At 36.9% G+C, this 72,029-nt stretch overlaps 1 protein-coding gene across 1 annotated transcript; it reads right to left on the reverse strand.

The window, feature by feature from the left end:
* Positions 1-39: 39 nt before the first annotated feature.
* Positions 40-25,117, reverse strand: LOC112954765 (mucin-5AC-like; the record flags this gene model as incomplete). Its single annotated transcript, XM_026048020.1, has 31 exons — positions 25,045-25,117; positions 23,294-23,353; positions 21,740-21,814; positions 20,528-20,789; positions 19,420-19,534; positions 18,901-18,991; positions 18,376-18,488; positions 17,652-17,868; positions 17,180-17,305; positions 16,025-16,142; positions 14,986-15,124; positions 13,269-13,379; positions 12,801-12,870; positions 12,464-12,601; positions 12,216-12,380; positions 11,377-11,471; positions 10,425-10,551; positions 9,819-10,074; positions 9,246-9,295; positions 8,568-8,668; positions 8,289-8,440; positions 7,931-8,069; positions 7,683-7,796; positions 7,199-7,378; positions 6,452-6,691; positions 5,710-5,866; positions 5,095-5,223; positions 4,689-4,833; positions 3,362-3,405; positions 3,056-3,262; positions 40-1,698 (listed from the first exon to the last, which is right to left on the reverse strand). Coding segments are annotated over exons 1-31 (5,668 nt in total), but the record flags the coding sequence as incomplete, so codon positions are not given.
* Positions 25,118-72,029: the final 46,912 nt, after the last annotated feature.

A 72,029-nucleotide genomic window follows, 5' to 3' on the forward strand; every position in this document is an offset into this window, starting at 1 on the left:
CGGCCCTGATGTGTTGGTAGGTTTCAAAGTCTCCCTGGCCGTGTCCCGCGGTGGGGAAGTCGACGTCGAACCACTCGGTCCAGGTGCACGTTTCCTGAATACATTCGGTGGTGGACTGGGTGGTGATGGGCATGATTGTCGGTGTCGTAGTCGGGATACTCCTTGTAGTTGTTTGTGATATTACAGCTGTTGGTGTTTCAGTTCTTGTAGTTTGCGTTGATATCTGTGTTGTTGTTCGCTCTGAGGTAATTGATGTGTGGATATGTGCGGTTTCGGGTTTTCTTGGTGTAGTAGTCTTTGGCTTGTATGTGTGAATCTTTGGTGTTTCTGTTGGTGTTATTTCTGTTGATGTTAACGTAGTGTATGTAGTTTCTACAGTTGATGTTTGTTGTGTAGTTGTGTGAGGCACTCTTGTTGTAGTGCATGGTACTATCTTTTTCATACAACACTGAAATCTTAGCTTGTAGTTGTAGCAGATTGGTGGTAACTGGTCTTTATTGTAGCATATCAACCCTTCTTCTGTGTTACAGGTGATATTTTGCTCCAAGAGGGGATATGGTGTGTTTGGAAACCTTACTGCTCTGCATTCCACAGCTTTTCTGTCATCACAGACTTTGTATCCCTTTTTTTCAATGTTTTGAATTGTATCAAAATCTCCATCATTATATCCAGATCCCGGGTAACTGACGTCATACCATGTTGACCATTCACATTCTTCTTTTATACAAACTTGAGGCGTTAATGGGGAAGTGGTGACAGGAGTTGTTTTTTCTGATGTGAATATGCTTGTGGTTGTTCCTGTAGTAGTTGAAGGTTTGAATCTTGTAGTTTCAGAAGTTGTCGTAATTGGTGTTGATGTTGTTGTGGATGAAAAGGATGTAATTTCTGTAGATTCAGATATTTGTGTAGAAGTTTCAGTTGCTGCAGTAGATGTTACTGCTGTCGTTTGACAGTGGCTGTAGTCATCGCAGCACAAAACCTTTATTTGGTAATTAAGACATATATGCAGTTCTCCTTTTTGCTCCTCATTTCTACAAATGAGTCCATAGGTTACATTGCAGTGAACAACCTGACCTATTTCTTCAATAGATTTATGTGGATATTTCTCTGCTCTACATTGTATTTTTTCAGGGTTTCTGCAAATTGCTTTTCCAGCAGCTCTAATGTCATGGTAAGTTTCATAATCTCCCTTGTTGTGCAACGTTGGGGAATGGACATCATACCACTTGGACCATTTGCACTGAGGTTGGCAAGGTATTGTACTGGATGTTGTCTCAGTGGAAGTACTTGTTTGAAGAGAGGTTTTTGAAGAAGTAGTCGTTGTTACTGGAGTCGTAAGTGTGATGGGTGTAGATGTTGTGGTGACAGTTGTGTAATTACATGGTACAAAAACACAACACAAGATTCTGATTTCATAGTTGTAGCACATTGTTGAAATTTGATCTTTGTTGTAACATATAAGTCCATTTGTTTTACTGCATTCTACTTTCTGGCCAATTTCTTTCAGTGGTATGTTAGGAAATTTGTCTGCTCTGCATTGAACAGCTTTTGGAGCTTTACACACTTCATAACCTTTAGCTCTCAAATCATCAAATGTTTCAAAATCTCCACCATTGTAGCCAGGTGTTCGCTGATTTCCATCATACCATTCTGACCAGTAACAGACTTCATGAACACATACTGATGTAGTTGGTGACACTGTGAGTAAAAGAAAAAGATTTTTTTGTTTGTTTTGTATGCTAAATGGACTTAATATTTTTCTAAGGTTGTTTGCTTGCAGTTAGAGTCTATAATACATCATTTAAATTTGCTTCTAATTTCCTATGAGCCAGAACAGAGAATTCATCATTTAGCATTCTGACTTAATGACATTCTTGACATTGTCAATTCAAAGAGAATATCAGTTATCTCATAGCAAGTGCTGAAATAAGACTCAGGAATGAAAGTGTAAAAAATTAATTCTGTAACAAAAATGTGCATAATTTATACAGCTAGCAAAATAGCGCACACCTTTTTTTTTTTTTTTTTTTTTTTTTTTNTTTTTTTTTTTTTTTTTTTTTTTTTCATTTTTCTACATATAAGTGATTGATTTGTGTCTTGGATCTATATTTATTAGTCCCTTCTGAGTGTCAAAGTTCTGATTCAACCCCAGTGGAAACCAATGGAAAAAAGAGCATTTATTTCTCAAGTCTATGCATGATTCTTTTTTTTTCCACATCAACTGATTCCTCTGCGCTTTTGCTTCTCCACCTGAAGTTCCAAAGTTATTAAGGAAGCATTTTTAGTATCCTTACACTGACATTGCACATTAGCTCTGGTATTCAGAAACCATTTCCTAGCTGGAGAGCAGTCTGTGAACTTTTGCATATTCAATCAAGGTGACATGTCATTGTGAGATGTGAAATGACTGGAAAAAAAAGCTGATAATGAATTCCAGCTGTTCTCATAACTTATGTGATCTCAGAATCTGCAGTTCTTCATTTTATAATAAACATGTTTCATTAAACATCATGTGGTCGTAGTAAGTAGACATTACCGACCTAAAGAATGCTGAGTAGGAGTCTATGTTAATTTCAACATAATGCCAATATTTGAGCAGTCTACTCACTAATGTAATTAAAAATATAATGAAACCTACCAGCAATTTTGAAGAATGCAGTCATTTTATAATTTAATAGGAAAAATAATGAACCATTTATTCTTTTTGTAAAGATTATTTTAGGAGTCATTATGAAGAGAAATTTTAACAGGAATTTTAGAGAAATAGTTACAACTATGCATGGGAACTCTGATAGAGTTTTCTTATAATTTGGTATAAAAATAAGCCAAAGAATAATACAAAAGCAGTGTGCAATGGTTTCCACTTTGGTGTTTCAGATCCTTTTTTTTTTTTTTTCTATCAGTTTGTTTAACAAATGCTGACTGAAACCAAATGCTATTATGAAATGAGACTGTCATATATCTTGAATTTGATTAATTAACTAGGCATGCTACAATCCAGTATCTACATTTACTCAATAAAGAATAAAGTTCACATGGGCAACAGAGGATGTACCTGTCTGAGTAGTGGCAGGTGGTGTAGTACTGAAATGAAATGGTGTTGACATTGTAGATGTTGTTGTGATTGGGCATTCAGTGATGTTCCTTTTAAGCTGTCCATTGGGACCACAGGTTGCAACAATACATCCTCCTGTGCCATCAGTAGTATTGTAGATCACATCATTATAGTTATATATCTTTCCCTCATAAATGCAATGGCATGCTGTAAAAACAAAAGAAAATGTTTTCATAGATGCCTGCAACACAGAGCAGAGAGTTTCACATACTTTCTATTCGGATAAAAACAACTTGGTTAACATACCATATACATCATATGTGCAATTTTTGCCACTGGTTGTGCATTCACTGGAAAACAAAAAAGGGAAGCAATGAATGTCAATATATTGGTTAATTACATCATTTAACTGTTTCAGTTTTTCTGCTGATCCTTTGCTATTCATTGTATGTTTAAATGTAGAAAGACCCTGTCTTTCTTTGTTTCAGGTATTTCAGTTCTGCTGTACAAATTCAAGTTAGGTAGGATCACTCAAGTTTTCCAGAAAGAAATGCAATTCTTATTTAGCTTGAGATATCTTTAATGCTGCTCGTGGAGGCTGGGGAAAGATTGGGAGAGTTGGTTTGAAGGAGGATTGACAGCATCTGCTGGATAAGTTCACCCATCCCCTTAAAAGGAAAGTGCAGTAAATGTAGCATTTGAGAGAGGATCACTGTAGTGCTGATGTTGAGGTTATTCCATAGAGAATTTCCCCCAGACATCAAAAAAATCACCTGCAAGAATGTGGTTTGCTTTAAATGGGATTTATGTGTAATTTATTAAGAATTAATTCCCAGTATCTTAATTCACAGTGACTAAGGGTATCTGTACACTAAATAAACTTCAGTGAATAGAGATATGTATTAACAGATTACGTTTAGTACCATTAATCACACAGATGATGGAGGGCAAAGCGGTCTATGAACTGCAGTGCATTCTGTGAAAGCTGTGGTACTGTTTAGATGGGCTTAGTGCAAAGCTCCTTGCTTATTCTGGCTGCACTGCTTGGAGTATTCAGTGTAGCTACTTCACATACATCTCAGGACATGAGTTAACGGTTTCTATCTTTTGCTGCTTAATGGAGTGCTTATCAGCATTTTTCCCAGCATGGATAGCTATATTTGTATTTTCTGATAGAATATGTAGAAACACTAACTGTAGCAAATATGTAAGTACCAGTAGAACAACAGAAACAAGCACTACACAACTAAAATTAATTGTTTACTGAGTTCTAAATAATTTCACGTAATAATTTTAGGGATAGTTTGATAAAAATTCTCTGACAATCACTACTACTACTATTGTTAATTTGTTCTCATTTAATAGTAACTATTATAATACTTATATAGTTATATAGTATAGTTATATAGTAAATATATAATAATAAAATTAAAAAATATGTCATTGGGGTACAGAAGGAGTACTAAATTAATCTCTCTACAGTAAAATGTTTCACCATTCACTTCTTGAAAAAAAAGAGCCTGTGGAGAGCCTAGACCCCGTTAACAATAAGTAAATAAATAAATAAATAAATGCATGATGAGTTATGTTCATATATTTAAACTCATTCTTGAAAAATCTTTACTAGTCCTACCATGATTTACAGTTCTCCTTTGAAGGCATCTGCATTCCTGGCTTGTATTGTTTTCCATTATCATCATAACAACCACAATGTGAAACACAGGTCATGCTTTCTTCATCAAAATAGGGTTTTTTGTTTGGACAATGTGGATAGCAGCCTGGAAAAAATATGAGTTATATTAACAGTAGGCCTTTCATAGGTAGAAGTAACTCTACTGTCTGCTAGTATGTTTTCTCCCAAATGATGAGACAAATTTCACCCTCTGTTATTGCTGTTCCATCAATCGTATGTTGAGCTTTGGAGCATCTTTCTCATATTCATTCATAGACATTTCATATATTGATTAATATGAATTTTGTTCATTGTATTCCATATAATCTATTTATAAGAAGAGTGAGATATGCATAATTATATTTACCTTCCAAACCTCTCAGCTCATGAAGGCATTTCCCACTTGGATTGCTGCAGGTCTTCATACAAGGGGCTCCACATGGTTTGTAATGCCACTCACATTCCCCTTGTGGATTGTAGTAATCACAGAACAAAGCTAGAGTAAAGAGAAATGACAGAATGATACACTTGATTTTTTTTGTGCTGAGGTCCTTCATTGTTGTAATTTTGCCGGGTAAAAATGCCGTGTCATTAGCATAATTGAGTCAGAGGTGAAAAGTGTGTTTTATTTGATTATTATACCTTGGTCATCCTTTGAGACGAATGTTACAAAGCATCAGAGTTACATATAAAGCATTCAAACTCATTTAAGTAAAGTATTGAATTTAGCTAATATACATTAATATTTGTAAATAAATATGGATGTATATTAAATAGTCAGATGTAAACAGCCAGGAGCACAACATACTGTAATAATTTTCCAGTAGTGCATCATGATCAACATATAAATAGCAACAGCACCACTGATACTACTAGTGTATAGTTTCATTTTAGTAAGATAGATTGACTTCCATTGATTTACACAACTTGCTTTCTGTTACTTTGCCCTCCCTCCTTCAGAAAGCACTGTGGTGAGACTCACGACAAATGGATGGGGTTCGCCATGAAATGCAGATGTCCAGCTCATTGCATGCTTGAGCGTAGGCAGCTACTGCTGTACAGAAGCATTCACAGTCTCCTCCAGTGTCACAGGCACATGCATCATTCACACATGCTTGGTAATACTCATTTGGTTCAATCTGTTGAAGAAAAAGGATCTGAGTTTTATTTCATGCAATTGAGTTGTTTTTTGAAAAAGACATTTTCTCTCCTGAAATAAGCAAGTATAATATTTTGAATGAACAATTCTGTATATATGGGAAAGAGATAAATTAATAAAGTAGGAGGATATTTTGAAAAATTAGTTTTGAAAAATGTAAAATAGAACTATTAATAAGTCATAAACTTAAGAGCTCTCTGGTGCTAAAAACACTTTCACAGAAATAAATGTTACTTTAAAAGATTCTAGCATACAAGCACAGATAAAAGACTTTTGTTTTAATAGAAAATGATAAAAATCACAGGTTCTCTGAGATTTATCTATGATTATCACTCCTGAAAAGAAGTAAGGTGATAATATTTCTTTCACTATCAGTTTTTTAGGTGTACTAGTTTATGTCATATCTGAGGAAGTGCAGGCAAATATCTGTTATTTCTATGAAGTTTCCCTGCAACTTATTATAGCTTCATATACTGATTTAACTCCTAATGTATTATACAATTATCCCACTTAAAAGCTAATATAAGCTCTGACTCCAGAGAATTTCAGTGAAAATTTGTCATACCTGTGAGTGACACTTCGCAAATACTTCACTGGTGATGATGCTGCATTGCTTCTGTGCCCACGAGCTCCTGTATGGGTTCGCAGCACAGGGATTCTTGGTACGATTAGCACTGGGGCAAGTGGAAGACACTTTCCAGCTGTTGCCAAACTCCAGCACGTTCCCTACCACTGACTGACTGCGAGTAGTGAAATCATTGTTCCCATTGCCATCATAGTTTCCACAGAGGCCACAGACATCCCCCTGCATGGGTGTAAACAGAAAAGAATGGACATCAGTAACATGTAGCTCTTCAGTAGCTGAGAGTAACAGATCTCAGGATGAATTTCGTTTAAGCTTTAGGATGGTCTCTTTAGTGACAGTAGAGGACAGCCTCATAAAATGAGTTGCATGGAGAGCTGCTTCTGCCTTGTTGAAAAAGACAGGGAAACAAGTAGAGTAGACTTGTATTTTGTTGCTATTATTGAGCTAATTAGTTTCAAATTCTGAACATATATCTTTACCGATGGCTTTTCATGAAGAAAGCTATTCATGTAGCTGTAGTTATGCAAAAAACTAATGTTATCAGTTATGCTGAATAACATAATTTATGGAAAATGTTCAGTACAAAATCTACATCAAGACTACAATGATAATAATATGTAATTGCTTTTCTTTCTATCTTCCAGTTGTATTTTTTTTTCTTCCCCTTTAAGACATAATATGAAATGAGTCAGAAAAAGGTTTCACATTTTGGCTTCTAACAAGTACCTTAAAGCCAGGGCTAAGCTTGATGAATATACTGGTTTTCTTGTCCCACATAAGTATGAGGCCAACTTGAGTGTCAACCACCAAGTAGATGCCCATGGACCGGATTTGGAATGGCATTTTTCCTCCAGGTGTCCTCTGGATGACATCAGAGCGTCCATCACTGAGCACCAACTCATAGTTCTGGGAAAGGAGTGGAAAAAGAAGCCAATTAAGATATTGTGTCTGGTTTTCTATCTTGGAAGTAGCTGTTGTTGAAATAATTTTATTACCAACAAAATGATTCTATTCAACAACCTAATTTTAGCAATTTAATTGTAGAATTTTCTCCTTTGTTTTCTGTAGTAATTGGCAAAATTGTTGGCAATGAGCAAGAAAATATAATGTTTTCACTGTCTTTATGGACATATTTGCAATACAATTTATCTAGGAGAGGCTGTTCCAGTATATAAGGCCCCAGGCACAACCTATTAAAGAAAATACTTACCTCCATGAATACTTTAATAGACTTAGAGCAGGTGGTTCCTGTAGTACCACATGGAATGTTCTCAGTGATGACTCTGAAGGTCCCTTGATTCGCACTTTTTTTACCACAGTAGTTCTGAAAAGGTGAATGATATTCTGTGTTAAATGATACTGAGTATGGCAATGGAAATGCTATTCAATGTTAATGAAGCTAGGTCATCATATGCAAAATATTTCAGCAGTGCAAAATCCTGGAAAGGACTCCGTTACCTGGACCAGAACGTATTCACAGTCTCCTTCAAAATCAAAACGTTTGCCATCAAAGGTTGTGTAATGTCCATCTCCATAAACAGAACAAGTTTCAAGGCAAGGTTCTTCAGAGCAGTGCCATTTTCTATTTCTACATGTACTACGTGAGATGAAAAATGTTGATTAAAAACTCCAAATGTTAGAAACATATATAGACACACACACACACACACACAATATACATTTCTGCATGTACGTTCATCAGAGTTTAAAATGTAATGTCTATAATGAAAAAAGTGTAAAAAACTGTAATTCACCTAGAGCCTAAACTATCCCCTTTCAGATGCTTGAAAATAGTATTTTTCAATTATATTCTTACCAGTTGTTGCAGCCAACTCTGATTGACTCTCCTGGACGGTAGGAATTCCCATTGTGAACACATGGACAGTCCTCTGCAGCTATACAGCCACCATTGCCATCCAGCACTTGATTCCCAGGACATACACAGCCAGAGACACACTGCGTTCTGTACTGTAAGGACCATGCAGAAAACATAACTTGATATAGCGCCCTGATATCTATCTACAGCTGGTAAGTGGAAAAGAGATCTACTTTAATATGCTTTTAACTTTAATATTCATGAAGAGTCTATACTTACGCATTCCATGTCCAGAGTCTGACAGCTCTTCTGGCACTCAGCTCCTATTATGTCTGAAGTGGCATTGCCACAGTCAATATAGAACATTGGAGGTGCACAAACTAGAAGAGAGAAGAGCCATGAGAAATGTTAGACCAAACATGTATTTATACCTTTGTGTATACTTAATGCTGAAAAACAGAATCCTTTGGGAGGTGTACACTACCAGGATGCACCTAACTAGAAAAAGAAACCGAAGGTTGTAGTGAATCATCAGTAGTGAGTCATCCTTTTTTTTATCCTTTTTTTTTTTTTTTTTTTTTTTTTTTTTTGATTGCCATGGAAATTAATGTTTAGCTAACTTCTTGCAAGTCTTCATTTCAGGAAAAAAAAAGCAACAAATGAAAGATTGGCTTTCAGTAATTTTATATAAAATATGAAAGTTCTTTTCCTCATATTCAATATATTAAGCAGTGACTATATGTTCTTTTCACCTGGATAACCCTGTTAAAACTTGTTTCTGACATTTGAAAATTAACCATGTAATTCTTTATGTTTCAGAAATGCCCTCTATGTTACAAAACTCTTTATTTTCATGATTGATTTCAATCTTAGACAATTTGCATCACTATAACAGAAGAGTGCAATCTGAAAAGTTGGAAGATGGAGAAGTAAAGGACATGTTAAGTGGTATTTTACCTTCTTCTGTTTTCCCTCCAATGCAGCTCAGCTTTCCATGGATGCAATTGCTGTAAGAAAACAGAAGGAAATTATATTTGCTTCTCTTGATAGGTCTCAGTTTGTTTCCTTAGCAATTTGAACTATTGAAAAATCACCACATGACAAAATAGAGAAAACATGTCCTTCAGCAGAATTGTTTGTGCTATTTACATGTACTTTATGTTTGAGCTGTCCAAAATACAAGTGTGTTTTATATAAGGCCATGTTTTCTCAATCCATTTGCCTGGTTAAAATTAGAATACTCCAGATTAGACTCATGCTGTTAATTCTAATGGTTATCAAACTTGTTGCATTTGCTTCTATGGATGAAGTCTTTTAAGGTCAGGGATAAGAAAAGTATGATTTGTTGGATTGCTGCAGTAGCCTAAATGCAGTTTTACAAACACAGATCACAAGAACAATTTTCAAGGATTTGTGTTTTTTCATACTGATATTATCAGAGAAACTTCTGATTTGGATAGATTGCATCTGCTATACATCATTTCGTAATTGCCCATATCTATCTCAGTCTTTCATTTACAAATCTCTTACCATACAACACCATTATCATGAATAACTTCTCCAGAAGGTAGAGCGGTTCCTTTGTAATAACAGGGGCATTCATTAGCTGGCACACATTTGCCACTTTCATCCATGTAGGTTCCGTTTGCACAGGTGCAGCCATCAACTGGGACAAACTTGATGTTGCATGTGACGTCAGGCTCACTCAGAGACCGGCAAGTGGGTTGACAGGTATCAACATTGTAAGTATACTTCAAGGTCTTGGGACATGAGGTGGTATATTTTTCTTGAGAGAGTAAAACAAGATGAGTAAATAATATTTTTGTACTTCCAGACAAAAAATTATCTCTACACTTTTAAATGCCATAAATACAATTGTGTTTTATTTGGTCAAAGAAAAGAAGTTAAATTATATTAACATATATGGTATCATTTTTCTTTATGCTTATTTTCCTTCTTCCACAAAAATATTTATTGTAAATATGAAATGAGAGACAGCCTACTTATTTTATTCCTATTGTTACGCTGAAAACATAGTGTAACACAGTTTAGTGTAGGAATCCTGTATATCCTGAAAGATGGTCTGTGAGACCTTCAGATGATCAGTTTGAAGAGACAAAGGAATGTGGAACTTACTGCAGACACTGCTCCTCCATCCAGTGAGGAGAACTCCTTTAGCAGCGCAGGCCCTGACATAGCTTGAAAGAGCAGCACACATGCAGTCCTCACTTTTCTCACAGTTACAGGTGTCAAACATACAGTTCTAGGGACACAGGATAACATGTGATCACCAGATTGGCATAGCAAATTAATGTCTCTTTATAGTTTTTACACTGTCTCATTTGTTGGCACTAAAAGTCTCGTTAGCACTAAAAGCAATGTGATGCATGTATGCAAGCAAATGTATGCCTGCTTTTCACTTAAAAATCGCTAGGAGTCCCTGCAGAAAAGATTCCTTGCAACAAGCAATTCTAGAAGGTGGTATCTTTCCAATTACTTTCAGTTTGTAAACATAATGGCATGTATACATAGTAAAATATTGATAAAGAGGCTTTATAAAGTTCCCAGGTAGTCCAGAACTTCACCACCTTGAGCTCACAGAACACTTTTGTTCATATCTTATCTAAATCTTTTTGCTGCTTTTTACATGCTATATGCATTTCTTGTCTTGACCTTGCATGTATGCAAAAGTAAGTGGTTCCTGAGACGGTTTCAGAGCAGCTATGCAAAGCACTACTTAAACTTCCTGACTAAAGCTTTCATAACATCTCTCAGGAGAGGGTGCTCTGTCCTTTAACCTGATAGAGAATCAAAGCTCCTAGCTTCAACATTGAAATTAGTGCCTAATATTACAGTCAGCAGAAGTACCCTGTAAGTTTATCCACCTGGGAATGGAAAGAGAGATAACTTGATAAAGGACCAACTATTGTGATACATAGATAAAAATTTAGCTGTTGGCTAGCAAAGGACAATCATGAATACTTTATTTCAAACAGGTCCTCTCAATTCCCAAATTATTCTCTCAAGTGTTTATATCAGGAATGTGTGTCTCATTCTTTTAAATAAGAACAAGTTATAAACCAAGTACCTTCTGATAAACTTCTGGGTTCACTGTTGAATGACAGTCAGCAAAAGGTCCCGTGGTATCAGACAGCAGTCCACACCAGTGCTGAGCATACTGCTCTGTGAATTCAGAACATGTTAAGAATTTCTATTGTGCTTCATTATCTTTTTTTTTTCCCCACTCATTGTAACTATACTGCATTCAGGGAAATTGCAGGTAAATCTACTTTTTCCTGAAAAAGAAATCAGTCTTCTGCTTCCTCTATACAGAAATAAGACTTTTTTAATAAACTGAATACAGTTAATTCATTGCACTTGTCCTGAAATAAACCAAATACTCATAGTTACATTGTGATAAAGAATATTCCCATTGTGCACTAAACTACACTAGTTCCACTTAGAAGCCAAAAGGGTGGCTTGTGGATCCTCAGAAGGCTGGTATTTCACTGATTACAGTGAAGTTCAGTTCACAGTTTGACAGTAGAAAGACTACACTGGGTCTAGCCTTCAGTGGGCCAATATACAGCTTATTTTCTGTATGACAGTGTTTTCCAGGAATAGATCCTCTATACACTGTCTTAAGTATATTGTAAAAAAAAAAAAAAAAGCCAACATTTGCAATTTTCTTAAGCAATTGCAATTTTCTTAGGCAAAAAAAATATTCTAAAGGAATATTTTTGATATTTTTGAACATCCAAAATTATACACTAGACCAAAGTTACTATTTATTAACCGAATACTTCTAGTGTCGTTTGAGGAAAATGGTGTGAAAATAGTCCACTGTTATTTCAGCTTAAATGCTTAGTTGATGGTTAGGTTATTTCTTTCTTCCATCTTAAAAAAGAGCAGGAAGGTTGAGCTTACCATTTTCTATGCTGAGACTGCAGGGGTTCTCAAAGATGTTTTTAGCATCATGACAGTCAGCTCGAGTTTTCCATGTGTTGCCATAGGCAGCTGAAGTACCTTCTATTACACCACTTGTTGTTTTGAAGTCATCTGTCTGGATATCATTGAAGTTTCCACAGAGACCTGAAAGGAAATGCAATGACTATGAAAGTCGCCAGCAGAATCAAGCACAGTTAGTAGGAAGTTGTTATCATAAGGTTACTTACCACAAGTCTGCCCTTTATGTGATGGATCTACATTTATAAAAAGTTGCATGATGGGCACAAGCTGAATTTCTAGCTGAAGACCAAAGGTGGTTTGCAAAACAATGAAGAAAGATGATGGTCTGAAGATGGTAACATTTGCTAGGGAGAAACAATACAACAGATATAATTTCATACAGATAAACCCTATTACTTTAAGATTAGGGATTAAATTCTTATTAAATTCCTTGGGGTTGCTGCTACATAACTGAAGTATAGAACTGGCATTAAATAAAGCAACAAAATAACTCCTTAAAGTCAAAGGCAAAAACCATCACAAATTTTTTCCAAAGGAACTTACCTGCAGAGAAAGGCAGTTGTGTGTAGATCGTATTCACAAATACACTGCCAGATGGCTGGATCAGTATGTTCTGTTCAAATAAAAAGGCAATGGTTACTAAGCATGTGTAGGAAAGATAAAACACATTCTGATTTTTTTTATAAGTAGTGCAGTTCATGACAAAGGAAAAAAAATGGAGAGGTTTGGTGATTTTATGATTCCTATACTATTTCTTTAAGCTCTGTTATGGGGGCCCATTGTCTGTTAAAGCAAACAAAGAAGAAAGATAACTAAATTACAGGACACTGAGAATCTTAACTTCCAGTATACGGACTTTAGTCTTATTTTTCTTTGATTAATCTTCAAATACGATAAAAACAAACAACAATGTAATTTTCTTATCTGTGCAGTTGTCATTTGCAGCCTATTTGTCTATTCAGTTTTGAAAGCATCCCTGCAGAACGTTAGGTGTTTGCCTTTGCTACTTACAGTTTGTCCTCCACTTATACTGATGGCTACACCCTTGAGGCACGTCTCGGTGTCAGTCATGCCACACTTACGGATTTCACCCAAAACAGTGAATTCGCTGCTGTCACAGAGCTATAAGAAGAAAACAAATATGCCTGGTGTCTTCCAAGGGATCACACTCAAATGACATTAGTAAAATAACTCTTAAAATATGTTTTATTCCTATTCTTTCTGATCACATATCCTTATATAACTGTATACAGTCATCAAAGTAAGTTGTCGTTCAGGCATGCAGCACAGTGGAATCTACCCATTATTTCTAACATTAATTAAGTTAGACATATTAAACTGAACGTGAAAGCTAATTTCCTAATGCTTAGGTAATGCTAGTTGAGTTCTCTCGAGAAGACAGGTCAAGTGTGACTTGCTTGCCCATCAGTTATGGCATTTACCTAAGAGAAAGATGAAATGACTCCCAGTCTTCTCTGTGCAAAACCGTTTGAGTACCAAAAATATAGACGGTCTGAACATTCTTTTAATAGGAAGGAGATATCCATTTAAATATCCTCTGTATTATTTTAATAATAAAAAAAGGAACTGAAATCACTAGCCACTAAGCTAATGAATAAAGGAAGAATGCAGATTTTCTCCTGATTTATGATTTTCCAGAGTGTGTTCTGTTATTATGCATAATAAGTACATTACAGGGAAATATGCCAAACACTCTAAGTCTGAATATATCTTAGAACTTTCTACATATTGTCAAGACTAACTGGAGGGAAGCAGAGATGAAGCATTAACTCTACGTGGTAACTCACTGTTAAGCTCATAGATTTTTAGGACCTTTTCTGGTCAGGATTAAGTGTTTTTGTATTTCCTGAACTTCTGAGACTAATTTTAGGTGTCAGTGCCTGAAGGAGAGTTTAGCATATAGTTCTGAGCTACATCCCAATGTGGACTTAGCTGTATATTTTTGATTCTTGTGGAAGACTTTCATTGATTTAGCCTCTGTTTTTTTCTATATTATCTCATTTCTGAGACTTGGTGATTCTCTTTTTTTGGCAATATTTAGTTTGATTCTTTTGAGAGCATGTTTTATTTATAAGCTTTTATGACAAGTTTACATCATTCACCCTATACAAATCAAAAATAAATATAATCAGGATTCTGAAATTTGCAAATCTGTAGTTACTTATTTAGACATACCTGTTCAGAATTCAGTCTCTAATAATGTAAAAAATCCAGTATATCCTGACTGTTTCTGTAAATTATTTATATATAATACAGATTATAGAATACCTCTGTGGTATCTTAGTTTTTTGCTTTTGACTCTGGAATTTTATACATTCACTGGGAAAACCCATTGGAAGACTAATCATATGTGAAATAGCTTACCTCCTCTGAATTCTATATAATAATTCCAGTAAGAATACTGATAATTGAATAGAGCCCTGAACTATATTAGCTGTGAATAGGAAACATGGAGATTATTTCACAGAACCTAAAAATGCAGTGCAATTCTTAAATGGTGATCAAAATACACAAAAATACTATGCTATGTTCATATACTATAATGAATTGTACTGAAAGCTTACTTAAATCCATATAAGGTTCTGTGTTGATGCTATAAACTACAGAAAGTTAATGCCATTATTAGTAGTTTTAATTAAGTATTATATTTAGGAAAAGCCATTTTCTTTAGCACAGCATGTTAAATAGTAATGTGAATCATTTTTACCTTGGTCAGGACATAGCTACAGTCTCCAAAGAAGGAATAATGCTTCTCATCAAATGTAGAGATGTGGGAACCTCCTTCAATACTGCAAGTCCCTGGACATGACTGGGTGACACAAGTCCACTCACCTCCGGCACAGGTACTGAAATGATGAAGGCATGCAGTAAGCTTGGGTCATGCAAGTATAAAAGACATAAAGCCAGCTGATACCTTTGTTTTCCTCTTGAGATAACAATCATACTGTCTTTTGGAGACGAGAGTGCTTACAAACAGTTAGCAATGCTTTGAGTCTCAGAATGAGAATGAAAAGGCATATTTAAATCAGTGATAAGTAGTCTTTTTTTTTTTTTTAATTAATGCCTTTGATTGGCAGTCCATTTTTGGACAGAATTCAGTCCTAGTGAATTCTATATGTTCTGGTATCCATTCTTCTGCAAATGAAGGATAGACCCTCAACTCCGTTAGTGTGAAAGTCGCATCCCTGTTTTTGTGTTCACAGATAGTTTTTTTTTTTGTAATTTGTTGTAATTTGTAAATTAGTTAATTTAGCTAATTTGTATTCACAGATGAATTTTACACTTACAGAATAATAATTCTGTAACTATAATGAAACTTAAAAATATATATAAATATCAGTCAAATATCTCTCAAATATAGTCTGCTAACCCTCTAATGCAACATATTTCTAAACATTTTGCCCCCAGTAGTATTAACATGATCATCCTGTTATTACATAGTAGTGTTGCTGAGGCATTTAAGCATATGACATAGCAATTTACATTTTTAAATAAGGACTTAAGCCTGCGGTCTTCCTTCGGTGATTGGTCTTGGAATGGGAATGCCTGTTTCTAAACTCAAAATTTTGCTTTCATGCATGAAGAGAAAAAAAGATTAAGTACTTTTTAAAAAAATGCTTAAGTCAAAAGACTTAAATTGGCTGGTATTTCCTAATTTCTTTTCAAGAAGTAATTGGTAATGTTTTCCTGTCTTCACAATGCTCAGGTAATGCATCTAAAGAAGTATGAGGAAGGGAGTATGTTACCATGATCTGCACTTGGATGAGAAGGAGGCACCAGGAGCATAAATTTCACCTTCATAGGTACAGTGACATTCATTACGGGGAATACAACCAGCACCATTAATGTCATCAAATACCATTCCTAGAGGGGAAAAAAAAAAAAGCAACTTTTACTTTTTCTGATGTGCACTGCAGAACCTGCTTGGATGTACACAGGTGGGAGATGCTAAAATATGCAGCATTTTTTCTGTATTGCACGGAAAATGAGGAATAAGCATCTTGAAATAATGGCATGTCAACTATGTAGAGCTTGAAGGGGCTATATTCAGTTGAAGGCCAGCTAAAATCTTACGATGATCATAGCAGATCAGTAGGGAAATATTCTTCTATTATGATATTCATTAGATTGGAATTAGGATTAAAATTACTAAATGACAAAATGGCAAAATGGATTAGATTAACCTTTAAAACCCTGGGAACATATTTGTAGTGTCTATAGTTTTGCATACACAGGAAAAGAACTGCCTAAATGGAGACAATGTTATACAATCAAGTGATGGTTAATTCTGTGAGATCTCATAGAGCACGGGCAGATCAGTTACAGGAGAATATCATACAGCACAATCACTCACAAGGGCAGTTGTCAGCACCAGAATTACTTATATGTGAAGAAAACAAACTTGTAAACATCCTCATCCTGACATTCAGTTTTTGTGTGTGGTTCTCTGAAGAGGCAAATTTTATAAACTGTCTAGTGGTCTCTCAGCACCTTGTTTAGACGGAGGAAGTGACTTACAGCGCTGAACAAGCGATACATTGTACCTTCGAGAACCAGGTCTAGCTTTGTTAACACAAGAATTAACTGTTGGGGAAGAATGTGATCAGATTAAGCACTTTCTCTAAATTGATGGTGGATGTTGAGAATAGTAAGCTTCTCCACATTGTTAGTACTGAAATATCTTATACCCATTTCAGACATTATGTGCATGTCCTAGTACATTTGTTATTTGAAAAGGTTTTTTAGAATCCTAGGTAGAAATTACGTGTGTATATCACATAAAGAACATGGTTGTTACTGTGAGTGTGGTGTGAATGATATAGAGTAGGAAAGCTGCTAAATGTGTGCTAGTAAGAGTACTAGTGGTTTTGACATGAGGAAAGTGTAGGAAGTAAGCTTGCCTGGAGGACAGATGCAGCCATCCATGCAGTGATCTTCACAAAGCGCAGATCTTTCAGGGTTGGTGCAGGTGTCAGAGCAGGGGGAGCCACATTCATGGTATTGCATGTTGAAAGGACATGATTTGGCTGAAAGTAGAAAGAATAGTATAATGCTAACTTTTCCTTAGAAATGTTTAGAAAACAGTCTTTATAATCTACAGTGCTTGCTGTTGAGTTGTAATGGGGAATCCTGATCTGAGTGAGGACATTAATACCTGCAGTTTGTTAGAGCTCTGGTTAAACACTGAAGCTCCTTGGCAAAGCAAAATCCCCTAAAACTTCATACCCCCAAAGTCTTGAGTATGCTCATGATAAAACTCATGAATTTACATAGGCCTTTAAATAGCTATCTACTTCAGGTTAAATTTCACCAAACTGCAGTTTATTGCATATAAGTATTGCATAAGTGTAAACCCCTTCCAGAGATACTTACGGCACAGTTGGGAGGTCCTCCAGTTCAGAGGCTGTCCACCTGCGTGAGCGCACTGCCGGGAGTATTCAGCAAAGGTGTTGCACATACAGAAATCAGCCATGGAGTCATCACAGTGGCATAGGTCTTGTATGCAAGTTTCAATGTAGTCCTGAACATCCACAAGTACATTACAGCTTCTAAATGCTTCACTAGTTAATACTGTTTGACAGATAGAACCCTGGGAGGGAAAACAGAGAAGATAAAACAAGTGTTTAGAAAAAAAACAAAAGTATTTTATTTAGGAAATATACCATAGCATACCATGGACCAAATATCCATCTGACTCAGAATCCTGTCTGACTAAAAACAGATATGTAGGAAAAAATGTAACAATATGGCAAGCGTATGTAAAATTTCCTTGATTAATTTCCTTCTTTTCAGCTACCTTCAGTGCAGGAGTCTTTCTAAGCCTTATTTGGTTTCTGCTTATATGGTGGTACTTAGCGAATTTCTCTTTCATGAAAAAGCCCACTCCCCCTTAATTTTTAGCATTCATTTTGGCAACAAATTAAAAATTAAATTAGGAAATATTTTGTTTCCAGACATGTTCATGCTGTATTTTTTCCAGTCTTAATTACTTTTTTTTTCCAAACTCAAAGCAAGTATGTATGTTACATTAAAAAACAACCAAAAAAAAAAAAAACAACCAAAAAACCCCAACAAGCTCTAAAAAGGAAATTCTTACAAATTCAGCTGTGCAATTCTGCAGAACAGCAGGAGGAATAGGGTCATCACACTGTTCTGTGGGTCCATCGATTTTCTGCATGGTCCCAAACTGCAGGGGAGTCAATCTTGTATCTATGAAAATATTAGTGAAAATATTAGAATACTCTCTGCTGGATTACTAGCTTTTACATGGAGACATTTTCTTTGTGACACTAGCAGATATGACATGAATAGTGATTATCAAATATCACTATAGTAAGAATTGCTTGGGGAGATAACGATGATAAGGGACTGAAGCCTAAATACTGGAAAAAAGTAGGATATTACCTGTTGCAAGTTTTAAAATACCTAATGGTTCAGGGAGCAGCCTAATGCATCTAAAAACCCTGTCTCTATTACATAAGTATTAAAATTAATATAATGAAAGTAAATGCCAGAATTATCACTACTTTGCAGTTAATTTGATTTTCAATCCATGTCACAGGATACTGCTAAAAGAAAGAAAAAATAGTGCTAATATTTAATAATCTTTTTTATTACTTACTGTCTGTCATAAACTCATTGTTAATTGGTATTCCATTGAAATCCCCACAGAGCCCACAAGTCTGGTTGGCATATTTCTTATCCAGTTCCACCTAAAAGAAATAAGGAAAGTGAGTTTAGATTGAAAGTGATGTCTGGAACAGTCTGTGTCAATATCACTTACATACTCAAAAGTCTGACGTGTGTGCCATGCAGCCTGTATGGTGTGGTAATAAGGTAGGCACCAATATGAATGTCAGTGGCAACCTAGAAAACCTTGGTCTTACTTTATCTGTCATCATCAGATTATTGCTGTGTTATGAGGGCTATGAGGGCTTTATACATGTAGGGATATGGATTCTGAGCTGGGGTGAGGGAAAAAGAAAACAGGGAGACGAGGATTGGGAGGAGAGCACAATACACTAAAAATGGATGCAAATCCAGATTTAGTTAAAGCCTGCCTAAAAGATTAATATTAGAGAGATGTAAAGAGAGTATTTTTAAATGCAGATTCTCTGCTGTGTTTTGGATATTTTCTTACCAGGAGGGCATCCTCTTCATTCCAAAGGAAGACCAGTCCTAGCTTGGCAGTAACTTTTAAGTAGTTGTTACTTCTCTCTATCAAGATTCCCATCTGACTGTAGGGCAGCTGAACCCTGGAGAAAAAAATCACAGTAATTCAGTGAAGGAAGGTGTAGACTAGCCATTGAATATCTGCACTGATATCCATTCTCATTCTCTCTGAGACACTTCAAAATGAGTAAGTAAAGAAATCAGTTACAGTAATAACTAAATAAGGACAACTCAATTTTGTAGTGTTTTGGCTTTCTCTTATGGAGTTGTTTCTAAGTACCCAAATGGACCAGCCTTGTTTTCACAGCAGTTCCTTTCGCTCTTTCTGTTCATGGTGTTTTGGCAAGTAAAATGTTGAAGTGATTCTTAGATTACATTGTTCAGAACAATATCGTGAGATCTGTGAAGCAGGCAGCCTGCTTCAGGATATTGCTATTTACTCCCTAAAGCACTTTATTATAAAAAAAATTTATACACTCTTTACACTCTTTAGGCTCTGTGTGACATGACTGCCATTCACAAGGTGTACCCAAGATAACCTTTAGACTTGCTGTAGCTTGCTGTACATAGTATGCTACATGCTATAATACACAGATCATTGTGGGATAGCTGCCCAAATATTTACCCAGGTTTTTGGAGAGGTTTCATACATCATGCCATTACTGTTACCATTCATACACTGTTACCATTACTACATAAATAGGGAGTTTCTAGGATAGCTAATTTAAAGCTAGTACAGGTATATTGGCACAGGCTGCTGTCACTGCTTAACTGCACACTCTGCACCAAAAGATCAAAAGCCATCAAAAATTCCTCTCAGGCCTCCTATTATGGTAAAAGCAATGGAAGAGTAGAAACTTTAAAGGGTAAAAAAATGTAACACTGGATGAATACAGTAGCGTTTAGCTCACTGACAGGCCCTCATGTCTGCTATCTCTTCAAGAAGGACCTGTGTCCTCCAGCTGCTGGGGAGCACTCTGAGATCACATGAGGAAAAGAGATGCTCCCTCAAAGAGCCTGCTGGGAGCAGAAGTAGCGATGGCAGTTTCAGGACATAGTAGAAGGTATGAACGTACGGCTTGCCAGTAACCAGGACAGCTCTGCGTGTTAGTTCAATCGCTGCTCCCTCCAGCTTCATGATGATGTGAGTGATTATGGTAGCATTTTCCACCATTGTACGCCTTATCTGGATGTTGAAGTCCTCATAGGCAGACTTGCAATTGGATGCAAAGATGTAATTGCAGACCCCAGGGAAGTAAAAGATATCCCCATCAAAGGTCTTGAAGTGGAAGTTACCCCACGTGCTGCACACACGGCCATTGTGAGAGGGATTGCCAGCTGTGGATTCAAAATAAGTTGTTAGAATTTTCTGTAATTTGCAGAAGTTACCTTCTAAATGGCTCCCTTACCTAAAAGGTTTCTCCCTTTCTGTTTCTTCCATCAACCAAAAAGCCTCCATTTTTTGTTTGCTTTCTCATAAAGCTATTTAATTATTCAGCTTTTATTTAGCTAGTTTGATTATCTTTTATGTTTTATTATCTTTTTGTATGAGAATATAGGGAATAAGACTGGTTGAGACCTCCTGGGTCACTAAGTCAGTTCACTGCTCTTGTTTTGTCAACAACTATATTCTATAAACCCTTCTTTAAAAGTATGAAGTTTGAAGTTCCACCTTCACAGTTCAGTTTAAAATTAGTTTAAAACTAACTAATACTCCTTCTGGGGAAGGCCACTGATAATCTCACTCTTCTAGTGGCTGGAAAATTTTTGCCAGTTTTTTCAGAGACCGTATATCTGCATGTGCTTGGGCCAGTACCATCCTTTACTCTGAAGAAATTTCACCTCCTAGTCTCCCCCATCTTTTATAGATAGCATTAATCTCAGCCTCCAGTTTGCTGAAGCAGGCACCTATCTCCCTAATTATCCTCACAGTTCCTCTCTACCTCTCTTCCAGAATTCTACTCACCCTTCCAGAACATGATTAATTAGTATTGTACCCTATATCCTATGTGAGGTGTCTCATCAATGTTTTGAACCTATTATGATTTTCCCTATATTTTATTGGAAATAGCATGCATGTTATATCCAAGGATTATATTTGTCCTTTTTATGACTGCCTCATATTAACAAAATACAAATGGAGCTTTGGGCCATATTTAAATTGTCCTTATTACCCCATGAACTACTGCTGTTCTCTTCTGACATAATTTATTGATCTGTTCAATCACTCTGGCCTCTATGGTCCACAAAAACACATATGTCTGAGCCATGAAATTTCTTTAACTTACACTTTACAGATAATGCATTTTGAAGAGGTGAAATGATTGTCACTTCTTTTGTTTTGGTACCGGCTGTATTCAAATCTAGGGAAGAAAACGATAAGTGTTTTTTATGAAGTGTAAAAACAATAGAAATTGCCCTGTCTCTTTTAACAATTAACATTGGCTTCTGCTAAGTAGAGTTTCCATAAGATTTTATTGGTGCTTTAGCACCATGCTTTGTGCTCTGTCTCCCTGTGTATTTCACTAAAAGTCAAATCCCTAAGACCATTCTGCATGACTGTAGTTCTTTTCTCCAGTATTTGTTCAAGATTCCCATATGATGCTGGCACTGCTGGTCTGAGCTCAAAGGCAACATTCAATGCTGTTATAGTAATGCAGAAAAAAACAGTGGTAATGCCTGCAGTTGGACTTTTGCCTCTCGGTAAGTTTAGAAGCTCAAAATTGCTGAAGAATCTTAGAAGTAGCTTGAGAAAAAACAGCTATTTTTTTTCTGAAGTTTGTATCTTTCTCAGGACCAAAGGAAAAACAGGCTTTTAAACAGCCAATGCAAGCAATTCTTTTTTAAAACAGAACTTAAAATTCTGTAAAACTTTAATTGTGTGCTTTTTCATGAAAGGACTTCTATTCGCAGGATCGTACTGTAGACTGCAATATTAGCCATTGATTTTTCCATTTATATGAGAAAGGATGGCTAAGACAGATTGGTGTTTTAGAAAGACTGTCTAATTTAGTCTTCATATAAGAATTTAAAAGAAAAGCACATATCCTACCTTCTTTGACTATCTGTTGCAACGATCTCACCATTATTACAAAATTTGTGCTATACTGCCAGTTTATGTTTACCACTGTTTTAATTGCCAGCTATTGACCTCACAAATTTCAGACTGCAGCAGGATGAATGATTAAATTTCATTCTGATATGGTAAACAGTACTACAATGTATTTATAAAAAGAATGGGAAAAAAAGTCAAAATTTTTATGCAACATTGGTTTGGGCCTCTAATCAATGTTACAGCAGTTCCTATTGTACCTTTCCCCCTTTTTTTCTGTGTACAATTACTATATACATACTGATACATACAGAAGTATGTGTCATAATGCTATTTTTATATATATGATATTTTAGTGCTTAATCTCTAAAGGTAGTTGAAAGTAGTCACACTTTTATTATCCTTTCTTGTAAGTGACATCTTGATACAGCGTAAAAAATGAATCTTTTATTACCTACTATCAAGTACCTTCGTGATATGTATGTATGCTCACACCCCTTCTGAAAATATACTTTCAGATAGATGGTATGTACCTTCCATGAAACTAAAGATTAGATAGCAGTTTTGAATCAGTAGGCCATATCCACTGGGCCAGATTTCAGAGGAACTTCTCCAGCTTGTAGCAGTCAGAGATCTGCTGAAACTTGTGTAATCTCGTACAAACGATTTCTCTTTCTCTCTCTTTCAGGGTGCACCACATTATAGTCCTTTTAAGCCCTTTCTAGTAATCTTACTTTTCTTAATTTTTTTATTTTTGATAAGAAACGTAGATCAGTATAAAAATACTTACAGTCTTGTCGCTGCTGGATAGACGAAGAAATGTAGTTTGCTTCACTGCCCTGGGCTTGAACTGCACCAAGAAGAGTGGAGGAGGAAAAACTAGTGTTTAATTTGTGGGAATACAGTCTTTGTTTTTTTTTCAGTTATATCTACTTAAAGAGCAAGCAGATAGACCAGAAAGAACTAGAGTTTCAAAAATCAGTAAATCTGCCCTGATGTACAACAGGGCCCTGATTACATCAAGATCCAAAGTTAGTATATTTTACAATTTCAACTGCCTTTCATAGTAGGTGGTGGAAGAAAAACCCACAAGCCACACAGAGAGAATTGGGCCTTTCGAAAAGGTAGTCACTATTGTTGATTATGCCAAAAAGCAGAAGCTTTTGCTTCCAGTGATGAAATCATTTTGTCCACATCATTCCATGCCTTTCCATTCCATGGCAGCCCATTAAATTTGCAGGGCCTTGAGTGGCTTCTGATGCCCTACTGCACAGGAGCAGAGGGCCCTCATCATGTAGAGAACAGAACGCAGGGCAAGGTGTGCTGGCAGGGGACAATTGAGAAAGGCAGACAGGAGGTCTGCTGTATCTCATGCAGGAATCAATGGGTAATACCACTAGAGGGGCTAACACTGAAACTGGACAGGTGGTGAGATCCATAGTGCCCGCCCTATTGCACCAGTTGGGTGTCTCCATCTGGTTTTGGAAGGACATATGCCCCTTTTGAAAGGTAAAATCCAGTCCATGCTGCTGGGGCTCTCTTCCTTAGCTTCCTAGGCCCAGAGAGCTTTTTGCTTGTCTTCCCATTGACTATCCAGTGCCAACACCCATATCAAACACCTCATACCACACGCATCACAGATTCCCATTTCCTTTGCACAGTATGGTAAGTTACAGCTACCTTCTCAGTGTGGTGTTCTTTAGAGAAATCACTTTTTACTGTAAGTTAGTGTGGAATTCCCTGGAAGTAGGACACTGGGATCTGAGATCAAAATGCACTCAAAACTAGCATTGTTATGTTAAACCTAAGGGGAAGTAGAGTATTAATAAAAAAAAGTTTCCATCTGACTGTATTAAGTGTCATTAAGTGCCATTAAGGCACTATGAATCCCAATCTGAGAGAAACCAATTTTCACTTCTTTGAAAAAACAAATCTGTGCGCTAGACTTTCATTAGATCTTGTGTGCAACAACCGATGGACATCCTAGGTATATTGACCAACATTTTTAAAACAAAATCAGTCCCTTTTTCCATAGTGTAGCATCAGCTGATAGAACAACGTAAATTGTTAATAATGCAAAAGCATTCCACTAATTTGATCCTTCCTAAAGCCATTTTTATGCTTTTAGGTCTGTGCATTTGCAAATGCTCTACCTTAAGAAGTGGCCATCAAATACTAAATGATAATCTGAGGTACCTTAATGGAAATATGTTCACTCCATTAAATTCATTAATTCAGCTATTCCAGATTTCATCTAGAGAAACTAAGGTAAGAATTTGGACCAGAACATGAATTTTGAAGATGTTCACTCCATTAAATTCATTAATTCAGCTATTCCAGATTTCATCTAGAGAAACTAAGGTAAGAATTTGGACCAGAACATGAATTTTGAAGACATTCAAATTTCTCTTCTTTGGAAGCAAAGAAAAAGTTAAAATGTTTAAAAGTTCTGTAGCTTCACAAAGCCAAGAAAATTGTTTCAACCTTCAAACAGGTTATAAATTCTTTAGAACAGTAAAAATGCAAAGCAAGTCCTCCTACCTTTGATCTGCGCGAAGGCAAGTGCTAGTATTGATATCCATAGTGGTATTCGTGTCCCACCACCTGTGCCCATCTTCTGGGAAGTTCGGTAGGACCTACCGAACAACCTGCCTCTGAGAAAATACCTGTCTGCTCTCGAGTCTTATATAGTGAGAGAGTAGATTTTGGCTCAGTTCCCAGATTGTTTCACAAGGTTCTTGAAAGGTGGGGCTTCAGACATTTTCGTTTTCCTTCGCAGGTGCACAGGTAAATAGAGGATGCTCTGACTTCTCTAAGATATTTGCACTCTAGGAGGAGTCTTCTTTCTGTGAGACTTTTTTTTTGATGAAACGTTGAGGAAACAGTTTTGCTCAGTCATATTTCCCAGATTGTTTATGTATTTTGAGATAAATGTAGTTTAAAGGACTTCTGTATGTCTTTTGGGAATGAATGATTTGGCATTTTTTTCTGTTCCTCTTATGGCAACGGTTCCTCTTCTGTGGACAGTGTTTTGTGAATGTTTTAATATATTTATTTACAGTTATACTTCAGATATACTACTTTAGTGAATTAATCTTTATTTATAGCATTTTACCTTGTGGTGTAGAGAAGCATAGTCTTTTAGTAGGGCTAATCCTATAATAATACATTGGATTGAACAGTTCCTACAAACAAGAAGGAATAACTTCCCTCCATACTCACTGGGAACAAAACAAGATGTAATTAGGCTTAATACCAGGAATGAAGTTCAGGTGAGACACTGGGGAGAAAATTTCTTTTTGCAGGGCTTGTGAAGCACTCATATAGATTATCTGAGAGGACAGTGGAATTTCTATCATGGGTGGTTTTTAAGAACAGGTTAGACAAATGCCTGCCTGAGAATGGTGTAAGTGTAGCTGATAGTGCCCTGGGGCTGGGGAATGGACTAAGTGGCCATTTAGATTCCTTCCAACCCTATTTACTATGTTTTTCCTCAAAAATACAGCCATTCTTGCTGTTGGAGTAGTTATATTTGAGGAAATAATTTTAATATTTAGAAGGATCAATAAAAAGCCGTATTTTTTTCCAAAGCACTAATAAAGACACCGTCTTCTCTGAACATTTTAAAAGTATAACTGACTATTAGTATTTATATAAATGTGACACTTGAAAGTGTTGAGGAAAAGAATTAGTCATTTCATCATGAGTTATACCTCTGGTAACTTCACAGAAGTATAACTTGATGTAGAATTTAATTTATGTAAATGAGGAGAAAATGGCTAAAAGATGGCTACTTGTATATACAGAAATGCACACAATGAAAAATGAATCTCAGAATCACATCTTATAGTTATTATCAAATTGCCAAGGGAAAAAAGTTATGGAAGAGAAATTATTAGAGATTCAACTAGAAAATAATTATCGTCATGTTAAAATAGTAAGGTAAAGACAGCTGCATAATACACGTGATTCTGTTTATCTGTTCAAGTCAAGAAGCATATACTAGTGAGAGGAATAGTATATTTTATGAATCACTACATTGCTTGTCACTGAAAAATCAACTCATATCAACAGTTGCTATGTGATTTCAGATACACAGGTTAGCGTTTCCTGCGTGTTCAGGGAAGTACAATGACCTCATAGTGATCACAGTTTGATCACTATTGATGATTCTTATTGTATGATCTTTACAAATTAGGCAGATACCTAAACTGGTTTACGTTTAAATTTAACTTACTGGCCTGAGTGTTAAGGCATCATGAAAAGTAATGACCTATACCTGAGTTTTTGATTCGAAGGCCCAAATCTGTTCTGTGTTCTGGATCATGTCATTCTAAAATTCTTGGACAGCTTGTTCACAAGGACTTTCCTTACAAAGGTCTTTCCTTACAAAGCTGTTTTGCAGATGGTTAGATCCTAGCCTATACTCTTATATAGGATTTTTGGATTCTATGTGCGTGACTTTTCATTTACCATTGCTGAACTTTGCGAGGTCCTTGTCAGCTTGTTTATCGTATCAATAGCAATGCCATCCTGCATTTTCACTGTTTTCCATGATTTGTTATTGCTGATCCCCTGAGCCTGACCCCTATTGCTGACCCTTTGAGCCTAACCACTCAGCCATATTTCCACCTACATTATTGTTCCCTTTTCCAGTTCAAATGTCATCAGTTTGTCTGTAAGGACACTATGAGAGACTGTGTCCAATGAGTTGGCAAAAAGGAGACAGTAGTTTTCTATTAAATTGTCTGACTGGAAAAAAAGGGAAGATTTTAAAATTAATTTCTTTGCTTTTAAAGACAAAGCTTGTGAAGGCTGAAGCTGTTAAAATTGGGATAGTCCTATTTTAGTGAGAAAGATAAAAACAGTTTTAGCTGATATGAACTCTTGTTACTCCTCAATACCAACCCCTGTATGCAATTCAACAGAGAGCTCTCTGCTGCGTTCATCACTGGCTGACCATTTGCACTGCTCTGCAAATATGAAGCTCTAGCTTCAATTGAAGCTTCAAAAATTGAAGCTCTAGGCTGAGCCCTAGCTTCAGAATTAGTGACAGGATTTTAGTCTTGGAGGTCAGCAGAAGTAGCAGTCTGATTGTCCCTAAGTTTTGTTCTGAGTTTTCAAACCCAAACTTCTTATCCTCTGAAAATTTCCTCAAAGTGAGGTGACTAATCACTATGATCAAAAGTTATTCATTAACTTTTCAAGTTATTCTCTTAATTATGTGATGATGAACTAAATTTTTGCCAGTTGTAGCAAATATTTCATTGTACAATATGTCTATAGTAAAACCGCAGTTAAAAACTACGATAGGAATACAGTTCTGTTGTGTCCTTTGTTAGGCCTTAGTCAAGCATAATGCTATTGATCCATTCCTTTGCTAATTTATAGATAATTAGATAGAACTCCATTAGACTGAAAAATCAAATGACTTAAATGACTAGGATTTCAAACACTGTTTCATTCACGTGAATATTTCTTATGTATTAAATTGCAATCCCTTCAGAACAGAAGCTGTCTTTTAGTATTACTATGTATTTAGTATGTATTTAGTATGTATTGTAGAGGTTCAATACACAATGCTTTGATGTCAATTGCAGTTTCTATGCTTTATTGTCATGCAGATAATGTGTAGGATGATTAGGATCTACTGAAAGAATGCAAGCACTAGTTTCATGCAGTGTCTTTCAGAAGGACCCAAGCAAAGCTTAGCAAGATAATCACACGCTAGGAACTGTCTAGCTGCAGCATAAGATGCTAGTTTACTCAACGTAACTAAGAAGTGAAATATAATCATGAAAATATTTCTTAAATTATTTGACTCTTTTCATTTAGAAAGATAGTTGACCATAGAATATCATAGAATCTGTATTAGAAAATTCCACTTAAGGTTAGTAAAGAGACAATATTTTCAAATGTAGCTTGTCTCCGTACTCTTATAATGAGCAAATTTCTTTTCCTGGGAAAGATTTGAAATGTCATGACTGGTGTTAACTGGGTCAAGAGGACAATAGTATTAGCATTAGCACAATAATGTGAGATTACTACAAGTTCCCAATGTAACCCTGCACTTGTGCTAAATGCTCTACAAACTGGTATAAGGTGTTTTTCACCCCTAATAAAACATTCTGAGGTTGAACAGCATTGTTTTAGCCCATGCCTTCCTTTATACATTCTCCACAAGTCCACTGCCAAATTTCAGATTGTCATTCCCAGGATTTTTGCAAACAGAATAACTTTCTAATGACTGACTGTTTTTGCCAGCTGCATCCGTTAACGTTTCTCCACTTCAGTTCTAGCAGCAATCCATGCTCCTCTGCATTCTGCCCTTCCTCTTTTCTTCTTGCCCAACTATCCTTTTGCTGCTTCTTCTTGACATACTTGCTGTCCTCCTAGTTCTTCTTTCACTTAATTTTCCTTGCCTTCTTTCCTCTGCCACAATATAGCAAAAAATTGAAGTCCTTCAGGAGCTTTTTGATAAATAAAGCATCTAAATTCTGTTCCCCAGAAAGCAGAGTAAAAACTATGTTCCTTTCTCTATGGTTTTGCATAATCAACAGCTCAAAAAAAATGACAGAATTAAGATTGTTTGTACAATTGTCTGTTGAATAAGTGAATTCTGATCTAGTTTTGTTTACTGATAAAACACATTATTTGTAATAATAGAAACAAAAAAACTATATAAGAAAGGAATTTATATTGTTACCATTATATATACTTGTATTGCAAGTATATCAGTTTGTACTGATGCACAGAATTATACAGCCCTTTCCCAAAACATTAAGGTTTCAAATTTCCTTAGAATTGTTCTTCAGACTCCTACCTCCTGTGAAATGCCTCGTTGCACTTGCAGCAGCTCCTCCCTTTTTTCTCTCTAATAATTTATTTTTGTAATAGTTAGGACAGTCACAGTGAGTGTTTCCTATTTGCCACTGATTCTTAAGCAACCATAGTGATCAAGCTATGTCTTCTTCAGCTTACTTTGTTGGTGTCGCTTTTTTTTGAGGGGGTGTGGGAGAGAGGCAGGTAGTGAGCAATATCTGAGGTCTCCCCCTATGCCATCTTTAGGACATATCTGTATGGGAACTGTCCTTTGGCTATATCAGGGGTCCAACCAACTGTTGTCTCCAAACAGAGAGACTGCCAGTAATTTTAAACACTATTACATCTTTCAGGACTAGGAAAGACCTGGAGGCTACACAAAGTATGCTTTCAGTTTTCAATAATTCGGCTAGGGCTTGAATGTTAAAATTTTGAGATATGCTGGAATCTCCTTCTCTGCCTGTATGATCTTAACTGAGCTTTCCAAACCTTATAAATCACAAAACAAGAGCAGGTTTGTTAAGATCGTAGTACAACTAACTCTCTTCTTCCATTGGTGGTGAATGATAGAGTTATAGTGGATCACAGAAGTTCTTGGTGCATTTGGGCAGGAGCAAGGGAGCCCTGTTACAAGTGAGTGAAAGATGTGCAGTTTTTCTTCCACCAGAGCCTTGCAAAATATACAGTTAGTTTAAACCTATAACACAGATTTTTAACTAAAATTGCACCCAAAATATGATCAAATACATATAAGCAAATACAAAAATGGAGGGGAAACATTGTGTGTGTGTGTGTGAGAGAGAGAGAGAGACAGAGAGAGAGAGAAATTAATTTATTTTATAGCTGTGGCATCAATATAAGCAGACACATTTTTAGTATTTTAATTCAAATATTCCTGTTCATAATAATAATTAAAGCTTGTATTTTGTCATTTTCTTTCAGGGCAAGATATATTGCAAGGAGAGGGGTGTTGAATTTCTGTTGTAAATTAACTATTCAAGCTTGCCTTTCTATATTTAGATTTTCAACTTAAAAACGTAGATATTAGGATAGCATAAAACCAGATGAGCTCTAAGCTAAAGGAAGACGTTATACAAAGTGCAGAAAGGTAAAGATTGACCATAAGTGAATTTCAGTTGGAAACTGGAAAAAGGTTTGTAAACATCACCTTTGGTTCTGCAAGACCTTTCTTCAGTAGCGTTAGCAGGGGTAAGGATCATAACTAATTTGAAGGCGGCTTCAATCATGACAGTCATTCATGTGATTATTAGTTTGATGCTATGAATAAATACTGCTTCCATCTTTTGTTTTATTTTTAATTTAGTAAACTTAATGTAAAACTTCAATTTTTTTTTATTAAATATTAAGTTATTAGGTCAAAAAAGTAGGACATACTGGTGTTAAGACCGTCTATGCGTTGAGACAGTTTTAAAGGACATGATGAAATGCCATGTTTCTTAGACGGTTCTTGCTTCTTTTTAGGCTATAAGAATGGCTTAGTTAATAAGTAGATCTTCTGTGATTTGCTAAATTATTTTTAACTCTGTGTTATTCAAATCATATTGTGAATATAGATATATTAATTTCCTTTGTGACTTTTGTGGTGCCTGTTACTAGAGTACTGAGCAATTCATGACTAGTAATGATTTGCTTTTGAAAGCATCTTTGGAAATATTTGGGGTTTACTATCTTTGCTTTATATATTGCTACCTAAGGCACAGAAAGATATAGGTGTTTGGTAATTTTGGTTGAACAACCTAAGGCTCCTAGGATCTGATTTTTCAAAACACTGACTTTTGTTTTAGTAGTGGCATTCTTAGAGCACAGAGTTCAGGTAGAATTGTCAGTCAAAGTGCTGCACTTCTGCCAATGAGATGTTCAAGGCTCTAGCCAGGCATACAGTATGGCCTACAGCCAGGCACACAACCAACAAACATTTGCAAAAACTGCTATTTATACTGACATGCGCAGCACTGAGAAAGAACAAATTTAGGCAGAAACTGAATCCATTTCTCCAGGGTTCCATCTGCGCACCGCATTTGCTCTGTAACAGCCAACTTCCCGGAATGAGAGGGCGGCTGTGGCAGCAGTCACACTCACAACCTGCTCTCATTTAGCCTTGAACCCAGTTCACCTTCCCTGCAGCAAGTGCGTGCGGTCTGTGCAACCAGTGAAATAGAAAGGCTGTGGAGGATGGCTGGATGTAAGCATGTAATTACAGACTGCATAACACTGCGTGTGTCCAAAGACGTCACATTAAGGCTTCAGATAGCTTGCAGGCATTACTCACACAAGTAATCCTTCTTCAGTGAGGTTGACTATACAGAAGAGAATTTCTCATGAGAGCAAGGATTCTGGGATCTATATTGTAAGTTATCGGAGACTGTGGTTTGTAGATATATTCTCTAAACATGCATCATGAAGGTGACTAATTGGTCTGCGTGTTTTGCTAAGCCAAGCTGTCACCCTACTTATCATTTTGGAATGCCAAAGTACGATATAAACCAAGAATGCTGTCAAACTTGAACAGCTAGGCTTGTGCTTTATTGAACATTAAATACGTCAGTGGATGAAATGTCTATTGACATTTTTTAAAGTCGGTTTTCTGTTTTATTGATCTGAAAACTCTGAAGGCCCTTATCTGCTCTGGTTCATCACTGTGAGTGAGTGAAAACTGGTCTCCCATACTTCTATATCATATAACAGAACCGTGTCGAGTGAAAATTCTTTGTTTGACCTGAAATGACCACAAAGTTTGGGGATGTGCAGAAGATGATTTTTTTCTCACAATCTGGCAAAGATTATCAAAGAATGGTTGACTATCAAGCAATCATCATCATCAGCGTCATGCTGCAGGCTGCGAGAATTGCTGTAGCTCTTGTCTGATTTTGACAGAATCCCCCTTGAAAGTCTGCAGCTTGTTTGAATGATAACAGTATTTCTGACTGAATGAATTAGGTCTCATAAGAAATTCAATGGTGAATGTAAGTGCAGATCTGAACTGACAGTACCTTACCACCTCTTCCCAGTGGATGTGAAAGATATCTGAAGAAAGCTTGCATATAATTGAATTAACTACATCATCATGCAGGTGGCTACAAAATAGATTTCTGTTAGAAACTGTTAACTCTAACTGTTAAGAGGCTGACATTTTTTGGAAATTGAAAGCAAAGTAGGACTCCATATAAAGTTAATCTCAAATTAATATTGACACAAAGGGTTGTCTTCTGTTGTTAGCTTTATCAATGCAATAACATTTTTGATATAGAAAATGTCATAAAATCAGGAGGGTTTTTTTTTTCTGTCATTGCAAGGATGAGGAAAGAAGTTAGCCTGTTACCGTCCCTAAAAAAAAAAAAAAAAAAAAAAAAAAGCAATATGCTTCATAATAAGGCACCTAAGCTTTTTGAAATCAGCATAATCCAGAAAGTTGTCCGTTTCCACATTCTGTGTCTGTCCAGCAAGAAGAGAAACAGGAAAAGTAAGTTTGCTTTTATGGTGTGGATCCTGCAGTTTTGGAACTCCTTTGTATGTTCATTTGTTCTCTCTGAATCATTCATGCAAACAGGTGGGGAGCGCTTTCTTTCTTACAGTTTTTGGATTGAATTCAAGACTCCAGGAAACTCAAGTCTTCTGTGCTGTTGCACTTTTGATGCAGATCAGCATAACTCAGTGGAGCTGCAAGAAGTAAACCTGAAGCATGTAAGTTCTGAATTCTTTGATGATATTTCAAACATCTAATATATTTCAAAACCCTAATATTTCAAGAAATCAGAGAACATTTTGATAATCCTTGTCTATCCAGACCTTCAGTATGACCCAGACTACACTCTCATAATTTTTTATCCTATACTTTATGTCAGTAATTTAAATTTGATCTAGGGTAAATTGTTTAGTCAAACATTCCCTTTTGATTCAGACTGCAAATCAAAAAACTGAATCTGTTGATGCTGTTCAATTTGTTACATCCTCACATTTCTAAAACAGAGCCTTGCTTTTCTACAGCAAGGTTCTCACGGAATGCAGAATAGTTGAGGCTGGAAGGGACCTCTTCACATCATTTAGTCCAATCCTCTGTTTGAGCATGGTCACCTGCAGTAGATGCCAGGGCTGTGTACAGACAGGTTTGGAATAGTTCCAGTGATGGAGACTTTACAACTTCTCTTGGCAATTTGTTCCAATATTCAAAAATGGTTAATATGTTTTTTCATATGTTCAGAAGGACCTTCCTGTCCATCTAGAATATAGATTTGCTCTATGTTTAGAGTATAGGCTCTATACTCTAAACAGTATAGACAGTATATAGGAGGAAGTATAGTATACATGCATCAATGCATCAATGACTGAAATGTTGACCAGCTGAACACCATTTTGGCAGTTTGCCAAAAGACTGAAGACAAAATTTTCCTAATGTAGATTCTGCTGCCTCCTTTTTCATGAAGAGTTCCAACTCCCAAAGATCCAGTCAGATTTTTAAGCTGAATCAAGAGTAGGCAGATCAGATCAAGGCCAATTACTGCTGTAGGTAAAAAAAAAAAAAAAAAAAAAAAGTGAGAGAAGCCATTCACTTTATCAGGATTTTTGGGAGAGTATGTAACCAGCACGTAAACATTTGGCCACGTTGGCCAAACTTAGCTGTTCATTGGCCACTTTATTTTTTAGGCTTTGCTGTGTATTTCAGCTTTGTGTTAAACAGTGTGTATCAAAAAGCTTAAATGATTTTATGCTTTTTCTTAACTTTTAAGTTACAGTCAAATGAATAACTAGTGAGCTATTTATATATATATTATGGTTTGGTAATCTGTTAAGCTAGAACACATATATGAAGCAACTTGTCATGGCTCATGTGAAGTCATTGCATTTACAGCAATCAAAGTAGCTGAGGAAATACCTTGAATTTTCTTTTTTTGGTCAGTTCCACTTATATCTAGGGATTCCAAACTGAACCCAGAGATCATAATATAAACTCCATGTGTTTTCTATCATACAACATTGTAATGGCCTAGGTGTCAGATAGTAAAAATAAGTTTCACAGTAATAACATATCTTACCTATAAAACCTTATATTCAGTTAAACTTTATTCCCTGAATGATTTCTTTGCAGATATTCTCATACACACACACACAAAAGAAGATAAAGTCTTTGCTCCGCTTGCCTTCAAATCTAAGGGAAATAACGGTTATCTCCATGTTGTACAAACTATTAAACCCAGTGTGTTACTGGGAGACAATCTTCTTTGATAAGGTTTTATTTTCCATGAAGAAAGTTGGTGAAAAAAAACGCATTGGTCTGGAGTATGAGTCTTTTAACTTTCTAATTGCAAACGTTTTTTGAGGTATATAAGAACAAATTTACACAGGAGGCATCGTGCTCAGGGATTTAAAAGTCATAGGCATTGAAGGGATGGTGATTTATGCTCATTCGCACCTTGGTAAATAAACAGATAGAGCAGACATGGTTGAGAAACCTGATCGGAGACAGAATATAAATGAATCGGTAAATAATGGGTCTGAGGACACTTCCCTTGTGTAAAGATTGTGTTACACGGTGGTTCCAACATAGCAGATTAGTCAGGACAAATCTTAAAAATACATAACAAACATCAAACATTGTTTAAGGCAGTGCATAGCAAAGCTTGGCATTTAATAATCCAGAACGACAGGTTAAGAGCTAAGGAAGAGCAGAAGTGACAGCTACAGCAGGGATAGTTTTAACTACGTAAACTCTGGATGCAGAAATTCAGTCACTTCCCTCTTGCCATAGCCTAAGAGTGAGGCACTTAATTTTAGAGCTGTGTTTCATAGCATAAAAACTATTTGTTACTGGAAGCCTGAGACAGTGCTTTTGTTGGCAGCCTTCTTGGCATGTGCCTACTCAAACCGGAGGAGAAATTGTATGATAATGGTTTGACAGCACTGGGGAAGCAGCTCCAGATAAAGATCTGAGCTGCACAGCTTTTTCCTTCCTTTCAGTATCCACGAAGAAGAAAACAACACTTGATTCAAGGGCTATTCCAAAATGAGCTCTGTCAGACATGTAAAGGGAATGTTCTTGTTTCCCTCTCATGGGACTAACTGGGAGAGAAGGGAGGAAAAGCACTCACAGCTTAAAAAAAATAGAGGAAGTGTGGGAGTTGTTACTAATATCCTATAGTATGGAAATCATAGAATCATACAGTCATTATGGTTGGAAAAGACCTTCAAGTTCATCAAGTCCAAATGCAAACCCATCACACCATGCTTGCTACACCATGTCCATAAGTACATCATCTGCACATTTCTTGAACACTGCCAGGGACTGTGACTCCACCACTTCCCTGGGCAGCCTGTTCCAATGCTTAACCACTCTTTCTGTGTAGAAATTTTTCTTAATATCTAACCTGAACCTCCCCTGGTGCGACTCGAGACTATTTCCTCTTGTGCTATTGGTAGTTATGTTGTAGCTTAAGTTCTAGTCACAGTCACAAAGGTGGCACCCTGCTTTAAGCATACTGCAGGACTTATCTAAGAATGAACCTCTGGAAATGTAATTAAGAGTGGTAATACTGGTTTTATGTGTTATGAACAGAGGTCTCTTTTCATGTTTCTCTACTACAAACTGCAATTAACACCATTAAACTTAAAGGAGAGATCTACCCTTTCAGTTCATAGTATGTGTTGTGTAGTTACATCATTGCATGACTTACTAGCATTCCCTCATCATGCCCTTAACACCTTGGCATCACTGGTAAGTCATTGACTGCTTTCTTGGAGAATAATCTTAGCTCTGATGGTGATTCCTGACATTTTGGATTTTTTGGCCAAAAGAACCACTGGCAATTATTGATTGAAGCCTGACTTGAGAATTTCTGTAATAAGGAAGATACACTATAAATTCCTGGGAACTTCCATATGTACATAAGACTATGCAGTTCTCTGGAAAAATAAAGATTTCAAACTAACTCAGAGATAAAGAGAGAGTCACTGAACTGAAGTGGTAAGATGCTCTTCTACTGTGATGTTAACTGGAAATTATAGTACACTTTGTGTCACTTTCTTGGCTGGTTTCTGAAACCTAATGCCCTTTGCAATTGCTAAGTTCCTTTTAGTAAACCAAAATAAACAAATATTTTTATGCTCTGGCCTTAATATTTTAGGTGTTTATTCAAAGTATCCAAGTAATTCAGATGCTGTATTTTTTTCTAGAACACTTATTGCCCCCATCAAAGCTGGTATCATCTAGAAACTCATTATGCAAATAATGAGTGAAACATTGAATAAAACTGTATTCTGGATAGTACCACCTTACATGGTGATACAAACAGACGGAAAGATGGCCTACAGTGATATAAAAGTGGACCAGCAGCCGTGTATTACTAAGGTTAAGGTTTCAGCATTCCATGCAGCATCTAACTTTGCAGAAGCATTTAATAGTTATGTTAGTTATATTAGTTATATAATTAGTTATATAATAGTTATATTAGTAGTTTATTATCTTACTAATTTATTATTAGTGCATAGAGTCTTTGTCTTAGTACTTTCCCATTCTATTAATCAATACTGTAAAAACGAAGCTATTTGAAAATGTGTTTTCTACTGGGGTGAAGGGGAAATTCTTATGAAGTATTTCAAAACAAAATCTTTAGCATTTGCATAGCCACAGAGAATGTACAGCACTGCCAAAACTTTGTTCTTTATGGTGCCAGAAATGAACAACTTTAAGCCAAGCATCTGTAAAAACAAAAGACAGCCTATTCAGGCCATTATTTAGGAGAAAAAGAACAATAGCAAAGAATTCCACTACCTGAATGGTTTTCACCCAGACTGTATGTTTAATACTTTGCTGTGCTATGAGGACAGATAGGTGAAAGGAAATTTCTCATGTTCAGTGAGAACAAAATACAGAACTCTCACTTCATTTTATCTCAACTAAATAACCAGGTTTTCTTTTGATAGTAAGCATTCAGACCATAAACTGGTCTTCAGGCCATAAAGGTCCCAAACCAGGAATTCTTGTTTGGAGAAAACTTTCACTTCACTGATGTCAAGAGCTCCAAGATTCAGTCCATTTATTTCTGTTTTGATTGCAGAACAGTAAAATTGCAGGTTTACTTAAAGGGGTCTCATGGTAAATCTAATGTATAGAAGAATCATTTATTCCTGTTTTCTGTGCTGATCCTTTTGCATGGATGGAGAGGAAGTCATTTCTCTGCAGAATCTTTATAGTTTCCTTTTTCATCTCCTGTCAGATCGACTTTTAGCCAGCTGAAGCAGGAAAAGCAGGGTCCTGGACTAGTTAACACTGGAGTTTTTCTGCCAGCTCTGGCCGTCTGACTCCTTTGTCAAATTGTTTTCTGCAACATTTACTAATCTTATTTAATATCCACTTCGGTTACCAGCCTTCCAGACCTAACTGAGCACACATTTAGCTCTTCAGCTAGAAAGCCAAAGGGCTGCATGAGACACTAAGCTTTGAAAAGCTGTCATCTCTGATGCAGCTGTACCAGCCTATGCTAAATCTTACTGAGGGTGACTTAGAGGAAATTCTACTGACAATGTTTGCTTTCATTTTCAGTTATTTTAAAGAAACAATCCTTAAAAATATCATAAAGGTACTTATAACTTAGATGAAGCCTTTGAAAAGAGAAAGCCTGTGTTAAAGGGAAAAGTCCAACTAGCTCTTAGGTTAAGTTCGGTTGATGTTACAAGTTAGGTCCGGCTAAGTAACTATTGCCAGCTCAGATCTGTTATGAAAGGACACACAGCTATTGCTGTTGATCTACAAATGCATAGAACTTGGTTTGTGTTTAGCCTGCTCTACACAGGAAAACAAGGAAAACAGTTTTTACACCAATGTATAGAAATTATAAACCATTCAAAGAAATTCCAATGCTTCCAAATGAGTTTATTTAAAGGAGAAGACAAAGGTTCTGCTTTTCATCCAAATTCAGTGAGTGTGAATATCTAAGATATAATGAAACTGTATCCCTAATGTGTGATCTTCCTAAACTGGAGCTAACATAGTCCCTGAGGGAAGTTTAAAGACAAAGGTTGTGCTACATTTCAAATTTGGTCTTAAGGCCGGTAAATATGTATGGCTAAAGCAGGGCTCTAGCAGGGTGCAGGTTTCTTGCTGTCTGTCCATTGAAGATAAATTTAGACCAGTAAGAATAGAAATTGTTATTCCCTAAACTTCTGACAGTCCTGCAATCTGCACTGCAAATTTAACTCAAATTACACCAGTTCTGGTATAATTAATCCCTAAAAAACTTAAAATTTGTTTTTAATAACATTAATACTCAAATAACAGTAACATTCAAATCTAGATTCTATATCCAAAGCTTGGGAAAATGTGAATCTGGATCATATTCTTTTCTCTTACCTGTGGGTACAGACTGGACTTTGTTCCACATTTAGGCTGGGTAAAGCCTTGTTATTTTATAATGCACAGCTTGAACAATGTACCTAGTAAAAGTGAAGTGCTGGGAATTCAGGGAAGATAAAGAAACAATGAACTGAGAAATGCGTGAGGAGAAACAGCTTAGTGTTTTTCCCTGTAACCAGTCTCTGAGAAAATTGCTGTGGAAGAACTGACAAGAGGTCAACATGCAGAGAGAAGGTGAGTTGCAGTCCTTCTTATACATTTAACAATCTCAGACCAAAATTCTGCTGTGTAGGGCATAAGGATACAAAAAGAGTCCTTTCCACCACAAAGGTTTTGTGTTAAAAAATAAAGTAACAGGCATCAACTAGGCAAGGGTGGCATACGAAAGTAATTGTATATAAGCAATGGTCTTAGGTAAAAACAAGGGCAAAACCCAGAAGTGTAGGAGGAGGATATAGTGCAGCTATTCCCTGAAGCATATGCAAAGGAAGATATTTTGTGTAAATATTAGCAGAGAATTCCTTGAGATATTTATCCAGGTCCAATAAAAGTGGATGGGTTTGTTAAATTAGCTGCTCTGTTTGGCCACTCTGCATCTGTTCTTTTTATGTGTTCCACCGATTAAAAGGAAAATTGTAAGGTCTAAATGTCAATACACCCTTCCACAGCCTGTCCTGTCAGGCTATTAGTCTTGCATATGACCCTTATAAAAGGAGAAACTCAGAAAACTGCATGCAAAATGAGAGTACCCACAGGAAAACTGGCTGCCCCCTCCACACATTTACCTTTGAGATGTTGCTGTTAAGACTAGAATTAGGTCAAAGAGGAAAATGAACCGCAATTTAAACCCCTTTACCCTCCAGTTATTTGTGTTCAGTCATCCACAGCTAATGTTTCTTTTTTTTTTTGTTTTCCTGAGGGAATACACTCTGAAGTGACAGACCTAAGCGAGACATTTGTCCAATAAGGAGGATCCTCATAAACCTGAACACCTCTTCACTGTATCATGGTAGTAATAGAGCAGGACTTTCAACCATTTCTCAAGCTGATAACCATGGTATGTTGATGTTTCAGCAGCTACAACAGCCAGCAACATCCAGAGGGTAGAATCATGTGTTATGTAAAAAGCTGTTGTTGGAAATAGCCTTTGTCTATGTGTTTGGTTTTTTTTTTTTTTTTTGGGGGGGGGGGGGGGGGGGGGGGGAAGGGGGGTTTGTTTTTTTTGGGGGGGGGGGGGGCGGAGTGTGGATAGGGGATCTGCTTTTGTTTTTTTGCAGTGGTGCTTTTACAACTGGATTTGTCACATAGATCACTAATTCCCAAACAGAGTGTACTAGTGTACTATGGCAAGAGCAAAGATAAGAGATTTGAAGCAGAGAACAATTTCACCATAAATGTTCTTGCGCCTTTTAGCATAGGCTCCAAGCCCCAGCTTCTAGGCATCGGTGCTGTGGTGAAGTGACAGGATCTGCAGAGGGAAGAGAGTTTTGGACTGAGGGGAAGAGATCCAGAAGGTGAGAAGGAAGAAGGAAGCAATGACTGGCTTAGAAGAAATAAGAAGAGAAGAATGTATAGAAGAAAGAGAAGAAGGTCCTTAAACGGTTGGTTAAAATATCAGATGAATGAAGGGTTTGATAGTTACAGTGAAAATGAGATTGGTGGGTTTCCATGTAAGTGAGTTTGAATAGATGTGAGCATATTTTTACTAGCTTGCTCTTGTTTTTTTTTTTCCCAAACAGATGAACACCCTTTGAAGAAGTCCAGGATTTGTCTGAATAAACTAGCAAAACGCTCTTGGATCTTGCAGGGAGGCTTCTGAAACAATTGAAAAAGAGGAAAATTCAGATCAGGTAAAAATACAATTTTTATTATCATAATTGAAACAACATGCACATTGGGAGCTAGGAATGCTGTGCACCACACATACATCGCATGAAATTTAGTCCCTCTTAGATGAACTCACACCCTGCAAAAAGAGGAATACTGACAGTGACTTTTTTGCAGGAGTATAGGTGATATTTATAATTATGGTTATTTTTCTGTTGTTCCAGAATCTTCTCCGTTCCTCCACTGCTTTTGCTAATTATTTTTAAACTACATACCTTTTTTTCTTTTTTTCATATTATCATTATCATGTAGCAGAAGTGCATGTAAGTGGCTTCTCCAAATGGCCACTTCTGGCAGCAATAATTTTAGTGCTATGTAGCATAAAAAATAAACTTTATCACACAGTTCGGACTTACATGCCTAGCCCTGTTGCTGATTTCATGTGCCACAGTTTAGTGTTCTTGTAACTCCAGCAACGTCCATGGCATTACTTTTGAGTTAGAGCAGATGTTACTCAAGGCAGTATTTAATAAATATTCACAGTCAAATCAAAATAGAGTTTGTCTTCCATCTATGGAACATACCAGTTTTACACTAGGATGTGAACACAAAAACTTATTTCATTTATATTTAGAAAACTCCTACTATCCACTGACTGAAAATAAAGGTAAACACTGAACCAAGAACCTCACAGTAGCCTCAAGTATCACATTAACTGGAAGACGTTGAATTAATGACCTCAGCAATATCTTACCTTCTGATCCAGCATAGTGAGGTAGATGTGACAGATTTCTTTCCAGGCATCATAGAAATACTGTTATCCTCCATTTGCTTTTGTGACACTTTTCCCTTAAACCTCTCTTCATTTTAAAGAAATAAAAACTACTATTGAGAAAAAAAATGTTCTGTGAGTAGGACACATGAAGGAAATTCACACTTCCACCAGAAATTTAATAAAGAAGTATAAAGAGTGTCTGATACAGGTCTGAGTAGCTTATTGAATATTAAGAGTAGAAAAGTAAAAGAAGATATTTTTCCCACTCTGTCATTTACCATATGTCTTTTGATTGTATCTGTTCCTGGAATGATACTGAGATACACCTGTGGTCAATCACCAGAGTGAGAAAGTCGCTTAGCTCTTTGAAATGAATGTAGGCAAATTTGTGTTACAGCCTATATCATGTGATGACATCAAATGTAGCATTAATCAGATATAGATGCAGGTAATCCAGTTATTTGCAGACTTCAACAAATATTAACAGAAGAAACACCATACCTGTAGGCAATGATCCACATCACTGACAACGGATTAGAACCCTAGCTAGAATCTGTTATTAAAAATTTGAATGTATAAGGCTTACCTCCATTTTCTAGTAGTGCAATAAATATTCTCATTTTCATTGAATTTGATGAATTCAAAAGAGTAGCAGTGAGCTCTGTGAGGTGTCACAGCTACTCCTGACTATTGTTGTGGTAGTGCTTGCTACAGAAAAGATAGCTTTAGATGTAACTATTTTACATGTTTCATGCAGATTTTAGGTTGGCCATAGGGCCTCCCGGAGGCCATTTTTTTCACTTTTTTTTTTTTTTTTTTCACCAGATTTGAGCAAAAATTTTCACTGAGCACATATTTTCTTTTCTTTTATTAGGTAGAGATGTATGTTTTTTAGTCCATCTCTACCTATGTTCCGCAGCTTGCTAAGGCTAGAATTTTAACTTTTCCAAGGACAATGGATTAGCATTTCTACTTATTTGGGCATATATGAAGCCTTCAATCCTGCTAGCACCAGTGTCTCACGCCTGCTACAGGAAGTCTCTACAGGAAAGTCTTCCATCATCATAACTTGACACATCTGATATGCTAATCATATTTCAAAGAAAAGTGGTTTTTAATATTTCCTGGTTCAGATCCTTTCCATTGCTAAAGTTGATGTCAAAGCATACGCAACAGTAACTGGATGAGCAAGTCAGACTTGCTGAGTTCACATCCAGATATGCTAACAATTTACCAATTTATTAGCTCTCAAATGCCAGCTAACAATCAGAGAAATAGCTAACCATGCAATGTTACGGGATCAGGCGGTCTGCCTTCTTGCAGAAAGGATACCACTGTAGACTTCACATAAGCAAAATATTAGAGGAGGTGATGAGGCTTAGCTAAGAATGCTAATTCTTAGCTTGGACCGAATAGGTGACCATTTCTAGATGTTTCACTCATGTTCCAAATGAAGATTTTAGTGCAGTTTTTGAAAACCTTTATTTCTGATGATATGTAAGATGTATTACAGGAAATAGATATCTGTGGTCATAGAAAGAAAATTAAAAAGCTCATGAATATATTTTGTGTTTTTTTTTTTTTAATACTTAACCAGTTATAGAAAATGATTTCTTTACAGCATTGGCTTAACTTGTAATAGATGCAGAAACTCTTGGAGAGGTGAATAACTGGAGTCCTGAATTTTACTTTACTTCAAAGCGTTCACAAATCAATTTGTCTTAGAGAAGCTTTTAGACAAGACAGCAAGACTTTTTGCATTGATATCTGTGGGGATGCCCACCAGCAGAAAGCCCCCAGCACTCAGGAAAACAATGAAGTGGAAATATATCAAGAAACTACAGGATTTAATTCTGCATGGCAGATGTTAGTACTCAGCATTATTAGCATGTCATATTGTCTCTGTTGATAGCTGATGGCAAAGGCTTATTTCTTTATGATAACACTAACTATACATCCGTTCCCTTTAGAAAATAACGATGACTTTGGAGGGTGAGCCATTTGCATCCTGTTGGCACAGTCTACTTTCAGGATTGTTTCTCTTGACCCTTTTCCAGGTAGAGATGAGAGGCAGCTGTGCAGAAAGTAAGTGATGTCCAAACCAGGCAATGCTTCCCCTTATCCAAACAAATGGTGAGACACGTGGCCTGTTTAATGGCACAGTAGGACTCGAGTCAAGTCTTCTCCTGTCCGTGACCACATGCCATTGAATGAGCACTATCACAACTCATGGCCAGCATGGCTGAGATTTCACCTATGGCTGAAATCTGACCTCCATAGATGCCAGTATTGCAGAGACTTGAGAGTGATAACTGACTATATCTGAATCTTTGGCATCAGTCCAACAAAGCAAACATTTTTTTTTCCTGTCTGGAAACTTCAACAACTTTTTCAGATTTGGTTCCAATTGCCTATCAAAAATATATTTAAAAAAATCAATTTCTCAAGTGTTAGGCTTTAATAAAAAGATTTAACATCATTTTTTCCACTGATTATTCTAAAATTATTTCCCTGTAGGGCTGTTACTGTATTGATTTTAGCATTTGCTGCTATAACATGTAAGGACTTTCAAAAAGGAAAATGAAACTCCGTCTGTGCTACAGCACCATGCCAGTTGTAGAATTGAAAAATGACATGTAGCAAAAATAAAAGTACAAAAGAAAACATGAAAGTAAAAGAACCTTCTTCTTACAGCACTTGTTCTAGGGAATGGAAGAAGTGTTGGAAGATGGTGGAAGGAAGGGAAAGAAGAGAAATGAGGAAACAAAAATCTGATCATCTAAAACATTTAAAAGCATACACTGTGAGTATACATTAAAAATGAAAAGAGGTTGGAGTTGAGTGCAAAATGCAAAGTTTCAGACAATTTCATGAAGACGTCAGCCAGTCTCCCAGGGTTAGTTTCCTCTGGAGTATATGGGCCGTGTTCATGCTGGGAAGCTCTCGAGCTGTATTTCCTCTGGGCCCTGTGTGAGACTCCTGTGGCCTATGGCCCTTATGGGGCCAAAATGGCAATTATTTTGTGTTTGTTTTGGGACTGTTTCAGTGTTATCTACAGAAATGAATGAGAAGGAACGGGAGGGTGCTTTGAATCATGATGCCAGTGCTTGAGATGTGAATCTGAAATGTGAGATCAGAACATCTTATGATTCGAGGCCAGTATGGATAATAATGAGGGCTGATGTAGGGCAGAGGGAAGAGCCAATCATAACACTGGCTTATCCATTCTGCCTCTAGAGAGAAGTTCCCAAAGGAAAATATCCTGCAAAACCAGGTTTCACCTTTGGTAGAGTTAGTTTGCTTCAGAAAAGAGCCTGTGAGTAACCTGATATATGCAGTATAAGAAATCAAGACCAGGATTCAGGAGTGAGTAAGAGGCCGTAGAGGCATGGTTAGAATCATTGTAAGAAGAACCTAATGTCTGACCTTCCTCGATTTTTGAGACCAGGGATTTAGAATAATTAGGATGCTTTTTGTTTTGTTTTGCATTTTTTCCCCCTTACCTTGCCATTATATATTTTCAGTGTTAATTTTGTTTCTTTCCTGTGTTGCCTTCTCTGGCAGACAGCCCACCTGCTGACCATTTTTGGCCTGTGGAGCTATACTAATGTTTAGGCTAAAATATAATTAAAGGCCGGTGGAATCCATCCAGGGAACAAACACACAATACCATTAAATATAGTGGTCTTTACTGCAATAAGGATATCTCTCCCTGGAAATCCCCACTTCTTTTCGGTCAAAGAAAGAGCAAATATTTGAAGCAACACAAACGAGATCCTCCAGATTCTTGCAAGTGCTTGCTGCTGTGAACCACTGTTAGTAATCAAACACACAATTCATTGCTTAGAATACGTTAGGTACGTTTCATCATTAAGCCCATGGGATGTGAGACCGCAACAGGGTTCACCCATTCAGATGGGCAGGTTCTCATTACACATATCTTCTTTCTTGAGACTTTAGTTTTCTTCTTTAGTTTCTTAGCTTTTGTTCTCTTCTTTAACTTATCTTCTCTCTGAGAAAGAAAGGAAGCAAGGAAGGAAGCAAGGAAAGAGAAAGATAATTAGTTATGGGAAGCAATTTGATTTTCTTTAAAGAAAAATTCCATCTTACTGATGCATGTTAATTTAAAGTTTGAGGTGGTTGCAAAGTTCATGCCTGCCGTTGAATTTGAGGCTTTAATTCAACACAGTGCAGGTAATATGAAAAGATCTTAGGCCAATTCCTCACCAAACTGACCTAGGATGATATACCTGAATGCAGGTTTTAAGAGCCACTTCACTGAAATGTGTTTAGTTTTTTAAACTTAAGCTACCACAGAATTACCATAGACTTTTTTGTGATCTTTATGAAATGAGTAAATTTGACATGGAGAATCCTGCCTTCATTTTGCATGACTGACATCTTATAATACTATTGACAGGTTCTCAGAGCAAGTGTATTGCGTTATCATTTCATCTGAAGGTGTTACACAGAGCAGTGATATGAAGTTATCTTTCTCCATAGAGAAGACAACAAATATAGCTAAGGAAATAACAAACCGATTTTATAGCTGTAGATTTTTAAAACATAATTTTCTGCTTTTTAGTGTGCAAATACCAGAATACACCTAAAATAGAAACCATTAGATTTTATTCAACAAATCAGGGAATTTAATTAGCCATATGTAGTCTTATAAAGTCATACATGATTTGATAAGTATAAAAAGAGAAAAGGCACATCAACAAATAAGGTAGAATTCAGAAAGAGACTTGACAGCTGTATGGGCAATGTCTATGTGTGCACTTAGGTAAGGTATATGCTTAGGTGAGGTATATACTTATATCATACTTTGGAACATCTAATTGTTAGTTGTCAGGAATCGGATGGAAAGTTATTTATAGTTGAGCTATTTTTTTCTTGAGTGATGTGGGATTTTTTGCACCAGGATGTTGAATTTATGAATACATACCATGAGTCTGCTTGAAAAGAAGTATGGAAAATACAGTTTCAGACAATTTCATGAAGGCATTGGCCAAATAATCTCTCATTTCCTGGGCTTGCTTCCCTCTGTTGACTCTTAAAAGCATCTAAAAATTACAACCCCAAAGTTGTGTTTTATGGCTACTTGCTACAGCTGTGGAGTTGTCCATCTGGGAGAAGGCAAGAGCCCCATGATAGCGCTGTGACTGCTTTGCAAGCTAGGCAGCTGCTCTGTTGCTGCAGCTTTTGGCAGTGGCTCTGTTTGCTCCTTGTCCCATAGACAGTGAGAGAAAATTTCAAACTTGTGACAAGGAGGTGAGAGGGGGATTGAGTTGTTTGTTTTTCTCTTATTTTGTGACAACTTTATTACTGAACACCGCAAGGATTATTAACCCAGGCTGTGTGATTTTCACTTATGCAGCGAGCTCAGCATCTACCTGAAATTCTCCAGGCATGCACCCGTTGCTTCTCTGCTGACATGAAGATGCTATCATAGCATAGGGGTGGATTGAACACCTCTCTCATATTCACAAGATTAGCAAGGAAATCTGCATCTGGTTTTAGCAAGGTAACTTAAAAAACTGAACACTTCAGAAAGCTAGTAATCAGGCCTTTTATTGTCCACATAAATTGTCTTTCTGTGAGACTGTTAACAATTTGTGGGTTGGTAACTGTTGTCCTGACAGGAAGCCATTGGAATATAGCGTAATCAACCACCTAATAGTTAGGATATGGTAAATCTCAACTCCTGAAACTAAAGCTTGGCGTTACCTCTGAGTCAGGAGAAATAAAAGTACTCATTTTCCTATATTAAATCACCAAGATATTCAATACCTTTATTGAAATATCAGGATAAATCTATGTAAACTAAAGTTATACACTTCTCATTTGGACAATATAGCAGTTATTTACACCTCATATAAAATGACAAGGAGTACTAACTTCCTTTTAAATTTATTACTACACAGCTCTTATATATGACAAATTTAACCAGTGATACAGTGAATTGCTAGGTACTTGCATAAATCCTGAAATAGGGAATCAATTTTGATAGCTTTTCCAGCCTTTCTTTGCAGAAATGTCTTGCTAAGGATGAGAGCTGACAATTCCCATTTTTGCCTTTTATATTTGCAGAATTCTATATTTTAAAGGATTTTAAAGTGTTTGAAAGAGAAACAAAAAGTGTGTGTAATACCAAAACAAGACGTTTTAATCAACTTAAAGATTTTTGTTTTGGTTTAGAAAATAACTTCAGGAAGAAGATTTGCAGGCTGATCTTGTGACTGACTCTTGTAATAGAGTATATTGTTTCCTCTGACTGAGCAGCCAGGTAATGACTCTAGCATGAACGTGTTTTTTCTGAGTGGGCTTAGCTAGGATTCTCTTATCAGCCAAATGCTGCAATTATGTTAATTGATTCCAGTGTCTTTGTGAGGAAAAAGCTGCTACTTTTTTTTTTCCTTTTTTTTTTTTTTAATTTCTTTGAAGAAATTAAAATTAAATTCAAAGAAATAGAGACTAAGAAAAGGCCCATGCACTGTTTTTTTTTTCTGCAGGAGTAGAGTCAGAGTTAGGCACCTAAGATTTGTAGAAAATAGAAGCCAGTGACTTACCAAAAGTCACACAAGAAGTTAGATTCAAAACCAACAGACCTCTGTTCAGGACTCCAAAATGAGAAGACTAGTACTCACTTGCACCCAATTTTTAGATGAAATTTTGCTGAACATGTGAAATATTTCATTCATAATGTTGTTTTCCATCTAATTTGGTTGAGTCTCAGATAAAGCTATGCTGCAATTAAAAATCAGTGGAACTCTAGTTGCTTATAAGAAATTAGACCGTAGTTTCAAAATGTTACACGGCATTGTCAAGGCAACAATATCAAATCTTGATAAGCAGAATTATTGTGAACAGTAGACATAGTTCTCAATGGGGTTAACACAGCTTTTTCTGAAGGTTGGAGAGGGCCACAGCATTCACCAGTTGCTTTTAAGCAAATAGCACCTACAATATCTTTATACTCTGTAGCACATAGCATTGCCTTTGTGCTGGATATCCTATTGACTCTGTGTTACTCATGCTATATGACCTCACCAAGGAGATAAGACCCTCATTCGATAAAAGGCTACTTCAATTAAGAAAAGCCCTGCTGTCTGATAACCTGATTAAGAGCTGAGTGCTCAGGGTGGTGTTGTGAGACCTTTCATTTCTAATCACTGCTGGCCTATTGCTGAGCAACTTTGTGAAATTATCCAGCCTTTGGCAAACTTTCGTATGAAAGATGCATATTGCACCTAGAGATAATTTAGCCTTTATTTGTTCATTTTGCTTTGAGGTGGGGCCCATCTCTTTGTATGGAGCACTTTTCTAAAGACTTGGTATCAGAAGATTTGGTTTCCATTTGAGTATCCTTAATGCTTTTACATTTTACCATCTTTAGAAACCAAGTGGATGAACTTGAGATTTTTAGATCACAGATTTACATGCTAGTTTACAAGTTCGCCAACCAGATGTCTGCAATTTATACCGAATTTGAGTAAAATACCAAGTTTCCAAAGTGGAAGCCAGGTTCTCTCTTTACCTCATCTAGTAACGGCAGATCATAAGATTTTTTACAAAACTCAGAACAATGCAATACCTCTTCCATCTCTGAAGCTCTTGTCACACGTCACTATCAAAAAGTAATGGAAAATTGGGTATATAGTGTGAGACAAGTTTTTAGGGCTTACATTCCCCTTTCAAAGTGTGGGAGCAGCTGTGGGGAAAATGCCGTGTAGTTTGGCACTTCTTCCTTTGTTGCTCCCTTCAGATGGCTAATCTTTGAATCAGTGTTGAACTTTTATCAACATGGCTCTTAACAAAGCACCTGGGTAGGAAGGAGATGTGACCTCTTTTTCTTTTTCAGTTTAAACAAGAAAACCTTCTGATAGCAGTGCTGTAGATAGCGGTAAAGTATTGCTGCTTGGAAACCAACAGTGTTTTGTCATGGCAGCAAGAGCCCCAGGCACTTCTGGAAGATAGTGGTGGAGCTCCAGAACCTTTACTCTGCCTAACAACATGAAGGCAAAAGAGGAAGTACCTTAATAACCACCTTAATAACCTTTTTCAAGATTCAAACCCAATTGTTTCAAACCTTCCTGTTTCTGAACTTGCTCTTGCTGTTAGGCTGACTTCAATTTTATCTCATGAACTAGGACCCAGTTTAGAGACTGTGTCCTCTGATGCAGACATTTTGCAACTAGATTATAGACAAATAGACAGCATCCCCTTTTAGCTCACCCAAATCTTAGGCAAAAACTTTGTGGGGTTGAAAGTAAACTGGCCCCTCCCAGGATCTCTCACTTTCAGTCCAAATCCCATGTCATTTCTTAGGTTAAATGTGGACTAGATCCTGCCCTTTATTAATCCTTTCTGTACTTTCAGAACTCCTGAACCAAGTAAATTCACTTAAATGTCACACTGTCCAAGAGGCAATGCTCACAAGGAATAGATAGGATAGTATACATCCAACGACAGAAATCTACTTTCATTATCCCTTACTATCTTTATTTCTCACACAAAACATCCCTTATCTGATTCATTTGGCTGGAAAAGCAGTTGTTAACTGCTTAACAGACATGTAGAAGATAAAATTGTGATACATTAATCTTTAAATGCTCTGTGTTCATAGATCAATCATGTAGAATGTTTCAACAGTCCATAATTTTATGACATTATGTTGTCATTAGAATGGTTATATGACAGCCTGAAAGCAGAAGAGCTGATAATGCTGGCCTTAAAGAAAGAGATTGCTGAAAAGAGCGCTTGCAAAGTAAAGTTTAGGTAGATCAGAAACACAGGTCTACAATGTCAGAGAAGGATAAACTAGGCTTCCATGTTCTTTCTTTTCATCCCGGCTTCATCAATAACTTGTTATGAAATATGGTGTAAGTACCTTTATCTGTGATGCATTGTCATATGGGAGAAAAGGCATAGCCCACTACCTAGCATTTACAAAGCTTTAGCTTTGTACCACAGTCTTCTGTATAGGCAAGTGGGAGTCAACTTGCATGTAAGAACATTTTGATAAAAAATATATATTATATATATGAAGTAATTTAAAAAGTACTATTCTTTCTCCAGCAAAAGCCCTACATGTGCTTGGGCTTTCAGTTGGCAATGAGAAAAAACAATGAGCAAGTGAAAGATTAACTTTTATTATCTCCTCTGAAATGGAGGAAAAGTAGTTTGAGGCAGCAGTGTCAAGTGGGCCTGCAACACACTGAGATTATGGGTACTGTAATTCCAAACTTAATAAGCCTGTGGCAAGATGCTATTGCTTATCTGAAACCATGAACAATAAAACGGAATAAATCTTACATCACAGAGCCAAGCACTTCATTGGCTATGCAACATTGGAGATTCTGAAAGTTCCCAGCTAAAGGACAGGATCATTAGAGGAATATTCATATTATTACTCTAAAAAATGAAGGACAACTGAACTGTGCAGGAATAGGACCAAAATATCCACTTTGCATTTCCAAGGATGGAGACTCTAAAACTTCTATGGGCAGTCTGTTCCATAGTCGGACCATCACAGTAGAGAAACTTTTTCTTGTATTTAAATTAAATTTCCAGTATTTCTGTGTGTCTCCATTACCCCTTGTCCTTGCACTGGATACCACTGAGAATAGTCTGGCTCCTTTTTTTTTCTCCTCTCTGCCATCAGGTATTTATACACATTGATAAGTTCTCTTCTGTGCCTTCTCTTCTCAAGGCTAAACAAATCCAGATCTCTCAGCCTCTCCCCATGTGACAGATGCTCCAATCCCATAGTCACCATTGAGACCTTTTGCTGGACTGACTTCAGGATGTCTGTGTCTTCTTGGTAAACCCACAACTGGACATGGTACTCCAGATGTGGTCTCACCAGTATTCAATAGATAGGAATTATCACCTCTCTTGATCTTCTGGTGACGCACTTCCTAAGACAGCCCAGGATGTTGATAAGCCTTAAATCGTGCTGGCAGTATGTGGGTAGGTGGAGCAGTGTGCAATAAAACATTCTGTCTAAAACAGTGGGCAAATGAAACCTAGCAGTCAAAATTAAATAGCTCGCGAGGGATTTATTACCCCTGATAGGTGGGAGTACCACCCACTGCTGGACAGCAGCAAAACTGAAACTGAATTCAATTTCAAGATACCAATATAAGATCTGATACGGGAGCATAATAATAAGGGGCCCTGCCCAGAGTTTGAACAGGATGGAATGACATATGGCATGGAGACACACTGGTAAAGTTAGGACCATATTATATTATATTGTATTGTATTATATTATGTTATGTTATATTATATTATATTATATTAATAATACAACATATAATGTAATTAGATTATTAGATCGATGTGTAAATATATGCATACCTATGTAGAAGCAGAAGGATGAATGAGTGTATTGCCACATGTGTGAAGAAGAGGTAGGCTTGCATCTGTTAGGCTGTTCTAGTGGTAAGTTAAGAGTCTAGTAGTAATGAGAAATCCTGCAAGTACACTGCATAGTCTGCATAGATCCCAAACTGCCTTGGAGAGCAGTCATCAGTTGCTGCTTCTGGGAGATGTACAATATAATTTACCCAGGTTAAAGTGTGGAAGGGTAGTTGCGACACATTAAGTTACATAAGCCATTCATTTGTTACATTCTGTGAGCAATAAATTGTTCCCAGCAATGTTCCAGTGTAAACTGAATCACAAACATGCAACCATACTATTCTGCACAAAAATATCACGGAAGAGTCACTCTAGGACCTTACTGTTAAACAAATGAGGGTGATATGTACTTACATGTAAAGTAGCAAATGGAAATCTTGGAGAATTGGGATCCTGTTTATTGGCTCTAGCATTAACTGGTAAAAAAAAAAATGCCCAAACAAAACTAGAGGATGATAGTCCAGCAGTTACGGAGATTTTTTCAAATTATGCAAATACCATTCTGGTCTGGCAGTTTTGTTTGTCCCAAGTGGGCATTTATTTTTAATTTTTCCTCCTGGAGTAGTACGACAGCTATGTAAATGTTAGACCTTGTGAACATTCAAAAACTAGTTGCTGTTTTGGCTTTGCTGAACACAAGCCAACCATAATCAGTATCTGCAAAAACAAGACCTTCCCAAAAAATACTAAGTATGCACAGATACGTGTTTTGCTTTACTAAGGGTACTTGTTAGAATCTTGTTATTGTGCCCAGAAAAGAAAAATATTCCTCATCAGTCAAATCACCAAACCTTACTATGAGAAACAGTAGAAAACTCCTGCCCTTTAGTAAGTATGTCTTCATTGAGGAATGGATATTATCCATTAACCAGAGAGGATGTGCTCTCTGGTGTGCACATCCATCTGTCCCCCTAAAATGACATTGCAAAGCAGGTCCTAAGTTTCTTTTCATGGACTTGGGACCTTTCGAGGTAAGCTCCATCTTTATTTAGGCCAGTTTTGATTCTTCTGGTAAAGGGGGAACTGTGGGATCAAACGAGGTGCAGTGCACAGGTTGTGTGGCCCCTGCTGATCTGCTAAACAGCTTTCCCTGGTGACTTCGTAGTTGTTTTCTTTCATGACATTCACCTTGGCAAAAGCTTGCCTCTTGAGGTGCTGTGCCCAAAGACTCGGCATTAGCCTGCCTTGTCTTCCTGCAGCAACGTGGTCCAAACTGGTGCCTCTCTCCCTTGCTGAAGATATCTATCCTTAGCCATCCTCTGGTTGGGGAGACTTCCTGCTAGTTTTTGACATTGTACAGAAAATAACAGCCTTTTGCACATGACATTGTACAGAAAAAAGCAGCCTTTAGCTCACTAATTATGTGAAAGCTCAGTCATATTGACCACCACTCTCAGGAAATCAGGGATTGTACCCACAATGCACAGGAATGACCTTACATTCTCTTGGGAAAAGAGAGATTTGAATGTACCTAGGTGAGCTGATGCTGTTTCCACCATTGATTACAGAAAGACAGCAGACAGGATGTTTGGTGTACATACAACATAAATACACGTTTATGTTTGGTGTATCAGGAAGAAAAGAAGTGTCAGCAAACATGCGTATGGTCCCTGGAGAGACTGGGAGACAGGCTGGGAGTTTTCTCTCTTCATGAGGAAGCACTTTTACTTGTGTTGTTCCTGGTGTGGCATCTGTATTTTCCCCTTTCCTCCCTTCCCTTAACCCAGACATGCAACCTGTAAGGCCTCCTGGTGAAGTTACCAAGTAATGTGACGTCCTGATGTGTTACACCACTTGACTTATCACTCTGTATCCTGCTCTAGGAAGGGGAGATTAATGAGTTGTTTTACCACCTGGGTAGTACAACCTGTTCCCACAGAATGAGGGGCAAGGAGAATCTGTTGCTCTTTCCAGTTTTGCAAATATTGTGTGTTTGTAATGGTCACTGGAGTAAGTCCTTCAGCAGCTGAGAAGGAAATGGCTCTAGCTGTCTTCACAACAGGAAAGTCTGCTAGTTAAATGAGATGTGTAATTGTGATGCTTGGATAGTATATGAAAATGAAGAAGGAAATAATACAAAGTCTTTGTTTTAATGTGATTGTGGAAGATTTTAACTCCTAAACTCAAGCACAGGTATTGTTCCTTTTCAGCTTGCTTCAGTTCACTTATGAGTCTTCACTTAACTTTAACCAGGGTGTACTTCAGGAGACATTTCCGGATCCAGAGCACCGATTTTCATTTTAAAGCAGAACTCACTTGACATTAGCAAAGTACTGGAGCATAGATCTGAAATACTGACAGTTTGCTCTGTGAGAGGGTGTGAGGGGGTAAAAAAGTGACTGAACAGGGATTATTGATGTTTCTACTTTCGGAGATTTGTGTGCAATGCCTACAAACCAGGAACAAAGAGTTTGTCAGGGACCAGGTAACTCAGGACAGATGGGTCAAATTTAGAGGCCATTTAAAAAAAATAGAGAAAATGTTTAGCAACTGATTAAACAGAAGCAAGAGACCAGGTAATGATTGTGTGCTTCAATTTCCCAGAGCACCTCTGAAATTCAGATGTGGTTTCATAGAGTGAGGTAGAGGACCACTGCAGATTTGTCTTGAATAACTCCTCTGGTCACTCATATTTAGAAAAAAAAATAAGATGAGGGGGTAGAGGGCAATACAAAAATAAAACCCTGGCTTGGGGACCTGCAAGAGTTGGACTTAAAATTAATCATGTTTCTTTCCCATTTATGACTTAAGCTATAGCATTTGAGAGAACTATTTTCCCAGAAAGGGGATTGAGAAAGGTAAACAGAAGTGTTAGAAGTTGGTTTTCTAGAAGAATAAAAGAACTTACCTATATAAAAACTCAGGAAAATGAATAGTCAGTTTGATTTGCAATTCAAATAATCTGTTTCCAGTAGAAGGAAGGTAGCTAGAACTTTTTTTTTTCTTATTAATACAATGGTACCCAAGGTTGTATTTGCCTTACTGATTTATACACAGTTGATGCCTCAATGTCCCTTTAGTTCATGTAACTGTGACTCACATATTAAATAATGATATTATTTATATTCGTCTTCTCAATGTTTTATCTATATATTTAGCTAGGGAGGCAGCAACATTGTGCATGATACCAAAGAAAAAACAGTTTCAACAGATATAGATGGATAAAATTGCATGAGAAGTACAAGACATGTAAAGGTATGTAAACCAACGTCACTTTGCAGCATGACTAGGTGGATGCAACTCTATAACCCAGTCCAGTTTGCCCTTTGACTTTTTGTGTCACAGAGAAATAAGATTATTTGGTACGTGGGAATTCTGGACATCCTTGCCTGCTTATCCGATCTTCCTAGTTCATTTTGGTCAAAAAGGCAAGAAAATATAGGTATGCCTTAAAGCAGCTATCTGAACTATGGATAAAAGGCCATATCTGCAATTGGTGTCAGCAGCCCTTGTTCTTTGAGTCTCAGCTTAAACTAGCAGAGGATCTGGTCTATTAACTCTCTAACTTTAAACATTTAATTGAGATAAGCTCCATGTCAAAGTTTAGCTCCCCCCTGAAAATTCTCGTGAAGGTTCCTGCTGATGAAGAATGTCTCTACCAGGAAAGAGCAAGTTCTTCCCCTGTCCTAGCTCTAATGTTGTTTTACCTGTCCATAGGGACTGTTAATGTAAGTGGTACCTATGGCTGTAAAAGAAAGATATCTAATATATTTTTATACATATTTTAGCTATTGTACAGACTGATTAAAGAGAAGTCTATAATGCTGAGACAAGAGGGAAAACCAATCAGGGGAGCCATTCTGTGGTCAAATGTGCTTACAAAGCAGTGCTGACAAACTGAAAAGCACGTGATAGGATTGCCAAACTACATATAAATGAGTGGTGAAAGATAAGCTATTGGGATTTGAGAATATACGTACCTCCAAGAAACAATGGGAATTGGGTTGTGAAATAAATATAAGGAAAATGAAATGATCTGAAAAAAATGTTTTTGTTGGTTAACCAAAAAATGTGACAATTTTGAAGAGACAGAATTTTCCTGTAAGATTAACTTTTCAAGCTGGGCTTTCATTTGCTTCTGAATACTTTTATGTCTTGGAGATTTGAATGTGTGTATGTAATAAACTATATGCACAGGTAGCGTTCTAAGGGATATCTATTAGAATATTATTTCAATTTTGGTTTTTATGCCTTGATTTGCAAGGTTTTAGGATAATGGATTAGTTTTGATCCTTTAACTCTCTAAATTAGCCATTCTACAAAGTAAAAGAGAACTGCTACCATCTCAAGGAGAAAGAAGTCAAAATCTGAATCTAAATGCGTTTTCCAAGCCCATGTGGGCAGATGCCTCCTTTATAGGGATTCAGTCTTTCACAGACAGAAAGTACCCATGCTTCCTACCACATTCTGGCCAACCAGGAACTTCTTCCCTCTCTCAAAGTTCATTTCCCTAGGCCATACAAGCTGTTTCCCCATCATATACATGTTTGGAATAAAAAGAATAGGTGCTAGCAGAACCCACATACTGTCTTCTCAAGCACTGTCATGCTCAGAAGCCTTTCTGGGTTATCTTGGAAGTCTTGTCAAGCAGTTACAGTATGGAAACACCAGGAAAACATTTGCAAAGGTGTGCGTCAGACTAGCCCTGGCAGCCAAGCCTGCAAATCCCGTAAATTTGCTTCGTCAATGACTGGCCAAGTAGTTCCTTCCAAGGAAAGTGCGAGAAATGCACAATTGATAGTGAAGAAATAGCTTATTAATAACGGGACTTTCTTCCTATAGGCAAAGACGCCTGAAGGTTTATATAATAGTGTCTTCAGTATCGGTCTATGGACTGGAGAGAGCTGAGCAGCTACCCCTCATGCAGGGGTGGGAACCATGGAGTGATGTGTTGACTTTGTTAACTGCTGTTTGGTGGCTGTAGCTGCTATGTAGCTGTGCTATGTAGAGGAGTTTCAGTGATGCTCCAAAGAGAGGAAAACAAGTTTGAAGCATACCAAGTGAGAAGCAGAGATGGGGGGAGTGACAAGTTTTAGGCAAAGCATGTGCAGTTCTGGCACAACTCATGGTGTGAAGCAGGAGGGAGACTCAACATATATTCTTTGGTTGTTAAAGGCTTTCTAAAGCCTTCGCTAAAGATGACAGTTACCCTTGTTACCCTTGTTAAAGGATAGCCCAACCTTTGTATGTTTTTTTAGCTCCTGTGTTCCCCTTGAAGACAAGGTTGCTCATATTCTTTTGTCCTCAGCACACAGAAGGCTGGACTCCAACACACTGAATAAAACAAAATTCATAACTTCACAGGTGAGTACCTCTGATGAACCATAGTCCTTGGTACTTTACCCCGTGACTAAACTGAGCTAATTCTGTCAATCTAAGTAATGATTCTACTACTATAATGTAACAAAACCCCCAGACTGCGATTAAGTCCTCTGGTCCTCTGGCTGGTCCTCTGACTGTAAGCAAACATGCTGGGTCAAAAGCACAGATGTGCTACTGTGCACGTAAATGGTGTTTTATCAGTTTGCTTAAGTGCTGACTCTTAGCTTATAAAACACTTGGATTTACTGTATAATACATTCAACTTTGAGAAACTGCTTGTAACTGTAAATAAACGTTTCTGATGAAAACTGATAAGCCCTAGAGCCACAAAACCATTTCTATTTGCCAGTTAAGATTCAATGGCCTGAAGAAAAAGTAGATAAGGAAACAGATATTTGTTCTTACAAATAGCTTCTTTTTACGTGTGGTAGTTCACGCATGTTTGAGATAAACAGCAGATAAACACGGATGGTTCTAATGCTTGCTATATAGCACCCAAGAAAATGCAACAATGCCTTCAAGGTCTTTTGTTGCCTTTTTAATTGCGTCATTCTTTGCAGAATAGTAATTTTAGGCAATTTTCAGAACAGAGTTATAACTCCTTTTTTGTATGGCTAGAGTGGGAGGGCCAGTGCCAACTGCAAGGTGAATTCTGCTCTCAGCCCCCTCATCATAGATTTAGATGCCTCAAAAGCAGGGATTCTGCCAGCTGTGCAGGACACTCCTGCCTTCTTTCCCTTGTGACTGTATGATAAAGTGCTGTTCAACTCTCCAAGTCTCATGTAGCATTTGCAGTCGTGTAAAAGATTTCTTCTTCCCAGTGGTCACCTTAACCCTGCAAAACCACTTCCAAAGCTTCATTTCAGGAATTCATATAGTGTCTACAAACATTTGATTCCTGAAATTATAGAGTCCTTGGAATATCAATTAATTTAAAATGGAGGAGTTGTGACATCCAGCAAAATGAATGTAAATTAGCCTGTACCACTGCACCTGATTGCTAAAGGTTAATGAGCTAAAATCTCTAAGGATATACTGCTGTCATGTTGCTGCTTTCACCTGACTTCAGCGGTCTGAAGACGTGCATATAAAATCAGTGCTGATAACAGTAGCCTTTGTTGAGCATTTCAGTACTTTTGTAACATGGCAGTCAGATGGCCCTATAAAGGTATTTATTCTCTGTATTAAAGCTTTTAACACTAATGGCCACAGAGCTATACAAACAGAAACCAATTAACATTTGAGAGGTCTTGCAGTGTGTAACTTCTCAAACAGATGAAAGAGGGTATGGACATGGAACATGAAAATAGAGTAAGTATATTATGGTTTGCCTTAATATAAGAACAGTCACATGGCTGCCTGTAAAGGAATAATACAAGCAATTAATCTTGTAGTGCACTCATGTGTTAAGATTGAAATCTTTATAAATTACACAGTAAAGGTAATCCAGCATCAAATATCCTTCTAAGTCAGGCAGTAATTTCCAAGACATTTACAAAGTTAATGTTTTACATTTTGTTTCTAGTGGTGTTAATAACATAAATGTGATGTAATTATAACATTAACCAATAAAACAAAGAATAAAAAATACAGAAGCAATGCAAATAATACATTGCAAGCAAAAATGCCAGGTAGTTTGAGGATAAAATCAGCATATTTCATTCTTTATTAGAGATTTTTTTTTAAGTAAATAACTCTTCATCTCTAACATCTCTTTTTCTTCCTGATTCTCTTTAGCAAAAGACTTCGTGAGTATGAGAAGAAAAACTGTTGTGATTTGATTCTTGGAATACGATATGAACTTACTAATAAAAGGTACTAAAGTAAACATGCTGGTAAAAATAGGACCTATTATAGTTTAATAAGTCATATGATTGTGTTGAAACATGATACTGTTTTTTAAAAAAGCCTTTTAATTAGCCTGTCTTTATTCTACATTGCCTATATGTGTTTCTGCATAGTCAAATTCAAGTAGTTTGAATAGTTTTAGAGACTTATTTAAGAGGTACAATATTTGCTCTACATTTTCTACTGATATTAGATTTTTGTTAAAGTCTGCTATTCCTGATATTCCTAATATTCAGTGTGTATTGAGACTCTGACTTTTTACGTAGTTTTCATGTTAGTAGGTTTGGGGTTTTTTTGACTATTATATTTGTGTATGCAGGTAACACATTTGTTTTGTAAAGTTTAACAAGCGCCTTTTATGTCTGTTTTTTTGATAAACTGATGATGAAGAATTCTAAAAGCTCCATTTTGCAATCTGAAAACACACTGTTTTCCTGTTTGTGAGTAAACCTGAGAGAGAATCACAGAATGTTTAAGGTTGGAAGAGACCTCTAGAGATCTAGTCCAACCTTCGTGCTCAAGCAGGGACACCTAGAGAAGTGAGTTTTCCAATTTCTGCTCACTTTCAGGGGAGTTGGAGCAAGCTGGCAAAATAATATATGAGTACCAGAGGAAATACTGGATCACAATTAATTTACTTTCCTTTCCAAAATCACTTTTTTTTTTTTTTTTTGGTAACAAACATGGAGTGTAATCCTGAGCTGCTTCCAACAAGTACTGTCACTACATTAGCATGTAACTGTCTGTTCAACTGCTGTTCATTGATCCTCAGAGGTTCTATCCCCGCATGCTGTATTTGTTAGTTTCTCTTAATCCAAGGAAATGTCTCCCTAAAAAGCAATTTCAGTTCTTGTAAAGTGTCTCCAAACTGGGAGACCTGAGGTTTGAAGATTTTCTGTCTATGTGGGGCTCTTCAGAAAGACTCACTGATGCTAGAGAAGGGGTTGGGGAGCCTACCTCCTAGCAGTGCATCAGGTTCAGGAGCCAAAAAGCTGTTTGGTGAAAATAACATTCCAGAATATCATTTTTAATTAGTAACCATAGTATCTGAGAACACAATAATATTTTTTAAAACTGTATGCCAACTTATTAACTGACTTTTTTTGTATTTCCAGCTAGCTAGTATTTTTGTTGTTCTTTTAATCTGAAACCTTTCCTTTCTTCTTTCTCAACACTAACAGGTAAACTGAGGCCAGTAGACCAATACTCATTTTTTTTATGAACTTGGGGATAGTATATCTATGTGTATATATATATTTATGTCTATAGGTATACAAATATAATAAACAAGTATCTAGTGTGTATTTTGTTGGCAGCAGAAGGCAAATACTTGTAGGTTAGCTATATTTGCTGAGAAGGAGAAACAACATAGTAGTAAAGATGGGAGCAAAATTACTCTATAAATTACCTGTGCATGGAAGAAAGTACAGACCTGGCATAATGACGTTAAATCAGTCTTTTGATCCTTTCCTTGTCATTCTTAGTACTAGATTCATGAAATAGTGGTTATAATTTGATTGACATAAATGTGCTGTATGCATAGAGAACCATTACAGTGTAGTGTAATACCTTTATATTGTGCTAATCGTGGTCTCAGTAAGGACTGTACTGGTGAATTAGTAATCAAACACGCCTCAGGACATCTATGGAGGATAATGGTCCGTTATTTTTCCTAATTCAGATGATGAGTATTTCTTCACCAGAACACACCCACAAGATGATATCCTACATTAATTTTATAAAAGCACCAGTGCAATATTAAGAAGGCAAATGGCTTGACATACTTATGAATGAAGAAGTATCTGGACATTGCAGTGCAGTTTGTTTAATCAGTCACCCATCTGGAACATCTTTCTTCCTTGCCTTCTGCCACCTGAGCTGGGCAATGGATTTTTATATTTATGATTTTTTACTTTTTAGGAGGGAACACATTTCACATAATCCAATATTGGCCTGTCCTGAAAATCTGTTATGCAACACACCATCACTGTAGTCCGTGTTTCAGGTTCCTTGTGATGAAGTCGTAAGTGCATTACGGAGTTTGAGATATTTATCAGAAGTTCGTCATAGTGGAGCCATTTAATATGGGACATTTCCAAATTACTCCGTGCTGGTCTAAATGAGCAGGATTCAGACCTAATGATCCCTTGAGCATGCAAATGATAAATGTAGCTTCTCCTTTGCTCTCTTCTTTTGCTTCTTGCTTCTCCTCTCCAATGCAGAGTGCTCAAAGATGCATGCAGAGTGCATGGGGAGCATTCTCACTTTGGCATAGTTTTGACCTCATTGACTTCCTGGTACCTAGAGACACGGTACCCATGGGTGGAGGAACAAAACCCTCAGGCAAAAGTTTCCTGAAAAAAGGCAGGGGGTGGATAGATGCTTATCAGTAGTAACCATAACAAGCCTCACTACATTGCATTGTATATTTTTACGTTAATGGTATTGAATGAGAGGGTATGACGCAAAGGAGCACCTCTCAGTTGATCTGCTATGAGGATAACAGTTTATAGATAGCGCTACTATTTCTAGGTTGTAACTTATTAGAGAGAGGAAAAAAGGATTTATCTTAACACTATTTGATATCTTCTGTGTTTGTACTGGATGCCTTTGTCTCCTTTTGCAGGGACAGGGCAGGCATAAGCTCTTTATAGCACTCTTAATGCTGTAGTATTCATAATATAGTATTGAAAGTAGGTAATATGAACTTTGTCATAATATTTGTGAGCTCAGGGCTCACGGGAAAGAGATGGTATAAGTAGTGCAGACCTTCTCAAAGACTGTGCAGTCTCATTCTGCTTTTGTCCTCTGTTTTCACATGATTTGAAATATGAAATTAGTTGAAAGCACATTTAGAGAAACAACAGAGAAACTATCGTTTAAATTAAATTATCTGATTTATTCCAACTTTATTGCTTTTTATTTTGAATTAAAAGTCTACAGCAAAATATTAGTTTCATGAGGCATAGACTAAGCTTCATCAGTGTTTGTGGAAATCCTTTTATCTGTTTATATCATTAACTAATTAAATAATATCTTTATCATCCTTTCAAAGTTATCTCCAGTCTCCAAAGGGGCTCAATCTTATTTTCTCAAGCAAATCTCTCAGTGGTTTCTCCAGGGCACAAGCCTTCCTTGAACTTGCATTCTGTATTACAATCAGGTCTTGAGTAAGGTTGGCTGCAATTAATTAACAGCAAGGACAAAATCCTCTAAAATAGACCATGCTGCTACATTCATTAACTTCTCAAAAGAAAACTTGGCTGCTTGAATCCTTTTTCAGCTTCCTGATGTATCTGACAGGTGCATGGATGTATGAAGAACAAAACGGCACCTGGTAGCTACGTTTGATTTAATAACTCATTAAAGGCATTGGTCGATAAGTAGATCTACAGCCAAGGAATGAGGGATGCATATGAGGGAAAGATACATGGTAAAGTCTCTGGCTTTTGGACCATGTCCAGTCTGAAGACACAAAGCTCAAACTCTCAACCTTGGTCCAAAACCAGGTAGGCATTTGGAAATTTTTTTATGAAAATAGGCCAACACAGTTGCAAAGAACATTGCATCCAGTTATTTCACCAATTGATTCCACAGAATCACAGAATGGTTACTCCAGAGGTCATCTAGTCCAACCCCTTGCTCAAGCAGGGACACCTACAGCACGGGGCACAGGGTGGCATCCAGGCGGATTTTGAACATCTCCAGAGAAGGGGACTCCACACCCTCTCTGGGCAGCCTGTTCCAAGGCTCTGTCACCCTCACAGGAAAGAAGTTCTTCCTCATATGGAGATGGAACTTGCCATGTTTCAACTTGCACCCATTGCCCCTTGTCCTGTTACTGGCCACCACTGAGAAGAGTTTGGTCCCCTCCTGCCTACATTCACCCTTCAGATATTTAAAGGAGAAAACAAGAAAGGATCTGCCAAATAGTTCCAAATATTGCTTATTGGAGGTGATGAATAAATAAGTGATTATAGGGGGAATATATATAAGTGATCATATAAAGTGATAATATATATAAGTGGTAATATTTAAGTGATTATAGGAGGAATTTGATATGCCAAGCCACAAACTTCTTGTAAGATGTTGCCTTCTGGATGGAAATCTGATGGGATGTCACCATGAATCAAAAGCACTGAGAACTCTACTAAATGTAGACTGAAACCTGTTGAGCCACTCTAGTACAGTCACGCAAAGCTCCTTTACAGTATCTCATCTGTGATTAGATTATGATATGTGAATGTTTCCATGAAGCTTGTTCTCTAAGTAAAAACAGTGAACCAATAGCATGGCCTAAGTAAATACCCACAGAGATGATAAAGCAGAGAGTTTGGTCGAAGTGAATGGCAGTAGTATAGATTATCATTAAGGAAAGCTCTTTAGAAGGAAATCTTTGTCATGTTTTATTTTTTGGTCTCTGAAGCTTAATCATTGAAGATAGTGGGGTACCCCTTGATATTTTCAATTAAGGTGTTGTCATAATGTTTTCTTCTATGCCAGTAATTTTTTTCAAAACATGGAGCAGTACTTTGAGCTTTAGGTACTTTGAGTTGATTTTTCAGTACAGTGTTAGCAAAAATAAGCAGGAGACTTGACTTGGAAACTAACAAAAACTGAGGAAGCAAGGAAGGATTGGCCTTCAACTGATCTCCATAACTAACTTCTTTGATAGAAGTAAGAAAAAAATCGCATAGTTTCTGATTCTTTGCAAAGGAAAACACAGCAAAATCTTAGACACAGTGACCTGATTTAAAACAAAAACAAACAAAAAAAATCAATCTCTGCTTCATTTCACTGTGTTTTTAGAGCAGAACTGCTGTAATACCTCTCAAAAAACCCCGCAGGCTCTTTCAAGGGTCTCTGCCAGGAGAAATACCTGATGTGCCTACTTTGCACATTTTTCTAGGAACGCCTAGGAACTTTGGTTTGCGTATATGTGTTTTTGTGTGTATATTTATGACTCATCCAGTATCATGAAGGAGCTAAAGTTTTTAATAAGGAGAAGTAATACTACTTTCAGGAAAGAAATTTCAGAGGACATTTGCACATTTGAATTTAGTGATGATTTCCATTGCCTTGCTTCTTTACTTACCAATACCAGTAAGTGATTGTGATATCTATGAGCCCTGTAATTCATGCTAGATACAGACCGATAGCATAGTCTTAACCAATTTATAGTTGAATAGCAGCTTTTACAGACCCTTAATGGGTAGCACTGGCATTTCAGTAGCTGACTCATTCACCTTTTATCGCAGGACCATTTTTCCCATCCATCGTGCATATCATTAGAAGACGATGTTTTACTTAAAGAATAATTAGATAAATCGGATAATAGAAAAAATTGAAGATCATGGACATGTTCAGTAAAGTAAAAGATTATAATCCCATATTTTCATCAGGTGCCAGGCTGATGGATTTTCACGACTATTAACCTTGCCCTATACTTTCAACTCAACATAGTACAATTCTTATCTGCAGGTTCTCTCTGTTCTGGGCATAGGCTACAGGTGGAAATGGTCAGTCCACACAATATTCTCAGAACAACTCATAAAGCCCTAAGGGATGAAAAGGCCTGAATTAATGTGAAGTAGGCTTATTACTGGGGGAGTATATGCTTGAGAGAATACTGCAGGTGGGATAACAGAAATATTTATTCTAGTAGTTTTCTTTTTAGTTCATTTTTGTTAGAACTAAGGTCACAAATCAGTGGGATTAAGGGAATTGAAAGATTATCTTTTTTTTTTTTTTTTTTAAATCCAGCTATGTCAACAGTAGAAGTTATTACTTGGGAAAATTTTTTTTTAAGGCAGCCATCACCAAGTTGCCTTGTCTAAGGTTTAACTTCTGAAAATAATGGGAAACTTATGATACATATTCATTAAAAAAATAAAAAGAAAAATCTGTACTTTCTGTATTCTTACCTGGTTTTGCGTCATTTTCCTCAGTTAGGAAAGCTGTAGCTGGAGTAGAAATTACTTTGCCCTTAATGTTGGCCTTAGGCCTTTATCCTGCCTTCCATCTCAACCCTAGGATTTTTCACTTGACCCTAAGCAGCAATCCAGTCTGGCTGTGGTGGTCGATCTGGTCACCTCCACGTAGCATGCTGACCCTGCTGCTGCTGGCTTCCCTGCCATCCCCTCTCTACAGCATGTTTGGAGTCTCTCCACGTGCAGATTTTAACGCAGAAAACCGATGGACAGGAATTGCACAATTCCTTGTTCCTGGTTTCTGACCTGTCAGCATACCATGTCTCGTAGTAGAGAGAAGTGTGGAGGAGAGGCAAGTGTCCGCAGAGATGTTGCTAGCAAGGATGAACATTGCCTGGCAAAGTCACTAGCAGCAATCTTGGTGCTGGCTCAAGAAATGCACCTGAGATAACAAGACCTGGTGTAAATGGGGAAAGGTATTGATTACTAGGCCAAATTCTGATCTACTTCCAAAAGAAGATTTAGCAGTGCTGGCATACAGATTGTTTGGATTCCTGTGTTTGTGAAACAGTGTATTCTTCCTTAAAGTGCATTGTACAAGTGATTCTTTGGGACAGGATAGATCCTCCTAAGGTTGATGGAGAGGGGGAATGCTGGTTAGGAAGAAGGCAAGTCATACTAGAATGCATTTTCCAATTAAGCAGTGAAGGTTTTCCAAGAAACATGAAGTTGTAATCAAAGCTGCTGAAGGCAGTGTCAAGGTACCTTGGAAGTGTGATAGACTTTGAATGAAGGCAACAATGGTTTTTTTTTTTTTAATGATGTTGCTTTTTTTCTTTTTGTTATGTATTCTGATATGATCAAAAAAAGGAGGAAAGAGAAAGGTGGAAAGAGTGTTTACAACCATCCATCATTTCCAAAATTCATTACTTTCAGCTTCTAAACTCAGTGAATTCCTCTTATTCTAGGCTCAAACCAGGAATGTGATGGAAGTGCCTGATGCCCTGCATTTGAAAGGGAATTAACCAAGCTTTTAAAATTTTTATTTGAAAAAATCTTTGAAAAAATGAGGCTAAAAGTGGTATTTAGGACAAGTTTGCTTTGACAGCATACCTTTTATCCAAAGGATCCCAAGCATGAGTCACCAGCCTTAAACATATGCAAGACGCATCATCGTAAAAACAGTAAAGTGAGCCCAGAGAATGGATCAGATAATTTCTCATTGCTTGGGTGGAAATATGCAGAGATCTAAACTGCGTGCCACAGACCTCCCTAGGAATTTACCTCTATCTAAAATTTCATAGCAGGGGAGATATCATAAAAAGCACATACCAGAATGATATGTAGAGGAAAGTAAAAGCTTAAAGGGCATATTGATGGCTCATGTCCTTGTCAAACCAAATATCTGTATTTGGCCAGTGTTTCTGTTGCAAATAAGTTTGTGCTTTATCAGAGTGACCATAGAGATTAAACTTCTTCCTGGATTTGATATCTTTCCAAGAATGTGTAGCAAATGATTTGTAGAGGCTAGCCATTTTGCTACAGGTGTTGCTGTTAGGAGAAATCAGTTGGGCACAGTGAGACTTGAAAACTTGGCAGAAATATGCCAAGAAAACAGGAAATAGGCTCCACTTGCATAGCATTTCCTTGGGTCAAAGCTCAGAGACTCTTGGTTCCTGTCTTAAAGCCAATATAGCTGGTGTTCAGAGGTTACATGAAAAGCTCATCTTTCCATGCACTAGAGTGATAGCAGGCTAAAGTCCTGCTAAAGTATCAATATCCTGCTAAAGTGTCAATAAAGTATACAGTGCTCTATAGGCAGAGGATACTCTGGAAATGTTGGAGCAAATGTCTGCCTGTCACTATAACTGCAGCAAGGAGATGGCATAAATTTCAAACATCAGTGTGCCCTACTAAAAGCCTTTTCCCTAAAAGCATTTTCCTTGTTTGCTGAAGGTTTCAGCATGTAAAGGGACAATTTTTAAAATATGTATTGTCCTAGAAGAAACTTTCTGGGAAGCCATAAATTAGAATGTTTTCTTGGGTATAGTTACCAAACCAGCATCAGCTGACAGCAGTCAAGGATTTGGCCTTTTCTTTATTCTGTCTTGATCTTCTTCAGATCTAGTTCTGAAATGCAGCAGTTTTTGAATTTGGTATTGGCTCTGGGTATGTTTAGTGTGTGTGTTTTAGTGTTTGTGTGGCCACATCATTGTAATAGATCAATTCAAGCAAAGTTTTTCCAGTTCCAAGGTGTCCAAAATGAAAATGACATCTGTTTTATTACTTGAGCCCTTTCCTACTTCTTCGTAACTTTTGGTTAACTCCCTGATAAGGCACTGCCACAGACATCCAGTGTTTGATGCAGATTCTCTATTTTTCTGCCCATTTGGCATGTACTTTTTTTCCTTGGTGAGCTGTATAATTGCTGTGAGGTGGTCAGTCAGTGACTACATGTTGGTTTCTGCAAGCTCTCAAGTCTAATTGCCTTTATTTGAGTGTAGGATAAACCGGAACCAAAATCTACCTCTACAATTTCATGCAGATCAGAAGGATTTTGTTAAAACAACACACAATAAAAATATTAGCTTAAAAGATTTAATTGGAAAATGCATTCTAGTATCATTTGCCTTCTTCCTAAGCAGCTGATAGCTAGTGAATTGAACTTTCCCGCCCACTTATGAACCTTAGAGCAAGTCCACAGCTATCAGTTTTTTGATGGACTATCAAAGAGATAGGAACTCATGAATTATGTTGAATAAATGGTAAGATAATATTAGCATATTAAGACTTCTTTTCCTTTTTTTTTTTTAAAGTATAGAACATCTAATGTTCCATTAGGAATCATAACCCACTGGTAATTTTTACAAGTTACCTTTTCAGAATATCTAGGAGAAGTTTGGAGCAATTGCAGTTGTTTTGTGGCTTGCAGGCTGACGCCACCAATGGATTATTGTTTTTTTTTTTAAGTGCATGTTTCTTTTAGTACTATTTTATCATTTTAACTCAATCTGCAGTGCACATAAAGAATACCATAGGCAAAACTGCTTAAAGTTCATGACCTGGAGCTGGTCTGAAAAATACTAGTGAAACACTTAAGACATTAAGAAGAAATAGAATAGGAATATTTCACAGGACCAAGTGACAGAAAATGACACTGTTCATCGGGAAAAAAATTACTTCAGCAAGGTAAAAAATGTTACTTTTTGCATCTCTAATTTAGATTGATTTTTTGTTGTGTCTTGTATTATGGGAAAATATCAATATAAGAATACATGTACTAATGGACTATATTTAATAGTAAGAGAAGTTTAATATGCATGTTTGTCTATTTATATGCAACAGCATCTAAATAAATTAAAAATGTGACACCAAAACAAATCAAAATCAGAAAAATGACATTTTTCCCCTTTTAACACCTCAAAAGGCTGATTTTAAACCAACCTGGATTTTGGATGTCTTCTGTTTTTGTTGTTTTTTTATTTTTTCTCCATTAAAATTCAGTCGTTTGAGATTGCCTGCTTTACTGCTTTGATGGTTTAGAAAGTGTTGACAAAAGACAAACTAATGAAGCAGAGCTGTGTCCATTGTGAAAGAAGTGTAAGGGACTAAGAGCCCTCTTTATCCAGTACTGTGTGAATAGGATTCTGCACAGACAGCTTTGTTACTAATTTGATTTTATGACAAACACCGCTTAATAAAAAGAGATTTATTAAGACAAATAAGATAGCCTAACTTTCCTAAAAGTGTCAACATTGCTAAATCCCTATGTTGTGTAGACTTTATTGTAGTCTTTAACTGGCACTTGTCTAATCTTTGTTATTCACGTAACCTGATAAGAAATCATTGAGGCATGTAACTTGTTATAAGAGTTTTATCTCTTTTTTTTTTTTTTTTAACTTGTAATCTTGTTATGCCAACATCAGATAGGCTTGGAGACTTCTTTATTGGTTCTAAATGACTTTTGCATGTTGGCTGTAAGAAAACAGCCTGTGGTTTTCAGTTGGATACATCTGAAAAAGCTTCTTGAATGATGCCAAATATGTGAGCGTCTTAATGGGAATACCCAGGCACTTGGTAATTTTCAAATTACAGTATTTTTCATACATAGCTAAGATCATCGATCATTTTCTGCTAGCTCTTTAGCACTAATTTATAGATTAGATTTTGTCTGTCTTCTCCTGGCCCTTAGACACGTAGTAGCCTAAACCCTCAGTAATTTAAACTAACATAATTTCAGTTAATTGAGTGTCACTCTTATGTTTTTGAAGGAAAACTGCAAACTACTTGTGCTTGTGCTGAAATTTAACCAGTTAAGTTTTTGCTCAATTCAATGCAGTCTTTAGTGTTGGTAGGATTAGGAATTTTATATATGCCTCAAGTGCAAGGCATATATATGGTATAGAAGTCCAGACATTCGTATTGCCTCAAGGTAGTGTTTGTTACAGTAGATTTTGTGTAGATTTTATTTTTACTTTTGGCTTGCTACCTCCCATTTAATTTAATAGAAAATAGGATCCTGACAGTTATAGAAGAAGAGAAGTCCTTTGGGTAAAATTTTCATCTGCTCCCTAATCAGGGTTTGCTCTTCTAACTTTCCCATCTCATTATGGGAGATAATCCCATCATCATTTTGTGGACTCACCATGTCCTGCTCTGTAATGGTCCTGTGAGAGCTCCAGCATAAACTGGTACTAGCTCAGGATAAGGGCAACTTAGTTGAATAGTTTCATATAAATATTTTGAAATAGAATTTGGAATAGAATTGGTAATGGATTTATGAGAAATATGTATCTCAATTCTTTTTAGCTTGCTAATTTGTCACAGTTAAACTGAAGTCTGAAATAGCTCACGTGACTGCTCACATATAGCTGTAAACTAGATTGTTTTAAATATGGTGAAGAAAAGCTGTAAATGTATAAAATCAGTGACTCCTGGCCATTCCAGTGGTGTAGCATTTTTGTCAGGAGGCGGTTTATATCAGATTTTTAAGCATCCTGACCAAAAAAAAGTGTAATTTATGGTGTTTTGACCCTGAGAGTTGTCACGCAAGTAGCCATTATCATATCATACTTCTGGGGCTGTGGGCTACAGTTCCCTGAGGGAAAAGGCAGCTTCACCAGTCTACAGGAGATCACATTCACTTCACTTCTGACTTTTTTGAGGCAAGTGCGTGATGGATTTTGGTGTAAGGACTGACCAATTGTCTCTGCTTCTGTTCCCCTCTAGTTCTGCCTGCTTTGAAGTCATTCCTGCAGATACAGCAAGGAGTCCTCCCTGGGTGAAGTTGCCTACCACAGATTTGGGTTCCTCTTTCCTGATGTTCCCCCAGCTTTTCTATTCCTTGCTGTGGGTAGGATTCACAACCCTGACCCACTGCTGAGCACCAGAAGAGTCAAAAATGTATCCAACTGTTCCCTTTTATTAATTTACAGTTAAGGAAGGTGGGTTAATATATTATTTTATTAAAAATACTGTCTATTATTCTTTCCCAGAGATGATAGGAAAACCTAGGGCTGGTTTCATTTTCCAGGGTCTCATATGTGACTTAGAGGCATTGTTCAAGATTAAAAAAGAGGTACAGGCCAAAAGTGGGATAAAAATGCAGCAACTGAAATCAGTGGGTCGGAAATGTACCTTAAAAAAGGATTAGCTGTCATTACGTGACACTTTATCTTTATAATGAAGAATGAAATACAATATTATGAAGACCCTCAAGGTCCTGACAACACCAACAAGGTAATCTTTTAAGTGTAAGCTTGTTGTAATGGATGGCGTGAGAGAAAGATCTGGGAGAGGATTCACAATGCAAAATTTGTAATAGGATAATAGAAAGCTGGATGAAATTATAGTAATTGAGGTGCAGAACTTTAACATATTGTAAAAAAAAAAATCTTTATAACTTACTTTACTCATGTTGCAGGAATGTTCCTACCGGTTTGATAAGAATGAATAATATGAGCAGATGCGGAGACACAAGGTCTTTCTCCAATTGACTAATACACAGCCCTCTTTTTAGATGCTTTATTCCTGCTGTGAGATTGAGGGAGGTCCTTCCATTTATTGTAGACCTTGTATCAGTCTACAGCCCTACAGCCCTGCTTTGGAGTGCTTTTCCTTTATGTCAGATGATACACAAAATTGCCAGAGGCAGCAAATTGAAAAGGAAACCTGATCCAAATCCAAAGGTAAACAGTGAGGGTCTTTCTATTGACTTCTCTGGCCTTGAGTTCTGATTATTTGTACTAAATGGAGCGCCTGATTCTAGAAGCTGAAAACATCCCCTATAATGAGATGTGGTTCTTCCTGGAAAGTCACACGTCCGCTTGCTTGCATTTGCTTCCATGAAATGCCACCGATCACAAGAGCACATGTGATAAGAATGATGCTGGGATTGGGTAGGTTTGCAGGGCTAAGCGATGGAATCAGTGACTGCTATCAGAAATTAAAGTAATATTTAACTTGACTTGCTGACAGCACTATTGAGTTCTATTTCCTCAGAGTTATGGAAAATTTCCTTGGTTATAATATTAATACTGTTAAAATACTGTCTTTCTAATCTTCAATGAGAGTCTGTAGTCTCCTAAGAAATTTACATCAGGATTTCTCATTTTTATTGCTGCTATATGATTGAAAGTAAATGCATAATTGTGAGCTTTGCAGATGAATGTGGATGGAAAGGACTTTTTTTTTCTGCAAGGAAGATGCAGAAGGAGTTGTAAACTACCTGTAAAATAGTTACCAAAAAAAAAAAAAAAAAAAAAAAAAGTGAAATTTGGGTGCTCCCCTTAATGGACTGCCCCTCTGCATGAGACCCCAGTCTTCTGACGGACAGCAAGTAGGGAAACCGAGAGATAGTTCATGCTGTGTAAGTCAAGTTGGAGCCCTGCCTAGTATCTTTAAATGATTACTCAGAACAATTGCTAGTTTTAATGAATGCCAACAGCTCACCCACCAGTAAAATATGGTGGGGTTTTGAACACATTAAGGGTCAGTTGGGTACTTCGAAAATTTTTAACTATGTGAAGTTTTTGCTACTGCAGTTGTGAACTATGGCTTAAAACCTAACAGCTGAACTGCAAGGGGATTTCTTTCGTGCCAAGGCATTATTATGGTTGATATTATAGACTTTGTCTTCTGTTTTATAGGACCACAACATAGCATAAATATTTGGATTATTCCTTCTTTATCTTCATCAAGCAAACTTATG

Source organism: Nothoprocta perdicaria, unplaced genomic scaffold (assembly GCF_003342845.1).
Source record: "Nothoprocta perdicaria isolate Ctin4 unplaced genomic scaffold, notPer1 scaffold_505, whole genome shotgun sequence".
NCBI classification, from domain to species: domain Eukaryota; kingdom Metazoa; phylum Chordata; class Aves; order Tinamiformes; family Tinamidae; genus Nothoprocta; species Nothoprocta perdicaria.